Source organism: Gossypium arboreum, chromosome 10 (assembly GCF_025698485.1).
Source record: "Gossypium arboreum isolate Shixiya-1 chromosome 10, ASM2569848v2, whole genome shotgun sequence".
Lineage (NCBI taxonomy): Eukaryota > Viridiplantae > Streptophyta > Magnoliopsida > Malvales > Malvaceae > Gossypium > Gossypium arboreum.
The window spans coordinates 109222158-109294246 of NC_069079.1; the positions used below are offsets into that span (position 1 = coordinate 109222158).

A 72089-nucleotide genomic window follows, 5' to 3' on the forward strand; every position below is an offset into this window, starting at 1 on the left:
GTCTCACAAACATCCCTTAAAATGAATCGAATTGATTAGATAACCCAAAATACAAACCTTCGCAACACCATCTCTAAATTTCAACAAACCCATATGTCCAACGAACAATTGTAGCGAAGGAATTGAAAAAAAGTGATAAAATGTTACCTCTGCAAATTAAACCCAATCAAATGAAAACAAAAGAACCAAGAATCAATTAGAAGCAATGGAAAAAAAGAGAAAGAGCACACAAACAAGCAAAAGAACAAAAAGAAATGAACAGGAGCAAAAACGTGAGAAGGAAGAAAAATAAAAGAGAGAGAAAAAAAAGAGCAAACTAATGGAATGATGGAATAGGGGAAGTTTTAGAAAGAAAATAAAATAAAATTGAATTTTAATTAAAACCTATTAATTTTATTTTGAAACATGAAGCCAAATTCTATCCCACTAACTAACTAGATTTATAAAGAATAATTCAAACTCATCCACAATGGCAGCACAGAGATTAGCATAAAGATATTTTCATTTTGCTCACACAGATATTTGAACTTTTTACCACGAAATAAGCTAACACCTTACTACTGAACCAGCAAGCTCATTCTAACACAAATTGATCGAGAATACTATTTAAGCCCAACGAACAGAGTCAGGCCTAGGCATAAAAATAATTGAACTTACCAAAAAGAATGTAACTTGAACCAAAGACCTCAAACACAGAATTAAAACCCCTAACCACTGAAGCAAATATTGATTAATGACAAAATTCAACAAATCAAAAGTTAAGATTTTAGGGCGTTACAGTCAGTGAGTCAATATTTGCTTCCATTTTGTTTTGTGTGCAAAAATATTGAGAAAAATATACAAAGGGTATTAATGTAATTAATGGATATTATTATTAAACCAATTTGTTCAAAAAATAAAAGTATACAAAATTAGTGTACTATATTTAGGGCACTAGATTCAACATCGACAACCTAACAAATTTTGGCATTGTTTTCAAGGATCAGTGTTGGTGATTTTATTTAATTTTAATTTATTTTTACTCATCATTAATTTTTTTTTTAGTTTTATTTTAGTTTTGAATTCTCTTTATGCCCCAATCTTTCCGTACATGTGAACTCATGTACGAACCAAAGATTGAGAGAACTGTAAGAAGTTTGAAAAAGGAAACTAGAATAAATCGAAACATCTTGTTTTCTACAACTTAATCAAATATTGACAGCAAGTCATTTTTGTCTTCTAGTGAAATCGAGGTCAGTGGATTTGGAAAAACTATGGTTATTAATACAACTTTGAGAGAGTTGGTTGCACCAAAACCAAATCAACAACCACTATGCAATCAATATTTTAAACTTGAGGTACCTTTTGAACCTAAATTTGAATTAATTCACTTACTTTTGACTTTCCATGGTTTTTAGAAAAAAGATCTTTACAAGCATTTGAAAGAGTTCCATGTGGTGTGCTCCAACATAGGACCCCATAGCGCAATAAAAAATTAAATTGAAAGCTTTTTCATTTTCATTAGGTTATAAAGCAAAAGAATATCTCTTCTATTTACCTTTCGAATTTGTTAACACGTGGACTAAATTAGTAAGGTTGTTTTTGGATAAATATTTCCCTACTTCACGTGCTATTTCTATCAGGAAGGAGATTGTGGTGTAAAGAAAGAAGATATGGAAAGCCTTCATGAATATTGGAAGTGATTTAAACAGTTGTGTTCAAGTTGTCCACAACATGGAATTTCAAAATAGTTGTTCATCCAATATTTTTACAAAGGGCTTCTTTTGATGAAACAAAAGATCATAAATGCTGCCAGTGGTGGTGCTTTGGTAAACAAAGCCCCTTACAAGGCTAAGGAATTAATTTTATTCATGGCATCCAATTCACAACAGTTCGAGTTTTGACAAGAAATATCGAGAAGGGTAAATGAGGTAAATTCATCTTTTATTGAAAATAATTTAGATGAACTAACTTCTCTTGTCATAGAGATGGTTGTATGAAATATCTAGCAAGCTAAGGTGTATGACATATACACTAATTACGACCACCAAATCGATTCATGCCTTATGTTTTTTGAGGCCCCTCAAAGGTAACTGACCAAAGCTCTAGTTGTGGGCCTGATTTTGGGCCAGAACTTGCACTTGTCATTTTGTGGAGTAACTTGTTGTGTGGAGCAAGCTGTATTTTAACCTTTTGCACTTGTCCTGCCCTGTGGTGACCATACCTTGGGTATAGTAGTTAAGCCTCAGAAATTTATCCTGTATTCTACCACAGTCCTATTACACTGCTTCAGCTTGATAAGCTCAAGTCTTTGGGCTTCCACATACCTTGAGCCCACATACTTCTTTTGGAAGGCTTCTTGGAAATATTTCTAGGTCAAACATTCAGCCTATGTATACTTCACAATAGGCTACCACCAATGGTAAGCCTCACCCTTTACTAAAGACATAGTTCTCTTTAATTTATGTTTTGAAGTACAATCTAGATCCTCTAGAATCTTTTTTGTCGACTCCATCCTATACTCAGCCACGATAGGGGTCATTGCAGCAACACCCCTGAATATTTCAACCCTATTAGACTGGAGCCTCTTCATAATAGATCCACGGCTCCTCGATCCAATTTGGGCTCCAACAACCCTCTGCAAAACCCTTAGTATCACTTGTGACACTACGTCATCTTCGTTCTCATACCATCCGCCACCATTGGCAGAAGAATTCTTTATGTACTCCTCCTCAGGGATTGGGTTTTCTCCTTAAACAGTGGGCGGGTCAATGGGTGTAGCCCGATGCGGCCTACCCATGTCACGTCTACCTTGAGTGTTCATAATTTATTCTCGAAATTTTAAAATCTAATAGTATATCTACAGTTTTTTAACAAAAGTTCAATCATTATTATTTATTCTTATTGTTCACAATCTAAGGTTTACAATTTGTCTAATGTTTCGAGAGTAATGGTTAACTAAAGTATGATCGACATTGGAGTCTCAGATTTAATTTCTTGTAGAAAAATAACTTTTAAAAAATTTGTGACATGATTTTTCCCAAAATACTTCTTTCTATGACATACATGCAGATTCATTCAAAAATTTACATGTTTAGATAACCTAGGCTCTGATATCATCAATTGTAATCCTTCAAACCCAACCTAGACATTAAGATCAAATTCAAAATATTACATTTGCCACCGAAATGGCCTAAAAAACTATCGAAGTTTAAAAATAATTGTTTAAAACGTTTACTTTAATTATTGAAGAAAACTTAGTGTGTTTCAAAAGGGTTACAATTTAGTTTCTAAAATTTGATGATCTTAACGATTTTTTTTTTTTTGCAAAAATTGAATTCTAGAATTATAAATGTTTATATTTATCAAACCTCATTTACTTAGTTATGTAGCAGAAAAGTGATACGCACACAATTTGAATAAAATAATATTTCATGCATAATCAATTAAAACCCATATTGCTACCTCTTATAATCGAAATAAATGTCATCTATATTATATAAATCCCAAAACTTAAGTCTCATGCCACAGTTCAAAAATAAAACAATACATTTTTTTAATAACATAAATTTTCAAATAAGGAATAAAAAATATTCTTAAAAAAATGATCCAAGTCGAGACCTTCCGGGTGTCGAGTCTGCGTCCTAACTTGGTGAGTTATTTATAAATATTGAAACAAAATGGGGAGTGAGCTTAAAAAAGTCAATATGAGTCTGATCACAAGTAAACCAGTGCAGAACAATAAACAAAGCATACTAAATAAAAGTTCTTAGTGTCAAAGCCATTTTTAAATCGAGTTTTGGAAAATGGGAATCGACTTTAAGAAAAACGAAAACGGGAGTCGCCACCAATCTTTTTAGGTGTGATTGGATCACCTTATAAAATGTTTTATTTTAAAACATTAATTTTGGTCTACGAAAGTCGAGAAAACAGATTCGGGATTCGGTTACGTACGAGGAAGGGTTAGCACCCTCGTAACGCCTAAAAATTGGTACCTAATTGATTATCAAGTGTCTTTAATGTCGGAAATTTGAAAGTTTTAATATGCAAACCTCTTTTAATTAGAATGTCTTAATTTTGAAAATTAAGGCTCACTTATTTTAAACGAGTCAAAACATCACATCCAGTAAGTTAGGACGCAACATTTTAAAACCTTCGAAACTAAGCTCGTCTTTCGAAAATTTCTATCTCGAAACAACAAAACGCCATATCCAGTAAGTTAGGAGACTATGTTTTGAAATCTCAAAATAATTGTTTGTGAAAAATAAAATAGAATAAAATAAATAAAAATAAAGAACATATAAATTTTACGTGGAAACCCTTTCGGAAAAAACCACGCAGAGGAGAAGAAAATTCACTATGTCGAAAAATTTTTACTCAAATACAAGAGGAATAGACTATGTCTATTTATAGGCTTGCAAAGCCATATTCTAGTAGGATTGAAACACCTTATCCTAATCAATATAAAATAGATGGAGTTTAATAAGGTTTAAAACCTTATTCTAAAATAAAATAAAAGAAGTCTAGTTCTATATGGATTTTACTTTTATTTTATTTTCCATCGTATTTTATTTAAATAAGAATTTGGGTCACTTAATTCTAACAATCTCCACCTTGACACAAATTCTCAATGAACAAGTTCTTCATCGCGAACTTTCAATAAACAAGTTCTTCACCTCTTCCAAAAACCCCTTAAGGGTTTAACTTCAACAATGAACACCAACCAAGTCTAAGCAATGCTCAAACTTGGTTATAGGAAGTGACTTAGTCATCATATCTGCAGGATTTTCATGAGTGCTAATTTTGCTCACAACAATATCACCACGAGCAATAATATCACGAACAAAATGATACCAAATATCAATGTGTTTTGTTCTCTCATGAAACATTTGATCTTTTGTAAGAAAGATGGCACTGATCGTCACAAAATATCGTGGCTGATTTGAAGGTCTTCATTGAGTTCACTAAATAGTCCCTTCAACCAAATAGCTTCTTTACAAGCCTCAAGAATCGCCATGTACTCGGCTTCGATTGGTAGACAAAGCGATCGTAGTTTGCAAAGTGGCTTTCCAACTAATTGCACAACCTCCGATTGTAAAGACGTAACTGTGAGAGATCTTCTTCTATCAAGGTCTCCAGCAAAATCAGCATCAACATACCCTATAACTCCATCTTTAGTTCTTCCAAAGCGTAAGCAAACATTAGTAGTGCCTCGTAAGTATCTTAAAATCCACCGAATCGCTTTCCAGTTGTTCTTTACCAGATTCGCCATGTATCGCTAACCTGACTTGTTGCATATGATAAATCGGACGTGAACAAACCATAGCATACATGAGAGATCCTATCGCACTAGAGTATGGAACATGTGACATGTACTCAATCTCATTATCGATTGAGGAGATAAGGCCGATGAAAGTCTGAAATGGGTCGCTAAAGGAGTACTAACAGCTTAGCACTCGCATATTGAACTCGCAAAGAACTTTCTCAATGTACCCTTCCGACTTAGGTACAATTTACTTGCTTTTCTATCTCGAGAATCTCCATACCAAGTATCTTCTTTGCTGGTCCTAAATCTTTCATCTCAAATTCTTCACTTAGTTGGGCTTTAACCTTTCTTATCTCTCTTTTATCTTTTTCGCTATCAACATGTCATCAACATAAAGAAGTAGATACACAAAAGAACCATCACTGTTTTTCTTAAAGTAGACACAACTGTCAAAACTACTTCTTTTGAAATCATGAGAAGTCATAAAGGAATCAAACCTCTTGTACCCTTGTCTTGGTGATCTGTTTCAAACCGTAAAGGGACTTTTTCAAGAAGCAAACATAGTCCTCTTTTTCGAGACTATAAAACCCTCCGGTTGTTGCATGTAAATATCTTCCTCAAGTTCTCCATGCAAAATGCGCTTTTACATCTAACTGCCAAGCTCCAAATCATGCATGGCAATAATACCAAGCAAAGCTCGAATCGAACTATGCTTAACAACCGGAGAGAACACATCTGTGAAGTCCACTCGGAATTTGACTGTAACCTTTGCAACAAGCCTTGCTTTATATCCGGTTCTTCAACTCCTGAGTCCCTTCTTTCTTTTAAACACCCATTTACAACGAATGCCTTTTTACCTTTAGGAAGTTTTACAAGATCCCATGTTCTGCTTTTGTGGAGTGATTCCATCTCCTCTTGCATAGCAAACATCCACTTTTCTCGAGTCTTCACACTAATCGCCTCGAATAATTAAATGGCTCTTGATTCGCATCTATATCTTCACCACATTTAAAGCATAAGCAACTAGATCAACCTCGGCATACTTCTTTGGAGGTTTAATTTCTCTTCTTGTCCTGTTTTTGGCGATAGAGTAATGCGGTGAAGAAGCAACTCTATTCTCAATTTTGTACCGGCTTGAGGAGTTGATTCGTATTAATCTGATGCTCCACTTGCTTTTGGTTTTCTTTATTGGAAGAGTCTTTAAGAGATAAGTTAGGTAGCATAGCGTTTCATCAAAAACAACATCTCGCTAATCACAACTTTTCTATTTTCATGACACCATAACTTATAGCCTTTTACACCAACTTTATAACCAAGAAAAACGCATTTAATGGATCTTGGTTCCAATTTTCCATTATCAACATGAGCATACGCAGGACACCCAAAATCTTTAAATCGTAATAATTAGCGGGATTACCGGACCATACCTCTTGTGGAGTCTTTTCTCAATGGCAACGGATGGAGATCGGTTGATCAAAAACATGCAGAGAGGTCGCTTCGCCCAAAATGACTTCGTAAGTTGGCATTTGACAACATACATCGAACCTTCTCCATGATCGTTCGTTCATTCGCTCGCAACGCCGCTTTTGTGTGGAGTATGACGAATCGTCAAGTGTCTCATGATCCTTCCGACTTGCACAATCTATTAAACTCATCGAATGTAATTCTAAGCCATTGTCTGACGGAGGTATTTTATCTGCTTTTCCGTCTGCTTTTTCAATCATAATTTTCCAAGACTTAAATGTGGAAAACACATCGCTTCGCTTCGTGAAGAACGCCCAAACTTTTCTGGAAAAATCATCAATAAAGGTTAGCATATAATTAGCTCCACCTCTCGAAGGCACTCTGGACGCCCCCACAGATCAGAATGGATATACTCCAACGTTTCCTTCGTGTTATGGATTCCTCTAGTGAATCGAACTCTCTTTTGCTTCCCAAAAACACAGTGCTCACAGAAATTCAGTTTGCAAATTCCTTGCCCATTAAGAAGTCCTCTTTGCTTAATTTCGCCATGCCATTCTCACTCATATGCCCTAGGCGATATGCCAAAGTTTAGTAATATCATCATCTAACAAGGAAGAGGAAGCGACAAATGCATCACCGAGAATGAGAGAACCTCAGAAACATATAACTTGGCAATCTTTCTTTGCCCTTTCATCACAATAAGGGACCCTTTGAAATCTTTAAAACCCCACTTTCGGTGTGTATCTGCCCTTTTGAATCAAGAGTACTCAACGAAATTAAATTTCTTTTCAATTCGGAACATGCCGCACGTCACTAAGTGTTCGACAACTCCATCAAACATCTTAACTTTAATTGTTCCAACACCTGCGATTTTACATGAAGCATTATTTCCCATCAAAACAACACCTTCGACATCGTTTCATAAGTTGTAAACCAATCCCGATTGGGACTCATGTGGAAGGTGCAGACTGAATCAAGTATCCACCTCGCTTACTTTAGAATCATTGATGAAGCAACTAGAAGTTCACCATCTGTAGTCTTCTACAACATCACTTCACCGAATTTTACATTTGTTTTCCTTTTGATTCGCAGCCTCCTTTTAATCTTATTTTGTAGCTTATAGCACTCAGATTTAATGTGCCCTTTCTTCTTGCGAAGTTGCAAGTTTTACCTCTGCTTGAAGATTTCGATCTACCCTTAGATTTACCACGAGGATTCCGTTCTCGTGTTCTACCACGATCATCATCAACATTCGGTCTTGTCTCCCACGAACAATGAGACCCTCTCCCGAGAGTTGGGTTTAACCACAAGATGCTTCATCTTATCATACGAGGTTAAAGAATCATAAACCTCATCAACTGTGAGAGACTCGCGGCTATATAAAATCGTGTCTCTAAAGGTTGAATAAGACGGGCAACGAACAAAGTAGAATCAACCCTAGATCTTCCTTATCATCTTCGAACCTCCATGGCCTCCAAGTTTGAGAGAATTTCTTTAAACAACGTTAAGTGTTCGTGTACTGACGCACCTTCCTCCAAACGATGAGCATAAAGACGCCGCTTCATATGCAACTTGCTTGTTAGAGTTTTCGACATACATATTTGTTCTAGCCTCTTCCATAATGCAATGCAGTTTTCTCTTTCATCACATCCCGCAAAATTTCGTTGGACAAATGCGATGTAATTGTGTTAATGCCTTTCGATCCTTACGCTTCTTCTCTTCATCTGTTAATGTCGAAGGCATCTTATCTATCCTAGCGGGGCATCCTCTAGATCCATCTGCAAGAACGCTTGCATCTTAATTTGCCACAATGCAAACGGTGTTGCGATCCAACAATGAATTTCATACTTCAAAGACGCCATTACCGTGATCGAGATGAATAACCCTAAGCTCGATACCAATTTGTGAAAAATAAAATAGAATAAAATAAATAAAAATAAAGAACATATAAATTTTACGTGGAAACCCTTTCGAAAAAAACCACGGCAAGAGGAGAAGAAAATTCACTATGTCGAAAAATTTTTACTCAAATACAAGAGGAATAGACTATGTCTATTTATAGGCTTGCAAAGCCATATTCTAGTAGGATTGAAACACCTTATCCTAATCAATATAAAATAGATGGAGTTTAATAAGGTTTAAAACCTTATTCTAAAATAAAATAAAAGAAGTCTAGTTCTATATGGATTTTACTTTTATTTTATTTTCCATTGTATTTTATTTAAATAAGAATTTGGGTCACTTAATTCTAACATTGTTTAAGTTTTGAAAACTCAAAATCACTTAGAAGGGTGCTTGACTATTCGAATTCGACGAGAAAAGTCGCAACCCAGTAAGTTAGGGCACTACCTTTCTCGAAGTTTCCAAACATCAAACATTGCCTTTTTATTTTTGAAAACTTTGGAATCTTGTTTTTTAATTAATGCATGAGAAATCATATTAACATTGTAGAATATAACATACAAGATAGCATATTACAATAATAAGTAACTAAAACATGCAAATATGATAGCAATAATATAAAGGTCCGATACTAGATACATACATAAATATAGCAAATCTAAGTTACACAACAACATACATATTATAATATACATCGCATATATTGAAAATGAATAAGCAAAATATACAACCATACAAAGTAATAATTAATTTAAAAAGAACAATGCATGATATACAATTAGACATATAAATATATATACAAAACGAATGTGATAATATATAAAAATAATAATAATGTAGTAACATATATATATCAAACAAGCAACACTTAATAATATTATGAAGCTTGCATTTAATATATAAATGATATAAAATATAACAATATATAAAAGATTTAACACGTATTAAAATATAAAATAAAGTGAGTAATTATTTTTAAAATATATATATATATATATATATATATATATATAAGTTATATTATAGGTATAATACCTTAATAATGTACTAATTATTAATATTACACATACTTATTTAGTAATAAAAATATAACTAATAGGTGATAAAATAGTATATATTTTATAATGAAATAAAAGTAATGTAAATGATAATACATATATAGTAAATATTTAGTGTATAATATAATTTATAACCAAAATATATAATAATATAAACCATATAATAAGTAATATAAAAATAAAATATAATATGTAAATATAATGAAGGATAATATATATACTATTATTTAATAAAATTAAAATTTACACAATTAATAAATAATAATACATAATTTTTAAAATATATATATATATATAAAATATATGAACAAATACAATTTATAAGTAAAAAATAATATAATAAATAATGCATAAAAATTATATATACTATTTTTATAATTAATATTTATAGATATAAAGTATTTAATAGATCTTTAAAAAATATTTAAAAGGACTATAATGAAATAAAGTTAAAGTTTTAGGGCTAGTTTAAATAATAATAAAAAATTTGGGCCTTCTGGAATGCGTGTTAAAACCGAGGGACTCATTGGGAAAATTGCCCTAATCCCAAAACAACACCGTTTCCCCAAATTAAATTTTAAAGCACTGTGATGACCAAATTGAAACAAAATTAAAACATTAGAACTAAAATTAAAAAATAAATAAAATAAAATTATAAATATTAAAATTGTTAAAGGACCAATTGGGCAATTAACCCAAATATCGAAAACACGCGGATCCTCCCCGGGTTAAGGGTCAACACGTGGATCTTGAGGCCTTGAAACGACGCCATTTCGGTCACTAAACGATCACCCCAAAACGACATCGTTCGGGAAGCTTATAAATACAAAAAAGACTCTAAAAATTCATTTCTATCCGCGTTTTTTTAAAAAAATTTAAAAATCCTCTGAACGAGGAAGGAGAAGGGGCCCTCGGAGCTCTGGCCAAGCGTCCGTCATCAGGCAGTTCACGCGTCTTAAGCGCCCACGCGTCGTCCTTTACACCGTCGTACACAACCTTCGGAGGTTAGAAACCTTGATTTTTGACGCAAAAAAAATGAAAAGGTAAAACCCTTTTTCCGCGCTTTAAAGCTATTTATCAAACTGTTTGTGTATGTATATACGCTTTGAAAACGAAAAATAAAAAATAAAATAGAAGATTCACCTATTTGAAAAAATTGTTTGTATTTGGCTTTTATTTCTGTCTCTGTATGCGTATCGTTTACAGGTTACAAAGGGCTTTTTATAGCCACTGTTTTTAGAGTTACAGATTAGGTAAGTATTTTCTTTTAATTTCTTGCCATTTCTGTCGTGCTTTGTCGCTCTTCTTTCCCTTTTTGCAAGTACTCCCGAGGATCACGGCGCCAATCGGGTATTGACTGGCCGTTGGGTTACGGCACAAAGGCTTGACGATGGGTGCTTGCGGCGCTAGGGTTTGCTGGAAACCCTAGTTTTTGATTTGGGGTTTGTGTGTTTAGGGCTCGTTGGGCCTGCTAAAATTTGGGCCACGATTGTATTTGGGTTGTAACCGGGTGTAGGAATTTTGGGCCTCAAATATACCCGAACTTGGGCTTTTGTAAACTGGACTGTAACACTTATTTATTGCTATTTTATTTGGTTTCAGGCCCGGGCAAATTTGGGCTATTACAGCTGCCCCTCTTTGCTCATTGCTGTATAATAGGAATTGAGCAAAGACTTATAGAAAAACCAAATTTGCCCGGTTTTATCAGATCAGGGCTCCTCAATCTGCTCCTTGCAAACTCATGACTGTCATGTTGATATCTTCGATCTGCTCTCCGTCGAACACAGAGATGCCAAATCTGCTTCTCCAATTTGTTCCCTGACAATACAGAGATGTCAAATCATCTTAGATTTGCTTTAGTGTAAACACGTGAAAGCCAAAACTGCTATGTCTTCGATTTGCTCCTTGTAAACACAAGGAAGCCAAATCATCTTGGATCTGCTTCAGTGAAATCATCTAAAGGTTAGATCTGCTATGTGTCTGCTCTCCGTCAAAATGGAGATGCCAGATCTGTTATCTTGGATCTACTTTGGTGTGGGAACATCCGAAAGTCAAATCTGCTATGTCTTCGATTTGTTCCTTGTAACATAAGGATGCCAAATCATCTTGGATCTGTTTCAGTGAAATCATCTGAAGGTTAGATCTGCTATGTATCTACTCTCCGTCGAAATGGAGATGCCAGATCTGTTATCTTGGATCTTTTTTGTTGTGGGAACATCCGAAAGTCAAATCTGCTACGCCTTCGATTTGTTCCTTGTAAACACAAGGATGCCAAATCATCTTGGATCTACTTCAGTGAAATCATCTGAAGGTTAGATCTGCTATGTATCTGCTCTTCGTTGAAATGGAGATGCCATATCTGTTATCTTGGATCTGCTTCAGTGTAAACACGTGAAGGTCAGATCTGCTATGCTTTCGATTTGTCCCTTGTAAACACAAGGATGCCAAATCATCTTGGATCTACTTCAGTGAAATCATCTGAAGGTTAGATCTGCTATGTATCTGCTCTCTGTCGAAATGGAGATGCCAGATTTGTTATCTTGGATCTGCTTCAGTGTAAACACGTGAAGGCCAGATCTGCTATGTTTTGGTCTATTACCCTACTGCTTAGGGGGCTAAGGCGCATCATCTTTGATCTACATAATGTAACACCCCGAACCCGAGACCGTCGCCGGAGTCGAACACGAGGTGTTAACAGACTTCAAACCACTTATTAAAAATTTCCCAGACAAGCTGCCAATCTGCGTACTAGTCGCTTCAAAAATCATATCTTGAGTTCTGAAACTCGAAATCCAGTTCTGTAAACTTTCCCTGGAACTAGACTCCTATATCTATATGGTAGAATTTTTTGTAGAATTTTTGGTTGGGCCAATTGGTACAGTTTATTAGTTAAAGTCACCCCTATTTCAGGGTTCAACTACTCTGACCTTCATGCATTACGACTTAGATATTTCCCTTTACAGAGCTTCAATGCTTATGCCGATTGTTTCTAATGAAACTAGACTCAAAAGGGAATCTATAAATATAAGGCATGACTTCTAATTGTCTTTGATTAACTTATGGTGAATTTCTAAAGTCGGAATAGGGGATCCAGAATTCGCTCTGGCCCTGTTTCACAAGAGTTTAATTATCTCCAAACATACAGCTCATATGGTTGTTTCGTTTCTTCCATATGAAAATAGACTCATCAATCTTCGATTACATAATTTATTCCTTATTTAATTCCATTCCTACTATTTTTAGTGATTTTTTCAATCTCACATCATCTGCTGCTACCAAGATCTCGTTACTAAAGCAAACTATGCCTATTTTGTGATTTTTCCTTAATCTAACTAATAATTCATCATACATATCATGAATTTAACACCGAGAATAATCAGCCATGACAACATTATCAAACCAATTTTTACTAAGACTTATGACGAAGTATCATAGGACCAAAATTCAACTTAATATTTATGCCATTTCCGCATGGCTAAAGTTTACATACCAAAGTTCAACAAAACATAATAGCCTATACATGTCGAAATGTTCTCCTAGACCAACTAAGAAGAAGATACCCCAAAAAGTTGCAATCCGTGTGATGACTTAGATGACGGTCCGAGCACGCAAGAAGACGAGTCCAAGGAACCTAAAATAGGTGACAAGCAAACACCGAATGAGTATATAACTCAGTAAGTCATAAGCAATGCACTACCATCCATTAATAACATTATCACAAGAGGAAACAAAATGGAACGAGGCTAATTACTCTATCCAAACCGAACTATACCATAGTTCCTTAGACCTTTCGACTCAATCTCATACCAAGTTACACATTCACATTCCATATACTAATCAATAGGATATTTGAGGCATTTTTATACATCATTTTGTTTTCGTTACAATCATACAACTAAATGACCTTTCACTTATTCCACGATAATTCTTATGTACGCGACTTCAATTAAAATTGTCACATAGGTTCACAACTTACCAAGCTCAACTCCAAATATAAACATAGCGCCTATTAGCCATGAACTCAAGGTACTTACCCGATCCGCTGTCCGTGATCAACTCAATAATGTCGCACACTCAGTGTCAATAGTGATTCAAAAGCATATAGTGAGTCCACACACTTAGTGTTATATAATCAACTTGCACACTTAGTGCTATATAATCAAACTCGCACACTTAGTGCTGTACAAATTTTAAACCCGCACATTCAGTGCCAATCTCATGATCATAAATGTTTATACCCGCACACTTAGTGCCGAAATCAACAACTCAATACATCTCACCTCTTTTCTTTTCATTCAATACTTTCATCACCACATACATACATGTATATAAATTTATCATTCCTTTCGGCATAATTACATAGACATTATGTCTATTTAAATCAATACAAAATATATGCTTAGTGACTTACCTTGTGTTGGGTAAAATAGTTCCAAGTCGGCTACTCGATGACCTTTATCTTTCCCTTGCTTGATTCTCCTCCTTTAACTCCTTGAGCTTAATCAATAAATCAACTAGTTTAACCATCTTGCTAAACATTCATAATTAAATTACACATGCATATGTATGTTTGTATATTCGGCAATCATCCTCACTAATTACCCATTTAGTCGATTATACACATAATTAAAGGTAACATCACGAACGGGCATACTTTTGTATATTTATATATATATATACACTTCCAAATGGGCATCACAATTAGATTTAACACCACCCTCATACTCAATTAGATGGCCAAATGTATGTATATATATACAATGTCAACTATAACATCTTTTAAACACCTAATTTCATCTCATGAACACTTAATCAAATTTTCCTAATCTAGCATATATTTTCACATCTATTTGTAACATCATGTAAATTCACATATAACTACATTTCTTAAGTTCTACATCTTAATGCCCATTATAGCCACTCCCATGGTCTAAATCTAACAATCGGCAACACCTACCTTTTCACTATGTTAGCCGAATACTCATTCTCTTCTTAGTCCTAAATTCGCACTTCCAACAAATTAGCTTAACAATTCCAACTTTCATGCTAACATCCCAAGCAACTTAACACATCCATATAACTAGCATGCTAATAGCATCAAGGTATCAACCAAAATTTTTAGGCTCCTTAGCCAAATTCTAACTCTCCATCAACCCCAAATCTAACCATGAGATAGATAGAATTTAGACTCATCACCCAAAGGTTGTATATACTTCCAAAGATACCCTTGAACATACCTTAATCTAGAGGACCACCTTGGCCGAATCTTCCTTCTTCCCCTTCCTCTAGTTACGGCAATTGCAAAAGAAAGAAAACATGAACACTCCATCTTCTTCTCAAGTCACGGCAATGGAGAAGAGAGATGAGCATTTTTTTTTCTTTTTCCTTCTTTTACTAACATTATTTTATTTCCAATAACCCAATTTCTTATTATAATATCTAATTAAACATATGTATTGCCCATCAACATTCCATCTTGGCCGGCCACTATAAAGAAATTGGGCAACTTGACATGTAAGTCTACCTTTGTGTTAACATGCACTAATAAGCCATTTAAAATTAGCCTATCATATTTCACTATGTCTCATATTGATCCCTATTTAATAATTTCTCATGCAATTGGAAAAATTAGAGAATGAAACTTCCACATACTCATGTACACACATAATAAGTATAGAATATAGCAATTAATTATTTTTATGACTCGGTTTTGTGGTCCCGAAACCACTTCCCGACTAGGGTCACACTGGGGCTGTCACACATAACCTCCAGAATGCGTATGTGCTCATGCCTGATGATTAGGATGCTATAATCAAAATGAATCAAATGCCCCTAATTACACATGTTATGATGCAAAATGTTATGGATATGACTTCTATTCCAGATGTCACCACTCATTCCTTCGTTTATCTTTACTTCTTTCAAAGTATTATTCCTACTCAGCCTGTAGGCTTGTATCATTCTTCAAATGCTATGACCCACTGAGAATATCTGTAAGATGATTTTTTCTTGGAGTCGAATCGTTTGATTTGTCCAATCATTATTGCAGACTGGAAGAAAGAAATTCCTCAAGTTCTTTCAAGTCTCACTTACATGAATTTCTTGAACAATTGTCCTGTTTTAGTTTATTGTATCATCTAGAAATTTCCAGAGTAATGCGTAAAACTTCATTTGTGAAAATTATTTAGTTCATCTATCACTATTTCAATGCAACATACTTTAAGAATAATGGAAGATGAATTAATCTTGAGAATAATTAGATTTGAAATAATTTGTCAAAAATACAAGGAAAATTAATTTGAAAGCCTATCTTTGAGAAGAAATAGAATTTAAAGATAGCAGACAGGACCAAAGTTAGACTCCCTAGATATTGCCGCTTAAGCATCTATACACTAGCTCCATGAAGTCTTTCTTGAATTCAATATGTGTTTAAATGATCCAAAGTGTTTTGTTGATGCCCCGATATGCAACGTGCTTCACTCTTCGTTGAATCAGATATAGCAAGATTACCCTGTGTTCTTCAAAATTTGAGCTGTCCTTTCGGGTTTTCAACTCAAAACCCCTTTGGTCACAAGGCGCCCTTTGCGGGTTTTCACCTTGGCCTCTCCCTTTTTTTTTCAAAAACTCAAGGCGCCCTTTGCGGGTTTTCGCCCTGAATTGTTCTCCTTTAGACAAAGTACTTTTTGACTCCCTGAATTCTTTTCCTTTAGACAAAGTACTTTTTGACTTAGTCTGAATTCACTGGATTGGGCAATTTCTTCCCATCCATTTACGCTAAGATCAATACACCCCCAGAGAAAGCCTTTTTCACGACATACGGCCCTTCCCAATTCGGCATCCATTTTCCTCTAAAGTCCTTCTGAATGGGAAAGATCTTTTTCAACTCAAGATCCCCTTCATGGAATTCTCTTGGTCTCACTCTCTTGTTGTAAGCCCGCATCATTCGCTTCTGATACATCTGACCATGACGAATGGCCCTTAGCCTCTTTTCTTCAATCAAGTTCAACTAATCATATCGTGATTGTATCCATTCAGCCTCATCCAACTTTATTTCTGACAAGACTCGGAGAGACGGTATCTCTACTTCAATGGGTAACACTACTTCCATCCCATAAACCAATGAGAAAGGAGTTGCCCCTGTAGAAGTTCTGACGGACGTTTAATAAGTTAAGAGTGCAAATGGTAGTTTCTCATGCCAATCTCTATAAGTCTCAGTCATCTTCCCCACTATCTTCTTGATGTTTTTGTTAGCAGCTTCTACTGCCCCATTCATCTTTGGGCGATATGGAGAGGAATTATGATGCTTAATCTTGAACTGACTACAAACTTCTACTATCATTTTGTTGTTCAAGTTTAATGCATTGTCTGATATGATCCTTTCAGGCATCCCATACCGACAAATGATCTCTTTCTTCAAAAATCGACACACAGCCGACTTAGTAACATTTGTATAAGAAGCGGCCTCTACCCATTTTGTGAAGTAGTCAATGACCACGAAGATAAACCGATGTCCATTTGAAGCTTTTGGTGATATTGACCCAATGACATCCATGCCCCACATGGAAAAGGGTCATGGAGAAGTCATAACATGTAGGAGTGAAGGTGGTACATGTATCTTGTCTCCATAAATTTGACATTTATGGCATTTCTTGGCGTAGTTGATACAATCCCCTTCCATGGTAGACCAATAATATCCAAACCTCATGATTTGTCTAGCCATCGTGAAACCATTAGCGTGTGTCCCACAAACACCCTCGTGAACTTCTTCTAAAATTAACTTAGCCTCCACGGCATCAACACATCTCAACAGTACTTGGTCCTTTCTCCTTTTGTATAAGATGTTCCCATCCAAAATGTAATCACAAGCTAATCTCCTTAAAGTTCGCTTATCATTTTCAGTTGTCTGTTCTGGGTATTTACGATATCTCACATATCGCAATATATCCTGATACCAAGGGTTATCATCCTTTTCTTCTTCCTCAATGTTACAACAACAAGCGGGAGCCTCAAAAATACTCATCTGAATGGGTCTTGTCTCCTCCTCTTTATTGTCTCTAATCATTGAAGCCAAGGTTGCTAAAGCATCTGCCATTTGGTTTTCATCTCGCGGGATATAATTGAAAGTGATGTCATCGAACTCTTCAAGTAACCCCAAAACTATCTTTCGATAATTGATCAATTTAGAATCCCTTGTCTCCCATTCACCTCTAAGCTGATAAATTACCAATGTAGAGTCTCCATATACTTCCAAGGTTCTTATTCCTCGCGCTTTGCTGCTTAGAGTCCCATGATGCATTCTTCATACTCGGCCATATTATTTGTGCAATCAAAATCTAACTTGCACGTAAATGGATAATAATTGCCATTCGGGGATTCTAGAACTGCCCCAATTCCATTTCCCACTGCATTGGATGCCCCATCAAAGCTCAACTTCCAAGGATGATCCTCTGTAGCTGTTACACACATCAACTCCTCATTTGGGAAATCAAAATTCAACGACTCGTAGTCTTCTAGAGCTCTACTAGCCAGAAATTCCACTATCGCACTTCCTTTTATAGCCTCCTGACTCACATAGACTATGTCAAACTCTGAAAGCAGAATTTGCCATCTCGCCATTCTCCCATTCAACGTTGTTGACTCCATCATATACTTCAAAGGGTCAAGTTTTGAAATAAGCCAAGTCGTATGATATAGCATGTACTGTCTTAACCTACGAGTTGTCCAAATCATAGCGCAACACAATTTTTCGATAGACGAGTATCTCATTTCACATTCAGTGAATTTCTTACTGAGGTAATATATCGCCTTCTCCTTTCTTCCTGACTCATCATGCTGGCCAAGCACACATCCCATGGAATTGCTGAATACTGATAAGTACAGTATTAGTGGTCTATTTGGACTGGGCGAGGATAACACCGGAGCATTCAACAAGTACTGTTTGACCTTTTCAAAAGCATTCTGGCATTCCTCATCCCAAGTACCTTGATTGTGCTTTCTAAGGAGGCAAAAGATGGGATCACACTTCTTAGTTAGTTGTGAAATAAACCGAGCAATGTAATTCAGTCTTCCTAGAAATCCTCGAACTTCCTTCTGAATTTGTAGTGGAGGTAATTCTTGTATGGCTCTGACCTTTTCTGAGTCAATTTCAATCCCCTTTTCACTAACTACGAAGCCTAATAACTTTCCCGATCTAGCTCCAAAGGTACACTTTGCTGGATTGAGCTTCAACTGAAACTTTCTCAATCTCAAGAACAATCTTCTCAAGACCTCAATGTGCTCTTTTTCTGTATGCAACTTGGGAATCATATCACCAACATACACCTCCATATCCTTATGCATCATATCGTGGAACAAGTTTACCATGGCCCGCTGGTATATTGCCCCGCATTCTTCAACCCAAACGGTATCACTTTGTAGCAAAAGGTACCCCACAAGGTTATGAAGGTAGTTTTATCCATGTCCTCTGGATGCATCTTTATCTGATTGTACCCTAAGAAACTGTCCATGAAAGAGAACAATGAATATCCTGTCGTGTTGTCTACTAAAGTGTCGATGTGTGGCAAAGGAAAATTGTTCTTTTGGCTAACTTTGTTCAGATCTCGGTAATCAATGCACATTCGTACCTTCCCATCTTTCTTAGGAACAGGCACAATGTTAGCTACCCATTCCGAGTACTTTACTTCTTGTAAGAAACCCGCATCGAACTGCTTCTTAACTTCGTCCTTTATTTTTAGAACAATATCTGGCCTCATTCTCCGCAACTTCTGTTGGACTAGCTTACAATCCTGTCTTAATGGAAGACGATACACCACAATATCAGTATTTAACCCTGGCATATCCTGATAGGACCATGTGAAGATATCCTTGAATTCACGTAGCAACTCGATCAATTCTTGCCTTGTGTCCTTGGCAATAAGTGTCCCAATTTTCACCCCCTTCCCTTCCTAAAAGGCTACATTCTCTATTGCCTCTTTTTCATGGGGCATAATTTGTTTCTCCTCCTGTTTTACCATTCTTAACAGATCTGGAGACACATCACAATCCTGGACATCTTCAAAATCTTGAGATTCCTCTAAACACATGTCTTGCTCACGAGAGAAATCAGGATTTTTAATATCAATACTCATGTCATTGATATCTAGGGACCTGTGAAGTATAAAGAATATACAAAGAATGAATGAATTGAAGAATGATTATTTATGTACTATGAATGAAAGAATAAGAATTGTCAAAATTTTAACGGAATATTGGTTGATAAAAATGAAACAATACTCGTTGAATTGATAAAAGTTATGTTTTATTAAAAAGATAATAGATGATCATAAGCCTATTTCACAAATGTAATTTTATTACTCCTAGGCTCCAGAGTAACAAGAACGTTTCAAGAATTACTATGAAAAATTCCTAAAGATTACAGAGAGTTCCTCCGCAGTATAATTATTCAGAGAGCTTCCCGATTCGTAAGGGTGAATGCCCTCAACGTTCCTTTGCTCCGATCCTTCGTCGTGTGCAGCATTAATCTGATGACCCTCCTCTGTAAGTAACCCTCTTGATATGAAGGTTTTAGATATGGGAGGGAATGTCATTGGTTCCCACCCCACTTCTCTTCCATCTAAACACGCCATTCTCCTTTCTTGGCGCTTCTCGATGTCTTTCCTCCTTTGCTTATAGTTTGGCTTGAAGCCCAAACCAATGCAGTCTTTCTTCTCAATCAACTTTGGGATTTGAGTCCCTCCTTGCAGATACTTTCCTAAACCTCTTCCTAGTAAGGCTCCCTTTTCTGCCATCATTTGTAGAGCTATCCTCGTAGCTCTTGCTATCCTTGGCACTGGTAGCTCACTCTCTTCCGAAATGAAAGCCGCATTTACGAATTCTAAAGAGCGAAAAGAACACTCAATAGATTCTTCATTTGTCTTCACATAAGGGACCTTACTAGTGACTGCGGCTATAATATCCTCCTCCGTATTAATGGTTATTAACCGCCCATCGGTCACTAATTTCAATTTTTAGTACAACGATGAGGGCACCGCTCCAGCTGAGTGTATCCATGGCCTGCCTAATAAGAAATCATAGGAAGGCTTGATATCTATTACTAAGAAATCCACTTCAGACATGTTCGGCCTGATTTCCAAGGGAATGTCAATTCTTCCCATCACCTTCCTCTCTGTACCGTCAAAGGCTCTTATCACATTCTGACACATCTTCATGTGAGAATCATCAATAGGTAATCTGTTTAATGTAGACAATGGTAGAACATTCAAAGCCGATCCATTATCAACGAGCACGCTTGGGAGTGTGTACCCCTTGTATCGAGTGGTAATATGCAGGGCCTTAGTTGACCCTCTGCCTCCCGGTGGGATTTCATCATCATTAAAGTAGATGAAATTATCCGCGTTAATGTTGTTCACCAATCGGTCCAGCTTATTAACGGATATGTCATGTTAAGCACCTTCATCAATGCTTCCCTATGGGGCTCAGAACTCAAAAGTAGAGCCAATACTGATATGCGAGCCGGCTGCTTACGCAATTGCTCAACCACGCTATACTCGCTATGTTTAAGGAACTTCAGAAATTCCTTAGCCTCCTCCTCCTTTACTAGCTCATTGATTGGTACTTCGGTTTACTGGCTCATTGATTGGTACTTCGGTCTCTTTCTCCTTCTCAATCTCGACACCTTTTGTTTCTGTGGGCTCCACTCTGACGCTTCCCGTATCATAACGCTTCCCACTCCGCATGTGGGAACCTTCCACTAGCACGTCTTTAGATGCGCTGGCTATATTTTCTTCCTCTGGTACTGTCACACTACAGTCATAATTCCTTGGTACTCTCTTGCTATCCTTGTAAGAGAAAATAGTAGGTTTATGGATAATGACCTTGGGCACTACTGGTATCCCCACTTCGTTATTCCCTGGCAGGGAGATAATGATCCTTGGCCGGCTGGTTCCTTTTTGTTCACCTTCCAGCACACTTATTTCTCTTTTATAAGAGCTACCTTCAAAAATTTGTAGCTCTTTATTATCTATAAAGCCTTGCATCAAGGCTCTGAATTCTTCACAATTTTGGATCTTATGACCCTCTTCTCCATGGAACTCACAGTAGTTCCCCATTTTTTCTCTTTTCTTCCTAGAGGTTATCATCCCTCTCTTCATCATCTCCTCCCAAATCACCTTTATAGGCATCCTCACCTTAGCAACATTTTCCTTCATCCTTCTTTCACTAGCTTCGCCAATAGCATTCACTCCTTGACTGTTATGATTTGGCAAAGGTTTTTCAGTATTTGGGGTACTATCAAATTTCACAACCCCCATCTTGATCAACCTCTCCACGGCCTTCTTGAATCCGGTACAATTTTTAATTGAGTGCCCCGATATTCCAGCGTAGTTTTGCATCTAGTGTTTGCATCATACCATTTAGGATATGGAGGCTGTAATGGTTTCAAGTGGAAAGGGGAAATAGCATGTGCATCGTATAAGCTTTGATAAAGCTTACGATACGCCACAGGGATAGGTGTGAATTGCATCCTCTCATGCCTTGTACCCGATTCCTGCCTTTGAGAACCTTGTTGCCCAACCGCAGCTACTTTGGGTTGCCCAACAATGATTGCCTTCGAGTTAAAGTTACTTGTGTTGTTCATCTCATTGTCTTTTCTCTTTGGGGCCGATCTTTTGGCCACTTCCCCCTCAACTTTTCCGTCTCTTATGGCATTCTCAATCATCTCTCCCTCCATGACTATGTCCGCAAAACTTTTAGTAGTGCTTCCAATCATATGAGTAATGAATGGAGCCTTCAGAGTGTTGATGAACAACATGGTGATCTCCTTCTCCAACAATGGTGGTTGGACTTACATGGCAACCTCTCTCCATCTTTGAGCATATTGCCTAAAATTCTCATTAGGCTTTTTCTCCATGTTTTGCAGTGTGATCCTATCAGGAGTCATGTCAGTCACATGATTATACTGCTGCATGAAGGCTTGCGCAAGATCCCTCTATGAATTTATTCTAGCCCGGCTCAAATGATTGTACCACTTGGCTGCCACTCCCACTAAACTGTCTTGGAAACAATGAATCAACAGTTGATCATTATTCACATATCTGATCATCCTTCTACAAAACATCGTAATGTGGTCCTCTGGGCAAGTAGTCCCGTTGTACTTTTCAAACTCCGGCATTTTAAATTTATGGGGAAGCATCAAGTCTGGGACCAAATTCAAGTCTTTGGCATCAACTCCATGATGCCCATCAGCACTCTCTAGAGCTTTAAATTTCTCCTCCAACCATCTACAACATTCCTCCAACTGTTTTGTAGCTTCGGCTCTCAAAGCTTCCTTTTTAGCCATGTCCAAGTCAGGAATGAGAGGATTAGTAGGGTTGTCACCCAAATTGAATCTCGAACCAGTTGAGTTATTCATGTGGATCCCAGCATCAACCAGTCCATGTTGAGGCCTTATAGTGACAGACGACCTCATAGGAAGTGCCTCAGTTTGTGTAGGCCCGTGGGGTGGAGTAAAGCCTGGAGGATGATCCTCTTCCTCCTCACCAGTAATGACCATAGAGGCTTTTCCCTTATTAGTGGCCCTTAGCAACTGAGCCATCTCAGTCATCATATTCCTCTGAGCCTCTAGCATTTGTTCCCTCATGTCATTTTGCATCTTGGCCAGTTACTCTTGCAATTGGTCCTGCATGTCCTTTTGTAGCTGTTCAAACCTTTGATCCATATTCCTAGATTTTGCACGAGTTCCGTACTGATGCGTCGTTTCCAGATTTTCTTTTCTACTTCTGTGGTAATTTCAACTAATTAGGGTCTTTCTATAACTTAGAATGCAAACGATGCGATGAAATGCTATGAGATACAAATGCATGAATGCAAAAAGGACATCGATTCTGATTCAATCTTATTTAGAAAACTTTATTTAGAAAAAGAATATCTTTACATATAAGAGGATTACAAATATGCTTTTGCCCTAATGCCCAAAGTTTTAACTCTATCTAATAAAAGGGCTAACTCTCGTCCCTTATCCGACGATGACTCATACATCAAACTCAATACATCAGCTCGTATTGCCAGGTCTTGCACGTGTTCAGCGACCTCTCGAATCTGGGCTACGACTTCTCCAATGACGTGATCCCTTTCTCTGACCTGTCCTCTAGACTGATGAAGCTCTCCCTTCAAATGATCTTCTCGTACCCCAAGCTGCTCGATTAGGAGCTTACTATCCTGCAATCCTGATTCCAACTCTTCAACTTTGCTTTTTAATTTCTTTACCTCAACCGTAGAATCACGACTTCGATGCAGATGAAGGGATCACTCGAGCTCAGTTACCTTATTCTTTAAACCTTGATTTTCTTTTTCTATGTTCAAATTCCGCGATTTCATCTTTTGGAACTTCTTCTCTCAATATTCAGCTTTAGCTTTTTCCTCTTGGACCTTCTTCTGCCACTAATCTGAAAACTTTTCTAGTCCTGCTCTCTTCAAAGCTACTTGTGCCCTTTTGCAGTGCTCATTTAAAACGTCTCGGTCCTCCTCAACCTTCCTTTTTTCTTTCCTCTCTTTCTCGACCTCCATCTTTTGAATGATGACGTCTAGGCTCAAGTACATCTTTTCTTCTTCGAGCTTTGCTATCCTCTTCTCGAATTCCAAGTTCTTTCTCTTGAACTTTTGCTTCATAATTTCTAACTCTGAGGGCGTCTCTTGCAAATATTCTTCTATCAGTCGAGCTCCTTCCACGCTTGGCTTAGGGATGTTATCATTAATCCTTCTACCTCTCCACTCAACGTACTCTGGAGTCGTAGCAGGGCTAACAAATACTCCCTTTAATCGACAAGTCTGGTTCCAAGCACTAGAGATCTCACTAACCTTCTTCTTGTAAGCAGCTCCTCTATACAAGAACTCACTTTGAGCCAGTCCATGAGTTGCTGGTACAAACTGCCTCAATCCATGCTGTCTCAACACCAGCAAAGGGGCATAACCGATGGCACCCCAAATTCCCAACAGAGGGACCCAATCAAAACCGCCGCATCGGTAAAGAATCTCACCAGGAATTATCCACGGAGCCTTCCACTCAATATCTTTCGACTGAAGGTTCTGAAGTAGCGCTATCCAATTCTTTTCAGGAACATCAACTTTCCTAGTTGAAGCTGCTATGTCCTTCAACGGGAAGTAATCCTTGAAGAAGACCTGACAAGCCACCCTATCTATCGATCGGAAGTGACTGTAGAACCAAGCTAAAAGTAACTGAGCACAACCAACAAACCTGCCTGCACTGGACCTCCTACATGCATTCAAAGACCTGAATGTCTCCCCCAATATCGCAGGAATAGAAGTGACCTGTTTGCTAAGTAGGTGGAAGAGATCCGTAGTCGCCTCATCCACATATCCCAAGGCCCTAGGAAAAACCATCAAGCCGTATAAGCTTAAGGTAGAAATGTTTACCCTCTTCGCCTCTTCTGGATGTGTCTGGATTAGATCTTTCAAAGCTCCCTATGGAATGCATTTACTCTCTCTCTTTTCCCTAATTCTAGCCACGATCCACTGCTCGCTCATTCCCGTAATGGTCATCAGCTTCTTACAAAAGGTTGGGACACAAGCAGCTCAAGAATAAATCCTATCACTCTGAAACCTGGGACAACGAAGTAAGGCCGTGTACTCCTCCACAGTGGGCACCAAATCTACTTCCCCAAAACTGAAACAACTGTATGTTGGGTTCCAAAACTGAGCGAGGGCTCGGAACAAGTGCTCATCTATCCGAATCTCGAGTAAGTAAGGTAAATCTCCGTAATTACCGTAGAATGACTGTTTAGTCTCATTGCCCCACTGATCCCAAATCTCCTTAAGCTCCTGCAGATTATTCTATGTGACACTGATACGAGTGTAGTCTAATAGCTCCGATATATATCCCACAACTAAACTATCCCCCTTTCCTAGTTGAGTTTGCTCTGACCATCTATGGACGTTGGCGTTGCCCTCCACTCTATCAAGAAGTCCGTTCTCCATAATAAAACTTTCTAACTTAGAAACTGACCGTGAATCGATACCTTTTAAATGCAAAATGACATGCATAAAAGAGAGAAAACAGTCAGTATTATATGATATTAATAAACACAAAGATAACCTACAAGGATGATAGCTAAAGTATAATTCTATCTAAGCCTAGCCCTTATGGTCTTTCTATATGTGGTTTAGTTCTAAAGTTGAGGTACCCGAACCAGTAGCTTCCTCGATCCTCACCCATTATAGGCTCATTTGAATCGAGTTCAATTCAGGGGAATACATTTCTCTATGGCTACACGGAGATGAAAATCTCACGAAACCATAGGTACAGATGTATCCCGAAAGTGATCCACTATCCTACACGGAGGCGAAAACCTCACGAAGGTGTAGCTTCTCACTCTCACTTAAAGGTGTGACCACAACGGTCATGCAAATGCAATGCGTATCAGAATATAGCAACACATGCAATAATACAAATACATGTAATGCAAAGAGGATTAAATTTTAAAATTTTTAATTTCCGACATTAAGACAAGAGATAATCAATTACACGGCTTGACTCTCTTATTAGTCCCTTGGAAAATGGGAATCGACTTTAAGAAAAACAAAAACGAGAGTCGCCACCAATCTTTTTAGGTGTGATTGGATCACCTTATAAAATGTTTTGTTTTAAAACATTAATTTTGGTCTACGAAAGTCGAGAAAACAGATTCGGGAGTCGGTTACGTACGAGGAAGGGTTAGCACCCTCGTAACGCCTAAAAATTGGTACCTAATTGATTATCAAGTGTCTTTAATGTCGAAAATTTGAAAGTTTTAAGATGCAAACCTCTTTTAATTAGAATGTCTTAATTTTGAAAATTAAGGCTCACTTATTTTAAACGAGTCAAAACATCACATCCAGTAAGTTAGGACGCAACATTTTAAAACCTTCGAAACTAAGCTCGTCTTTCGAAAATTTCTATATCGAAACAACAAAATGCCATATCCAGTAAGTTAGGACACTATGTTTTGAAATCTTGAAATAATTGTTTAAGTTTTGAAAACTCAAAATCACTTAGAAGGGTGCTTGACTATTCGAATTCGACGAGAAAAGTCGCAACCCAGTAAGTTAGGGCAAGGAGAAGAATAGAGTATTTACCAGTGGTGAGGCCCTAGATTCACTCAGTAGGAGCAGTACCATCATCAGCAAAAGTCCCTGTCTAAGAGTAGACCAAATCACCTATATATGGCCCTTTAGGCCCTTAACTCAAACTTTGGCAAAATTACACTTTGAATTGAGGATCGCTAGAATCCGAAGCTCTTTCAAGTCCTCTATGCACAAAGCTCCCAAGTGTTGGCGGTCCGGGCACTTGTTCAATTTTCTGTCGTGCCGTGCCCCAATCCAGTCTGACTAAGGCACCACCTCGTTGCCAAGTGGGAGTATTATTAGGTAGTAGAATTGGTAATGGAGCTATAGTACCCTTAAATTATCTCTAAAGCCGGCTTTCACAGAGATGAAATTATAACATTGTAGTTTGGAACCATTTCCTATAATTACATATGGGCAGAGACACGGCCGTGTGTCTCAGCCCACCGGAGTATTCAAAGGATCGAACCCAAAGGAGTTGACGGAGGCTCCCGCACATCCAAGTACCAAGATGCCGATGGTCGGTTGTGACTTCAACACTCCCCTCAACAATACTTCTTATTCGGTAATGGTTGCATGGGAAGACCTAGGTTGCCGATGGTGCCCGAGGCTCCCGTTGTAAGAGATTATAGGTAACATGAAAGCTTGGAAAATATATATATATATATATATATAAAATATATGAACAAATACAATTTATAAGTAAAAAATAATATAATAAATAATACATAAAAATAATATATACTATTTTTATAATTAATATTTATAGATATAAAGTATTTAATAGATCTTTAAAAAATATTTAAAAGGACTATAATGAAATAAAGTTAAAGTTTTAGGGCTAGTTTAAATAATAATAATAAATTTGGGCCTTCTGGAATGCGTGTTAAAACCGAGGGACTCATTGGGAAAATTGCCCTAATCCCAAAACAACACCGTTTCCCCAAATTAAATTTTAAAGCACTGTGATGACCAAATTGAAACAAAATTAAAACATTAGAACTAAAATTAAAAAATAAATAAAATAAAATTATAAATATTAAAATTGTTAAAGGACCAATTGGGCAATTAACCCAAATATCAAAACCACGCGAATCATCCCTGGGTTACGGGTCAACACGCGGATCTTGAGGCCTTGAAACGATGCCGTTTCGGTCACTAAACGATCACCCCAAAACGACGTCGTTCGGGAAGCTTATAAATACAAAAAAAAACTCTAAAATTTCATTTCTATCCGCGTTTTTAAAAAAAAATTAAAAATCCTATGAAAGAGGAAGGAGAAGGGGCCCTCGGAGCTCTGGCCAAGCCTCCGTCATCAGGTAGTTCACGCGTCTTACGCGCCCACGCGTCGTCCTTTACGCTATCGTACACAACCTTCGGAGGTTAGAAACCTCGATTTTTGACGCAAAAAAAAAAACAAAAAGGTAAAACCCTTTTTCTGCACTTTAAAGCTATTTATCAAACTATTTGTGTATGTATATATGCTTTGAACACGAAAAATAAAAAATAAAATAGAAGATTCACCTCTTTGAAAAAATTGTTTGTATTTGCCTTTTATTTCTTTCTCTGTATGCGTATCGTTTACAGGTTACAAAGGGCTTTTTATAGCCACTGTTTTTAGAGTTACAGATTCTAGTTTCTGATTTGGGGTTTGTGTGTTTGGGACTCGTTGGGCCTGCTAAAATTTGGGCCACGATTGTATTTGGGTTGTAACCAGGTGTAAGAATTTTGGGCTTCAAAGATACCCGAACTTGGGCTTTTGTAAACTGGACTGTAACACTTGTTTATTGCTGTTTTATTTGGTTTAAGGCCCGGGTAAATTTGGGCTATTACACTTAGCAAAATTGCAATTGTATAGCATAGTAGAATTAGACAGTTCCTTTGAGCATGCTTATGAATGTTAATGCAATGCATAAATAATAAGAAAGTTTCTACCTATACTCCACTACACTCCACAGTAAGAGTTTCCAGAACTCTTCCAACCAATAACACTCCAGTTTGTGGATGAACCACCAGTATTTGCAAGTAAATTACTAGTAGTAAAAATTATGTTTAAACCACCAGTATTTTTAATTTAGAAAGTTTGTAGACAAGCTGCCAGTAATTTGTAGATGAACTACTAGTGTTGAAGATTATTAAACTACGAGTACTTCCTCCTTTCAATTCCCACCCCATGCAATGCAGTATGACATGCTTCTAACAGTATCATGTAGAAACAACAGACATGCTTAACATGTATTCAGTTCAACATTAGCAGTAGGCATGCTTAACATGTATTCGATTCAACAATAATAGTAAGCATGCTGAACATGCAATCGGTAATACAGTGGTAAGAATAATAGTATCAGTTCATTAGAAAAATAGTGAGTGTAGACATGTAACATACACATATCATTATTATACAGTAGCAATTCAATCATTAACTCATAGATTCTAGCAAGTTCATAATATCAAGGACTCAATCGAGTGAATAAAATCTCTAAAATTAAATCAGGAATTATACAGGGACTAAAATGAACAATTTAAAAAATTTTGGGCAAAATTGTAAAACATGGTCACATAATCGTGTGAGAAGCTATAAGTTTTGTGGAAGGGTTACATAATCGTATAATAGATTGTGGTCATGTGGCAAACGTAAATATTACCCTACATGAGAGATACGGCCGTGTGGAAGAGTTGTGGCTGTGTGGTTCACAAACTAGCCTAGGGTTTACAGAGGCACATGGTTGTGTGGTCAACCCGTGTGGTTCACACGCCTTTGTAGAACACCGTGTGGCCCTAATCCTACATATGGTTTGCCTCAATTCACTACTCAAGGAACACACACCTTTCATCGAGAGTTCAATCGACGTTCTTCACAATCAAATCTGATTTGATTCACCTAAATTATGTCCTTCAAACCAAAAATTCTCACGGGTTAACAGTTGATTTCAAGATTTGACAAGATTAAAAAAAGATTTGATAAAAACCATAAAAGAATGATTAATCGAACATGATATTATCACCAGATAGAAATATTACAAAATTCGGGATCTAAACATCAGAAATGAGATGTACTTACCGATTCTTAGCAAGAAAAGAGATACTATTGATGACAATTACAAACCCGATAAAAAGAATGATAGAATGGAGGTTGACTTGATTCGGGTAGAAAAATATTTATCAAAGATTAGAATGAAATTATTATGAAAATATGAGAGAAAAGGAGAGGAAAAGAAAAGAGTAAGAACAAAAATATAGGATTTAGAAGAGTTTTACTAAAATTTTGTAAAGAGATAATCCTAATCAAAATAGGAAAATGAATGACTAAAGAGCTAGGGTTTGTAAACCCTAGGGGCGACAAGGGTAAATATCCCAATTCTTGGCTGAATTTAAAAGGAAGTAGAAGGGAGATGGGCGACTCGAACTAGGGTCAATAGGGGGAAACATACTAACACAAATAAAAAAAATACAAGAGGGAGGAAACTTGAACCTAGGATCTCTAACATGTGGGACTAACTCTTAACCATTCAGTCTACATCTCATTTCTTAATTAATCACTTCAATTAACCCATTATATTTCGGGCGTGACATCAAACCTTAGTGATTGAGTATGACTGCTGAAGGAAGTTTGAGATTGACATGCTTTATCGAATGAGGCTTATACTTATTATTTTGGCCTTTATCCTTGGTGATTTATGTGTTTGTGTTCTTGGTTTTTTCAGGCTCTATCATGGAATAAGTTTTGGACCTTATTTATCCAAGATTATTATGTTGTTAAGGCTAATTTTATCTTTATATAAACTAAGGTGGAAGGCTGCCTTATTTGGCCTATAAATAGTCAGCTTATTCATATGAATGGATGCAACTTTTTGAAGAGTGTTGTGATGACTTGTTTTGTTATTTGGCGATTTTTCTTCGTATTATCGCACTCATTTCATAGGCATTATTTGGTAGAGTTTTATTGATTGTATAGTGAGGTTTTAGGTGAGTGATTTGTAATAAGTTAGGTTTTTCTATTAGTGCTACAATTGCTTCTTGTGTAAGGGTAGATTGGGATTTAATCAATAGGGGGTTGGATCAATTGTTAAATACAATAATTTACTGAGCGAGACTCTATAGAGTAAGATTGGTGAATTCGAACTACACTAACAAATCTCTTATGTTTATTTCTTTCATTCTCTTATTTGCTTACTGCTAGTGTTTTTGTTTGAACTTGTGTTCAAACATCTATCTAAACATATTGTTTAAAAATCAAGTTGGACATAGATCCAACCGAGGTTCTTATTAAAGTAATTATAAGTTTTACTGATATATTCTACTTTCAATTAATTATTTACTTTTATTTTATAAATCTATGTCTTCACTTTACATTAAATCCATGTGAATAAAAGTGATGATAATGTGAGTAGATGGTTTTACATTGAAAGGGTTTCTAGCAAATCATGTTTCACCACTTGATTTATTAAATTTAATCATGTTTCACCACTTGATTTATTAAATTTAGTCAACAAGGAGTTAATGGGTTGCGACCAACTTTAGACAATTACGAGAGTTTAATTGATTACACATTTTAATTAGGAATTTAATTTATTTTTAAATATTTTAAGGATTTTAGTATTTTAGTCTACAAAATCAATATCCTTAATTTTGATATTTAAATTGATCATTTGATAGTTGAATGGAGAAATTGAATCTCATAAACAATTAAATTATCGTACTTGTATTTTCCTTTTTGTTATCAATTGTCCAACTAATTTATCAATTATTTATACTACTATTATTCATGATAAATTATCATTCTAGAACTATTAATCTTTAAATTTACAAAATTTATTATCAATATTTTCTATTATATTTTCAACTAATTGTTAACTAGATTTGTAAAATTTTATAATTTTTATTATATCTTTCCGTTGAATAAATTATTTAAATTTGTTCATATACTATTAATTTGATAATTGTCAGAAATAGTCTAAGTTTTCAAAATCCAATTCGTAAACACTATGAGAGAAAATTTTACCTTTTTTTTTTGGTTTTTTTATTTTCCATTAAATTTTGTTTTCAACTACGCAAAGGAAAGTGTTTTTTACTTTTAATTCAGTAATCTATATGCTGTATACTATATAGTTGTTGAAAATATCTTACGAAATAAATAAGGCCATATGTTTTCCTTTTAAAGGAGTTTTATGAAATAAATAGGGTCAAATTGTACCCTTTTTATTAATAATTAAATTAATAGGGTCACAAAGTGTAATACTTTTTTATTGTATTTAAATTTATATATCAAATTCTTTGAAGGTTACTAATTCTTTCTTTTAATTGCATGTTTTTAATTCTTTTAGGTTATAATTTTGTGTTTAATTTTCTCTTTCTAGAGGTTACAAATTTATGTTTTTAAGTTGTGTCTTTTAATTTGTTTTTAGGTCATGTCTTTTAATTTTCTCTTAAATTATTTAAGATGATATTTTTTTTGTATTTAAGTTGTTTTTAAAGTTACAAATTACAGTTGGTATAAAATGTTGCTTTTTGGTTTGTTATGTGCATAACTTCTCTTGTAGCAGTCCTTGAAATAAAAATTCTGTTTCTTCTTTCTTTCTTTCTTTATTTTATACTTTTCAATTTTAATTATATTTTGGGTTTCATCGCACTATTTTTTACAATGAGAACATTAGCATTTTAGGTACTTTTAAGTTGCATAATTTGTCAAATTTTGAGTGAGTTATATATATATATATATATATATATATATATATATATATATTGTGGATTTAAGTGATATGTTGATGTATTTTTCACTCTTATTTAAAGTAATATTTTGTATTATCCAATAATATTTGTTTTAAACCCAAGCTTATGACCTATTCTATTTGTCGGTGTAAAATTATTCCTTACTACACGTGATGCCATTAAATTACCATGACTCGATCTCAACCTTTTGATCACAAACTCTCCAGCAATACATTTTAAAATATTTTATTCACTTTAGTTGTACAGTTACAACCAGAATTTGAGGAGAGTGACTAACAAAATCTGTCATAGAAGTAAATCCATTTTGTGTCAAATTCAGTGACGGAAAAATTCTGTTACAGTTTCCCGCTCAGTAATAAGGTTTTTCACAATGTTGATAGACTTGGTCATTAAATTTGTGACGAAAAGTCGTCACAATTGTCTGCGTTTTGACTCACTAGTTGTCAAATCGGGCAGCTGCCGTTACCATATAATGCTTTTTCTGTCACTATTTGCGTCACTAAATTTTGTCACATTTCAATTTTTTGCTGTAAAAACTCCGTCTAATTTTTTATCTCCTATCATTTCTATTACATTTTCATCACTAAAATTTGTCATAATTATTCCCGTCTCGATTTTTCACATATATTGTGAAGTAAAAAAATTCCATTAATAATGATTTTTAAATAGGATATAATAATAAATAAAAATATTATTAAATGCAAATATCATGTAAGTTTACATGTCCAAATTATTACAATAAACAAATAATACATTATAATATTTATGGAGATGCAAAAATAAATACTTAATGCCAAGAGTTCCAACTTCCCAATCTGCATCTCCTGCACATTCAAATAAAAACATGTATTATTACAAATATATGTTAATAAAATTATATTTTCTTGTTTTCTTTTTCCAGATTTGGAGAGCATCCAAATGAAAACACTTGGCCAAAACTAAACTCATAGCAGGTGATCAAAAGAAGACTATTTTTATTCTATTTTAACATTATTACCATATTCAACCCTGTGTTTTCCGCAGGCAACTTGCTTTCTAGATAGTCCAAGTCTTCCCACGGATTTGACGAATAAAAATCATCTGCCAAATATGGCGTCTTCCTGTCCAAAGTCCCAGAACTAATTTTCCTTCTCTTTTTTTTTTTTTTTTTTTAAAATGTTGCTCAATATTAGCATTTTGCACTAAATAAATTGGGTTGAAATTCATTATTAATGTCTAAAATTAAACTTTAATTATATTAAATAATTATTAATTAAATATGTAAATATTTTATGCAAATAAATTTAACCTTGTTTGGTAAACCATTAAAAATAAATTAATTGAAAATTAATATTTTCAACGATTTAATATTTTCACATATTTAACAATTCAAACTAAAAACAATCCAATAAATTTTTTCCATAAAAGTATGGAAAATGATAAATAGATAAGAGCTATTTATCATTTAATTAATTAAATTTTAAATTATTTATTTTAATATTATATTTTACTATAAAAAATTTACTTACAATAAGGTGAAATGTTTAAAAATAATTATAAAATGTAGAATATAATTATTTATAATTTAAAATATATTTAATAAATAGTTTAACTATATTTCGTAATTAACTTTAAATAATATATCAAATAAATTTTATAACTTAAAATTTTAATACTTAATTTTTCAAGACTTATTTTTCAGTACTTTTTTTTTTAGTTTATCAAACAACACCTTAAATAATTGTGATGAATAAATATTATAAATTATATAAAATTTCTATATTATTATTTATTAAATGATTACTATTACTATTTTGATGGCCTATTTGTCTTTTTATACTTTATCTAATATTTAAATATATCTAAAACTAACATATCCAAGAATTGAATACATGTTTAATAGATTTATAAACAAGTTGTTTACCACTACACCTATAATCATTATTGAATAAATTTTAAAAATATTTCCTCAAATAAAATGTTTTCTCCCACCCACATTGTGTATCTATACTATTATTTAAACCACTAATTGAATTGATGTCACGGGTTAATCGAGTAGCTACTCAGTTGGAAAAAAACTATATACCTTTTCTATTAAATGATTATCTGCATGTTTTTTATAAAAAAGACTATATACTTTTAGATAATATTTAAATAAAAAATCTAAAATTAACATATACAAAGATGGAATACATGGTTAATGGATTTATAAATTTATTTAAATTAATTTTTCATTTTAACTTCGTACATATTGCATATATGTTGTTGAAATTATTAGTTTTAAACCATATATTTTTTTTATTGTATATTATTTTTAAACACATATATATATTCTGGATATATAATTTTCACACATATACGTGTGATAAAATTTCTTTGCATCAATCAAAAGCAGAAAATAAACCCAAGCAAAATGCTTGCTATATATAAAAAACTCGATAAATTAATGCATAATAGGAGCAAAATAAGATTAAAAATTATAATATAATATGAAAAATAATTTAGAGGTTCATCTACAGTTTTCTATTAATTCATGGGATTAGTCTATATTATTTAAGGAGTAGGACGAATAATATATTTGTGTTTATATTTTTCATATAATTTAAGGTGTAGGACCAATCATATATTTGGGTTTATATTTTTTTCATAGATGAATTTCATTAAGAGAAAATATTTGTGTTCATGTGCTCTCTTATATGATTATTTAAAGACTTTTATATGAATTTTTACGCCTTAATTAACTTCGCAGGTTCATATACTGATGTAATATTTATTATGATTATTTAAGATTAGCCAAATAAAGTATAAGGTACACGTTGGGCAATTTTTTTTAAAAAAAGGAAAGTAAGTGTTGGGGCAGGGAGGTGGGACAGCAGAAGATTTTTATCCATTTTGACGTACCAATTCAGTGAAAATTAATAACGATGTTGAATATAAATCCAATTAAAAAATGAGAATAATGAATTTCTTCCGCTTCAAGTTCAGTCTATAAATAGCATCTCAGATCTCTATCATCCCACACCTCAAATACTCGATCATCCATTTCTTCTCTTCTTTGAATTTAAACTAATATTAGAATCATGGGTGTTTTCACTTATGACTATGAATCTACCTCTCCAGTCGCCCCTGTCAGGCTTTTCAAGGCCTTTACTATTGAAGCCGCCAAGGTTTGGCCCACAGCTGCCCCTAATGCTGTCAAGAGTGTTGAGGTTGAAGCTAATCCTAGCTCAGGAAACATCGTAAAGATCAATTTTGTTGAAGGTTAGATATTTCATTTTCATTGGCATTGGCATTTTTTAACGTGTTTTACACGAGTATATTGGATAACAAGTACTTGTTTGTTTAGGCCTTCCATTCCAATATATGAAGCACCAGATAGGAGGACATGACGAAAATAATTTTTCATATAGCTACAGTTTAATCGAAGGTGGGCCCTTGGGGGACGAGCTTGAAAAAATCAGCTATGAGAACAAGTTTGAGGCAGCTGCAAGTGGAGGAAGCATTTGCAAGAGCTCGATGAAATTTTACACTGTTGGCGACAATGTAATCACTGAAGATGAAATCAAGGCTCTCATTAAAGGGAGTGAGGGAGTTTACAAGCCTGTTGAAGCTTACCTCTTGGCTAATCCCGAAGCCTGCAACTAAGATATATATTGCTTTGAATTCTCATGCTGCTTTTAAAGAGTGGCCATTACTTTCAATGGTGTGTTTTTGATATTTTCTTTTTTCCACTAAAAACCTTAACTTTCTTATGATTATTTTAATAAGAGCGGTGGTGGTGATCGAGCTTTGATCATCTTTATTTTCATTACTATCAAATAATTTGGGTTGTATCATCTTTGACATATACTGAAATAAAATAAACATCAATTCACAAACAAAAAAATGATTTTACCTAGTACATTGAGTGAAAATTTATAAGACTAATGTTATAAGGATTAAATTTTAAATTATTTAGTAATAACTATTTAATTTTATTCAATCCAAATCTATAAAATAAACTTTAATTATTATTAAAATTAAACTAAGTTAATTAAGAAGACTTTATTAAACTAAAACAAAGAAAATTTATATGTTAAATAAGAATTAAATGTTCATTCACCTCCTTTCTCAATACAAGATGTTAAGGTGTAAGATATTCTATATTCTAAAAAGAAAAATTGTGTTTAGATAATGGGTATTATTGTCAATACAAGAGGATGTGAGTTCGAATGCACTGGAGCGCATTATCCTCCTATTAATGAGTTAGAGAGGGATTATAAATAATTCTAAATATTGTGTTTAAAAGAGTATATATAATCAAAACATGTAATGAGATTGTAAAAAAAGAAAAAAAAACCTTGTGCTTTTCATGCTTACCACGATGGGAATAGACAAACTAACTAGTTTGGTTGCCTTAGAGATTGATCTTAATTATTATCCTTAGCACAATAATTTGACAATAATTATATTATATTCTATTTTCTTTATCATAGGGAGTTACCTGTAAAAAACTTTAATAAAATAAACATGAATTACTTCAATTCATAGTGTTGTAAACCATCTCCCCTTTCTAACGTTTGTATTGGGAGAACAGGTCAACCAAAACTCCTGAGCCCCACAAAAGGAATGAAGGCATTAGAAAATCACCCATAAATCCTCATGGAATCATTATATTATCTTTGAGAGATGCTTCAAGGTTGGATATTTAAACTTGTAACTAATATATCAATCACTGATAATTATAGTAAATTACTCTACTATTTTCCATTTTCCACATATATGTGGAAGGTAATTTCAGATGAGGAAATAAAAAAACCTTTATTCTACATGACTCCTTTGAAAGCTCCGGCAGCGATGGTTTTCATGCTTTATTTTTCAGAGTCAGTGGAATGTTGTAGGAATTGATGTTTGGGTTAAAAGGGTGTTTAATGGTGGGTCAATTGAACCAGAGTTGAATAACATGGTCATTGTCCTCATTCCTAAGATTGCACATCTAGAAATTTTCCAATAGTTTAGGCCTATCAGTTTGTGTTCAATCTTGTACAAGCTAGTCATGAAAGTCACTGCTAATCGATTTAGGTGCATATTCCTTAAATTTGTAACACCACAAACCCGGCCCAGATGTTATGATCGGATCTTACATTGCACATCGAAACGTTCAAAACATTTTATATTGTTGATCCAGAAAAACTTACTTAGTATTTTAAAAGATAATTTCATTCTGAGTTAAAGTGAATGGAAGTCATGCACCGGTAGGAAACGGAAAAGAGGTGGTGAGTCCATCGGACCGCCTAAGTACCAAGCTCCTTCGGATCCAATCCTAGACATGCATACCGCCATTGCCACACCTTAACGTCATGGATATTTCTAGGAAACCGATTTGATTAAGTCATTTTAGGAAAAGTGATTAATTTTGGAAAATACTTTCATTGCGGAAGCTTCGCTTGTTGTCGTGTTATTTTGAAATCAATTGTTGTTTTTGAAAACGCGCCTAAAGCTATCCAATTTCAACATTAAAATAAGTAATACCTATCTTAGTAATACATATTAAAACCATCAAAAATAATTAAGCGACCTTATTACATTTAAAACCAAAAACTTCAAACGTGAATAAAAGGATGTCCAGTTCACGGAAGAAAATCAAACTTTCGAAGCGGGTGGCCACTCGAATTCCCTCACGACTCCAAGCCCACTATGGTTGGGGATTTCTGCATGGATGAAAATAAAAGGGGTGAGTTTGGAGAAACTCAGTGTGTAAGGAAAACCCATTCAAAGCCTAAGTCACTCAAGCCCATTGGGCCTAAGCCCATTCAGTAATGATGGTCTTGGGCGAGCCCTTTTCAGATTACAATAAAGCGGGCCTTAGCCCTTATTCAGATAATGATGGCCTATAGGCCCATTTCAAAATACATGCAACATCAAGAAACATATGCAAGCCCATTTGGGTACAGTGGTCTGGGCGAGCCTTTTCAGATTACAATAAACCGGGCCTTAGCCCTTATTCAGATAATGATATGGCCCATAGGCCCATTTCAAAATACATGCAACATCAAGAAACATATGCAAGCCCATTTGGGTAATAAAGTGGTACTAGGATGAGCCCTTTTCAAATTACAATAAACGGGCCTTAGCCCTTATTCAGATAATAGTATGGCCCATAGGCCCATTTCAAAATACATGCAACATCAAGAAACATATGCAAGCCCATTTGGGAGACTACTCAACCCACCAACCACTACACTCCACCCGTACCAGCCATACACCCCATGTGGGGATAGCTCAACCCACCCAGTCCAACACTCCACAGTTGCAGCATTGCTGCTCAATTAATAGTAAATTGAGGCAAAGCCTCCAGTACGTGGACAAGCCACTTTCAGTACTTCCTCCGTCAATATCCCAATCCCATGCATCGATAATAACAACATGGCATGCAATAAATAACAACATCAAACATGCATTTAAGTCAATTTAACCCTAGGGGTATTTGGTAATTAATCTCCTAGGGTAAAGCGTAAATTTTCCACTTTTAAAGGTATTTCAGTAATTTATCTATTTTAGGGTTTTTCATGCATTTTCCTACTTTTCACGTACTAACGAATCACGCATCGAGGGTTCTTATCGAATTGGGCGTTGGCCCATCATTCCAATTTTGGCCCATTAAGCCCAAAAATATCGAGGGCACGTAAATCATGCACTTTGCGGTCCAAATTTTGCAGCTTACCAAAAACATTAATCGATTTACCTCACGAGCATTCGTGACACTCGCAAATCTACAAAATACCGGTTTTCGGCATTTCGACTTTTCGACTTTTGCCGATCCAGACTAAGAAAGAGGGTGTTAGTTACACACCTGTTTGCGACGATATGCTGACGAGATCCACACACGAACCGCCTACAAATGGATTACTAACACGTTAATCTAACTATTCAAATACAAACTACGTATTAACCCCTTACAATATTCGGCCAACCACACCTACAGATCATAGTAAGCTTATAAGAAAACAATAAGCAACTCATTAACAAATTTTTGTCAATGTTTACCACATAATCATAATTTCACTGCAAGCTGTCTTCCTGAGCAACAGTCACTAAATTATTTATAACTATAGTTACGAAACTCCAAATCAAGTTCCGTTAATTTTCCCTGAAAATAGACTCATATATCTTATATCCATAAAATTTTCAGAATTTTTGGTTTGGCCAATCAATACCAGATTTTTCTCGAAGTTTCGCATGTTTCACTATTTGACTAATCTGACCACTCTTCATTACGAATCAAATTTCTCATTGTACAGAATTCAAAATATGTTCTTGTTTATTTCATTTGAAACTAGACTCAACAAGATTTAATTACATAATTTATTCAGCTTCTAATTCATCTCCCAAAATTTATGGTGATTTTGCAAAGTCACGTTACTGCTGCTGTCCCAAGCAGATTTATTACCAAATTCACTCTTTCACACATAACTTGCATGCATGTTATTTAAACATGTATAACACCAATCAATCATCACATATCTATGATTTTACTTAATTATAATCTCCATTTCATCATTTTAAAGCACAACATGTTAGCCGATTTTTCCCTTTAGCATCTAAGGCACATGCATGCTCATTTGTTTGCCTCAACTTCACCCATCTTCCATTTTTCATCAAAAGAACATGTAACAACAACCATTTCCTTCATTTTAATTCATGACTAAATGCTCACAACACAACTAAAAACCAAAATATGCTTCAAGAGTTAAGGTAGAATCAAGAAGAACTCATGAACATCAAGATAGAAGCAAACTACCATGAACTTACCTTCAATTTTCTTCCCTAAGTGACCGAACATTCAAGAGCTTTCTCCTCTCCTTTCTCTTCTCTAACTTTAGGCTATGATGAACAAAGATGGACAAAACTTTGTTCTTTTCACCCCTTTTTCTTTTAATAAAACTTCATATTTCATCCATTTAATTCTTTAATACAAAAGACATGAAATTCCCATCATGGAACATTTACCTAAACCATTATCATGGAACATTTACCTAACCCATTATCATGGAATATTTACCTAATCCATTATCATGGAACATTTACCTAACCCATTATCAATTTGTATCAATTTGTACCATAAATTATGGATATCAAGTACTCATATTGTCTACAACAACATGATGGCTAGCCACTTCATGTAAAATGGGAGGTTTGTCATGCAAATCCTCCTATTTTGCACTCCTATTTATTTGGCCACTTCAATTTAGCCTATAGCATTTTCAAACATTTTCACATAAGTCCTATTTCATAATTTCACTCCCTTTTTCTTATGGAACAAAAATTAACTAAAATTACCGGGTTCTATCTTAAGCTTGGGCCTTCTAGAGGCCCACAAACATAATTAAACCTATGCCAACATTCACAGAATTCCCAAAAATTGGGGCGTTACAAAATTAATTGCGCAAGAGCAGACAAGTTTTATTTCAATGAGGAATATTATGAATAATATCCTCATTGCACAGGAAGTCATTCATTCTATGAGAGGGAAACGCCACAAGAAGTCTTGAATGGCTATTAAAATTGTTCTAGAAAAAGCATATGATCGAGTGTGGTGAGATTTTATCGAGGCTTTGCTTAGAGTTGCAGATATTCTGGTTTTTTTATAAAGGACATTATGGATGGAATATCAGGTTCTCCATGCAAGTTCTTTGGAATGAGATTCCAACTTTGAAATTTAAGCCGACGAAAGGGATCTGTCAGGGCTAACATTTAATCTCTGTATTTTTTTGTTCTATGTATGGAGTGGCTTGGGTATAGTTTTCGTTTGGCTATTTCTAATGGTCAGTGGCATCCAATTAGATTGTCTAGAGCTGGGTCGGATTTATCACATATATTCTTTACTAATGATTTGGTAATTTTTAGCAGAGTTTGACTTGGGTCATACACAACTCCTAAAAGAGATTTTGGATAATTTCTATGATATCTCTGGTCATTATATTAAGGCTTGGAAGACTAATATTTTTTTCTCAAAGGGGTTAACGAGGTGGTGGGTAGTGGAATTTGTAGTTTGCTTTGTTTCCAAAAAGTGGATAATCCCAGTTCGTATTTGGGTGTTCCTCTTTTTTATGGAATGGTCACCAAAAGTACTCTTAGATTTATGGTGGATAAGTTTCAAAGTAAGCTGTATAATTGGGACGCCATGAAGTTATCTTTAGCTGTGAGAGCTACTTTAGCACAATATTTACATTTATCTATTGCAAATTATTTCATGTAGTCTTTAATGATTCTAAATGAGTATGTGATGAGATTGACCGCTTGGTCAGATAGTTTATCTAGGGTTGGTTGAGTGGGAACAAGAAGATGAAGTTAATGATATACCATAAATGTAACAAATTTTAATTCCATGCTTGGCATATTTTTGGATGATTTATGATGAGAATTAGTGAATTTGATGCTCCTAATCCCTTAAATTCATGTTTCTATACTTAGGAGAGTATTTGAAAGTAAAAAGAGCAAAAAAAGGGCCAAAATCAGAGTTTTCAGGATCCACTCAGGCTGGGCACATGCCCATGTGATCCACACGGGCAGGCCACATGCTCATGTGCCAGCCCGTGTCGATATCCCTCCTTGTTCCCAAACACACAGAAAAAACCAATTTTTAGGGTTTCTGAGCATCCTAAAGTATATATAAACACACTAGAAGAAGACCTAATGGGGACATAGAGAGCAGAAGCAGAAATTACTCGAAGGAAGCTGTTGGAATCATTTCAGAAGAAGATCCACCTCAAGATTGAAGATCTCCATTCAAATTTCTCTTGAAGTTTATTTGGCTTTTTTTATGTTTTGTAGGTTTTATAAATTTGAGATGTTTTCCTTTTACATTATGAACTAAACTCCCTAAATACCTAGGGAGGATGAAACCTAAGATGGATCTTATTATTTAATTATCTGAATTACACGATAAATACTTGTTCTTGTTCTTAATTATGTGTTTTAATCCTTGTTTTAATATTTTTAGGATATTATTCCAAGTTTGATGTGCTTATTCAGTGGAGCAAAAGTCCTTATTTAAGAGTAGATCTAGCATAATTAAGCAGGGTTGCATGCAATTCTAGAAATAAGACGACATAAATCTACTGAATTAGAGTCAAATCTAATAGGGGAATCCATAGATTGAGTTAATGCGACGATAGGGTTTTTAATTAGAAAGAGATTTTAATTAATCAGCCTAGAGTCAGTTGTCTTTAGTCTCGAAAGAGATATTAACATAATTTAGGGATTTCTACTGATCAAGGCAAGTGAATAAATCGTTTGATTCAGAGTCAGAATAATAATTGAAGTCTAGATGGATTCTTTCCTGGGTATTATCTTCTTTATAAGTTTTCTTCAAGTATTTTTCCCAATTCACTCTCTGTTGCATTAGGTAGTTAATTAGTTAAGTTAATTTTAGATTAAAACAAATCCCTTATATTTTAGGCTAAATAATAAAAAGATAGTTAATACTAGTACTTGTAGTCCTTGTGGATACAATATTCTGGATTCACCATAACTATACTACCATTCAATAGGTGCAATTGCCTTAGTCGTGATCGTAGTCTAGTTTAGTGAATCATAAAATGATCATCAAGTTTTTGGCACCGTTGCCGGGGACTAAGATATTAGGAACGCTTGATTTTTATTAATTTAGCCATTTTTATTTTATCGCATTTTATTTTTGTTTTATTTTTATTTTTAATTACTAATTTTTCTTTTGTTTGCTTATGGCAGGTTTTTGTAGTTTATGACTAGAAAAAACCCTTCAAGACCTCTACTTTTTGACAATGAAATTTGTCGTAACCATTTTTTTGAAAAACGAGAATCGACTTGAATTTTAAAAAATGAAAATGAAAAATGGGGAGTCGCCACCAATCTTTTTGATGAGATGTGATCGGATCACCTTAAATTAATCATTTTAATAAAAGTCAAGATTTACTAAAACGATAATTGTTGGTCTACGAAAAATCAGGAAACGAGTTCGGGAGTCGGTTACGCACGAGGAAGGATTAGCGCCCTCGATACGCCCAAAATTGGTACCAAGTTGATTAATTAATGTCTTAGTGTTGAAAATTTGAAAACTTGAAAGAATTTAAAATACGATCCCTCTTTGTAAAAAAGGCTCAAATGTTAAAGACCTTCTCGTCTCGAAGTAATAAATACCATGTCCAGTAAGTTAGGACACGACATATCAAACTTTGAGAACGAGCTTGCCTTTATTTAAAAAAAATTGTATATTTTAACCCCTTTTTAAAAGGTTATTCGGTTGGTTACGGTAAACGAGGAAAATCGAAACCCAGTAAGTTAGGGCACGTTTCCTCGAATTTCCAAACACCGAATATTGCCTTTACTTGTGAAAATCTTATTTCGAGCTAACAAAATGTCATACCCGGTAAGTTAGGGCACGACACCTCGTATCCCCGAGGATAAGTATTTTTCAAAACTCGTATTGCGATTTAAAAGAGTGTTTCGTAGTTAGGTTAAATGAGAGAAGTCGAAACCCAGTAAGTTAGGGCACGATTGTCTCGAATTACCAAATACGAAATATTTACTTTTACGAAAGAATTTTTATTGGGTTGGATAAAACCTAAATTCGTGATGGAACGAGAAAAAAATGCATAACAAATAAAAATCGATAATCATAACAAGATAAACATGAACACAAAGGTGAACCACAACGATAAAAACAAAGATAAAATAAATGCGTCAAACGAATAATAAGTAAATGAAATAGTAAATAAGCTAAAAAATATTTGAAATTAAGAAAGAACTAGTAGTAAACAAATAAATATTATGCAGAACAATTTAAGGAGTGATAGTAATGATAATAATATTAATGGTTATAATGCAAGGAATAAAATCTTTAAATTTGAAATGATGTAAAAAAAATAAATGATATGCCATGAATGAGGAATAAAAATAAAATGAGATAATTTGAAGAGTAATAGGTAAGGATAATACAATAATATAATAGTAATAATAACAATATAAAAATAGCAATGATAGTAATAAAAATAATATATTAAATAATAGCAAATAAAAATAGTGCTAATAGTAATAATAGTGATAATAATAATAGTATGAAAAATATAGCAATAGTAAAATAATGATATTAATACCTAAATATAAATATAGACATAATATCTAAAATATAACAATGAAAATATAAATACATAAGAAATATAAATAGATGAGTAATAGGAAAATAAACATAGATGAAAATATAATAGTCATAATACAATAGTAATAGTAATTACAAAATGATAAAATAAGATAATAATAATAATAGTTGTAATAGTAGTAAAAATATAATAATAATAATGATATATTAAATAACAAATAATATAATAGTAACAATAATTTAAAAAGTGATAATAGTAATAAAAATAAAAATGATGTTGATAATAAAAAACTAAAGTTTAAAAACTATATAAAAGTATATAAATAAATAAAATAATAACGAGAGTAAAAATAAAATACGATTATATAAAGAAAGATAATGAAAATAATATAATAAATGGAAATATAACAACAATAGGAATAGATAAAAAGATTAGATAAATAATAGTAGTTTTAGAATAAGAAAATAAATATAAATAGGAATGTAGTAATAATATATCGATTAGTCTAATAATAATAATCAGTAAGTGAATAAAAAGGAAAATAATAGTGGCAATAATAATATTAAATTGGTTAATACAATAATAACAATACCACCTAAGTAAAAAGAAGATATAATAATAATAATAATAATAATAATAATAATAATAATAATGTGAATAGATACGAAAAGAAAATATATGATGTAATAATAATAATAAAGAATTAATTTGTCTAATAATATGATAATAATAATGATAAAACTAATTAAAAGGTGACACTAAATGAATAAAAGATTTAATTGAAATTAAAGTGAATTAAAAAGGTATAAATTGCAAGCAATAAAAGGAAATAGGCTGATAAAGACCATAATATCATGCTCTGAAAATAATGGGGACTAATCGGGTAAATATCCCTGGTCCTTATGTGCTTAATGTTTGCAATGGACCAAAATGAAACACAATTAAAAACACGGGGTGAATTTAAGAAGACAAAAAGGCTAGATTAAAGCAACTCAAAATGCGGAGGGATCAAAAGGATAAATAACCCTTTGTAAACAAAAACGCGCGGATCCTGAGTGGAGTAGGTCGGATCGAGTCGGGTCGCCTCAAAACGACGTCCTTTTGGGGTGTTTTGCAGCTAAATGAAACGGCGTCGTTTTGGTAGTATTATAAAAGGCCAAGTTTTTGCAAAAAACTTCATTTTCCTTCTCTTTTCTTCAAAAAACCTGAGAGCATCCTTTGGCCCTCTCTCCTTCCCCTCTGGTCCGGTCACCGGATCATCCCCGTCTGCCACGCCGGCCACCATGCACGGTGGCCGGAAATCCAAAAAAAGGGTATATTTTTTTATTTTTTTATATATTCGTGTATACTGTTTTTTTTAAAATATAAAACAGAGAAATATATGTATGAATGGGTCCGGAATAAGGAAAAATAAAAAGAAGATGGATAAACCTTCGGCTCGAAATCTTTGGACTGCCTTCTCTGTTTTTCGCTACGACTTTATGCTTATCTTTGGATCTGTTTTTCTGTTCTGTATTTAAAACCAAAATGTTGTTCTTATTTCACTAATGCCGAATGTTACAAATGGTAATGGATTCAGCCTTTTATAGGCGTTTTTTCTACAACTTGCTTCTTGCTTTCTGTCTTGTCTTGTTAATGCATTGCAGGTGCTTGTGGCGGTGGACTTGATGGGGCGGTGCTGCAGCAAAGACGGTGGATGGGATGGGGAGCATGTGCTGAACGGCTAGGGTTTCCTTAGCTTCTTCTTTTGTTGTATGTGTGGGCATGGGTAGGTTTGGGTTTAGTAGGTTTAGGGGTTTTGGGCCCAAAATTGGGCTTGTACAGCTGCCCCTCTTTGCTTGTTGTCGTGTAACGAGAACAGAGCAAAGACTTAAGAAAGACCAATTTTGCCCGGTCTCACTATGTCTGGACTTGTTTAGCGCTCCTTTTCTCCAGGTAGCTTTATTCCAATCTTGTTGCTTCGCTTCACTTCACTGCTCTATTGCAACTTCAAGAAGGTAAGGTTTGTTTTGATCTGCTCCACTACAACTCCATGGAGATAAGACATGTGACTTCAATCATGTGACAGCCCTAGTGTGACCCTAGTCGGGAAGTGGTTTCGGGACCACAAAACCGAGTCATAAAAATAATTAATTTCTATATTCTATGCTTATTATGTGTGTACATGAGTATGTGGAAGTTTTATTCTCTAATTTTGCCAATTGCATGAGAAATTATTAAATAGGGATCAATATGAGACACAGTGAAATATGATAGGCTAATTTTAAATGGCTTATTAGTGCATGTTAACACAAAGGTGGACTTGCATGTCAAGTTGCCCAATTTCTTTATAGTGGCCTGCCAAGATGGAATGTTGATGGGCAATACATATGTTTAATTAGATATTATAATAAGAAATTGGGTTATTGGAAATAAAATAATGTTAGTAAAGAAGGAAAAGAAAAAAATGCTCATCTCTCTTCTCCATTGCCGTGACTTGAGAAGAAGAAGGAGTGTTCATGTTTTCTTTCTTTTGCAATTGCCATAACTAGAGGAAGGGGAAGAAGGAAGATTCGGCCAAGGTGGTCCTCTAGATTAAGGTATGTTCAAGGGTATCTTTGGAAGTATATACAACCTTTGGGTGATGAGTCTAAATTCTATCTATCTCATGGTTGGATTTGGGGTTGATGGAGAGTTAGAATTTGGCTAAGGAGCCTAAAAATTTTGGTTGATACCTTGATGCTATTAGCATGCTGGTTATATGGATGTGTTAAGTTGCTTGGGATGTTAGCATGAAAGTTGGAATTGTTAAGCTAATTTGTTGGAAGTGTCGAATTTAGGACTAAGAAGAGAATGAGTATTCGGCTAACATAGTAAAAAGGTAGGTGTTGCCGATTGTTAGATTTAGACCATGGGAGTGGCTATAATGGGCATTAAGATGTAGAACTTAAGAAATGTAGTTATATGTGAATTTACATGATGTTACAAATAGATGTGAAAATATATGCTAGATTAGGAAAATTTGATTAAGTGTTCATGAGATGAAATTAGGTGTTTAAAAGATGTTATAGTTGACATTGTATATATATACATACATTCGGCCATCTAATTGAGTATGAGGGTGGTATTAAATCTAATTGTGATGCCCATTTGGAAGTGTATATATATATATAAATATACATAAGTATGCCCGTTCGTGATGTTACCTTTAATTATGTGTATAATCGACTAAATGGGTAATTAGTGAGGATGATTGCCGAATATACAAACATACATATGCATGTGTAATTGAATTATGAATGTTTAGCAAGATGGTTAAACTAGTTGATTTATTGATTAAGCTCAAGGAGTTAAAGGAGGAGAATCAAGCAAGGGAAAGATGATGGTCATCGAGTAGCCGACTTGGAACTATTTTACCCAACACAAGGTAAGTCACTAAGCATATATTTGTATTGATTTAAATAGACATAATGTCTATGTAATTATGCCGAAAGGAATGATAAATTTATATACATGTATGTATGTGGTGATGAAAGTATTGAACGAAAAGAAAAGAGGTGAGATGTATTGAGTTGTTGATTTCGGCACTAAGTGTGCGGGTGTAAACATTTATGATCATGAGATTGACACTAAGTGTGCGGGTTTAAAATTTGTACAGCACTAAGTGTGCGAGTTTGATTATATAGCACTAAGTGTGCGAGTTGATTATATAGCACTAAGTGTGCGGACTCACTATATGCTTTTGAATCACTATTGACACTGAGTGTGCGACATTATTGAGTTGATCACGGACAGCGGATTGGGTGAGTACCTTGAGTTCATGGCTAATAGGCGCTATGTTTATATTTGGAGTTGAGCTTGGTAAGTTTTGAACCTATGTGACAATTTTAATTGAAGTCACGTACATAAGAATTATCGTGGAATAAGTGAAAGGTCATGTAGTTGTATGATTGTAACGAAAACAAAATGATGTATAAAAATGCCTCAAATATCCTATTGATTAGTATATGGAATGTGAATGTGTAACTTGGTATGAGATTGAATCGAAAGGTCTAAGGAACTATGGTATAGTTCGATTTGGATGGAGTAATTAGCCTCGTTCCATTTTGTTTCCTCTTGTGATAATGTTATTAATGGATGGTAGTGCATTGCTTATGACTTACTGAGTTATATACTCACTCAGTGTTTGCTTGTCACCCATTTTAGGTTTCTTGGACTCGACTTTTTGCGCATTCGGGACCGTCATCGAAGTTATCACACCGACTAGCAACTTTTTGGTATCTTCTTCTTAGATGGTCTAAGAGAACATTTCGGCATGTATAGGCTATTATGTTTGTTTGAACTTTGGTATGTAAAACTTTGGATAGCCATGCGAAAATGGCTTATATCGTTTTAGCATAGTACTATAATCGTTTGTATGTTGATCACTAAGAGGTATGGAAATGTTGGAAACGATTAGCCATTGAATGGTTAATCATGATTATACCTTGTGCTATGTATGCAAAAAGGGCTAATTGAATCATGGAAACTATGAAATAGGTAAAGTCTACCTTAAAGGCAGATGCTGACAGCAGCAGCAATGTGGATGTGAAAAATCACTAAAAATAGTAGGAATGGAATTAAATAGTGAATAAATTATGTAAATGAACCGTGATGAATCTATTTTCATATGGAAGAAACGAAACGGTCATATGAGTTGTATGTTAAGAGATATTTGGGTTTTCGTGAAACAGGGCCAGAACAGTTTCTGGATTCCCTGTTCCGACTTTGGAAATTCATTATAAATTAACCCGAGACATTTAGAAGTCATGCCATATATGTATAGATTCCTTTTTGGGTCTAGTTTCTATAGAAACAAACGGCATCAGTATTGAAGCCCTGTACAGGGAGATATCCAGGCCGTAATGCAGGAAAGTCAGTGTAGTCGTACCCTAGAATAGGGGAGAATTTAACTAATAAACTGTACTAATTGGCCCGACCAAAAATTGTAGAAAAAATTTTTTAGATGGATATATGAGTCTAGTTTCAGGGAAAAATCACGAAACTGATTTTCGAGTTGTAGAACTCAAGATATGATTTTTAAGGTGACAGTGACACAGTTAGCCAGTTGTCTGGAAATTTTTTTTATGAACGTTGAAATTATGTGAACGAAGTCTGTTAACCCCTCGTGTCCGACCCCGGCGACGGTCTCGGGTACGGGGTGTTACAAGTTAATTGGTATCATAGCTATGGTTTAGTCGGTTCTAGGACTACCATAGCGCGTATGAGTCTAGTTATACATGCCTTAATGTTAATGTTTAAATGTGTGATGACTTCTGACGGTTAAAATTTTTGTTTGATTAGTAAATGGATCCCGGTGTAGAGAGAACCTTCACGGATGACGTAGAAAGTGTAGCGGCTGCTCTTGCACAGGGGACGCCGCCTGTTGAACCTCAGTCATCTGCGAATAATCAAGGTGAGGGGGCTAAACAAGCCTTCTTTACCATGATGAATGAGTGGGTCGCATAATATGCCCGAACCAATCCTATTGTCCAACAATTCCGAATTTGAATAATCTACCCCAAGAGCCCGTAATGCCATTAGTTATCGATCCTGTGAGGTGAGTAAGCCACCTCTAGACTTGATTAGGAAGCGGGGCCGAGGAGTTCAGGCCATAGTTCTTGATGATGCCGAAAGGGCCGAGTTACGCTTGATAACACCATTCGGTGTTTGATGAACTATCATGCATACTCGATGAATGTCTAAAGTGTGCTATATCCTTGTTGCGGGACTCACCTACTATTGGTGGAGGACCTTGATTTCCATAGTCCCAAACGAGCGAGTTACTTGGGATTTCTTTCAAACAATTTGAAAGAAATATATTAGTCAACGGTTCATCGATCAAAAGCGTAAGGAATTCTTGGAACTCAAGCAAGGCCGTATGACAAGATCTGAATCTGAACATGAGTTCGTAAGACTCGATCGGTATGCCCGGAGTGTGTGGCTGATGAGGTTGCTATGTGCAAAAGATTCAAGAAGGATTGAATGAAGATTTAAAGCTACTAGTGGGTATTTTGGAGATAAAAGAATTAGTAACACTAGTTGAGCGAGTGCAAGGCGGAAGAACTTGGAAAGGAGAAGAAGAAGGCTGAATTTGAAGCTAGAGACTATCGTAAAAGATCGACGGGTAAAGCTCCATTCTCGGCTGTAAAGAAGTTCAGGGAGGACACTAATAAATCGAGGATGACGGCGGGAATTTCCATTAGAGCACGACCATCGACGGACTCCCGAGCTACTTCGGTAGCTAGTGTGGGCAATAATCGTCAAGAGAAACCTGAATGTCCCCAATGCGGAAGACGACACCTAGGTGAATGTTGGGGTAAGTCTACTAACAGGGCCTGTTATGGATGCGGTTCGAAGGACCACTTCATTAGAGATTGCACGGAGCTTGATGAGAAGAATAAGATGCAAGGTGCAAGACCTAGTGGAATAGCAGCTAGAGGTAGATCACCGAGAATTTCAGGGGGTAGGGGTGGTGGTCAGAGAGGGGCCTCTGATACGGCTGTTCGAGCCGAGACCCGTACTCCTGCTAGAGCATATGCCATTCGCGCACGAGAGGAGGCATCCTCCCCTGATGTCATCACTGGTACTTTCACTCTCTTTGATACTAATGTGATTTAATTGATTGACCCTGGCTCTACTCATTCATGTGTATGTGAAACCTTAGCATCCAGTAAGACTCTACCTGTTGAGTCTACTGAGTTCGTAATTCAAGTGTCAAATCCTTTGGGTCAATATGCACTTCTTGACAAAGTGTGTAAGAGATGCCCTCTAATGATCCGAGAATCCTGTTTTCCGGCCGGTTTGATGCTTTTACCATTTGATGAATTTGATGTTATTCTTGGTATGGACTGGTTGACCGTATATGACGCAGTGGTGAGTTGCAAAAGAAAAACCATTGATTTAATGCACAAATAACGAGATAATCCGAGTTGAGTCTACGGACTTAAAAGGGTTGCCAGCTGTAATATCATCAATGTTGGCTCAGAAATATGTAAGAAAAGGGTGCGAAGCATACCTTGCATATGTACTTGATGACAAAGAGTTAGAAAAGAAACCCGAATCTGTGCCGGTGGTTTGTGAATACCCGGACGTTTTTCCCGAAGAATTACCGGGTTTACCACCTGTTCGGGAGGTAGAGTTTGGCATTGAGCTTGTACCTGGGACTACGTCGATTTCGATAGCTCCGTATCGTATGGCACCAACCGAGTTAAAAGAGTTGAAAGCTCAGTTGCAAGAATTGACGGATAGAGGTTTCGCTCGACCAAGTTTCTCACCTTGGGGTGCACCAGTATTGTTTGTGAAAAAGAAGGATGGAACCATGAGGTTGTGCATCGACTATCGTCGGTGAACAAAGTGACAATAAAGAATAAATATCCGTTACAGCGTATTGATGATTTGTTTGATCAACTAAAGGGAGCCTCGGTGTTTTCAAAGATAGATTTGAGATCGGGTTATTATCGATTCTATGGATTCGAGATTCGGATATACCCAAAGCGCTTTCGAGAATGAGATACGCCACTCTGAATTCTTAGTGATGCCATTTGGGCTCACTAATGCCCTCGCGGTATTTATGGATTTGATGAATCGGATCTTGACGATTTGGACCGGTTCGTAGTTGTGTTCATTGACGACATCTTGGTCTACTTAAGAGATGAGACCGAACATCTTTGAGCACCGAGATTAGTGTTGCAAATTTTACGGGATAAGCGGTTATATGCTAAGTTCATGAAGTGTGAGTTCGGTTAAGAGGTTAGCTTCTTGGGCCATGTGGTATCTCAGATCGGTATTCGATTTGACCCGAACAAAATTTCAGCCATACTTAACTGGAAGCCTCGAGAAATATTCTTGAGGTTCGGAGCTTTTTGGGACTTGCGGTTACTACCGACGGTTTGTAAAGGTTTCTCGATGATAGCCACACCCATGACGAAGCTATTTCGAGAAAGATATTAAGTTCGAATGGACGGAAAAATGTCAGAAAAGTTTTGATCAACTGAAAACTTATTTGGTGAATCCCCAATTTTAGTGCTTGCCCGAATCGAGGCAAAGAGTTTGTCATCTATAGTGACGCCTCCCTACTTGGGTTAGGTTGCATGTTGATGCAAGAAGGTCGAGTCGTGGCCTATGCGTCGAGACAATTAAAGCCACATGAGAAAAATTATCTGACCCATGATCTCGAATTAGCTGCCATCGTATTCGCCTTGAAAATATGGTGACATTACTTATTTGGTGAGAAGTGCCATGTATTTTCGGATCACAAAAGTCTAAAATATTTGATGACTCAAAGAGACTTAAATCTGCGACAAAGACGTTGGCTTGAGTTGTTGAAAGATTATGAGCTGGTCATTGATTATCACCGGGAAAGGCTAATGTGGTTGCAGACGCCTTAAGCCGAAATCTTTGTTGCTTTTACGAGCAATGAATGTACACTTGTGCATTCTACTCGACAATGTGTTAGTAGCAATTAAAGGCCAAACCATTATTGATTCATCAAATTCGTGAAGCTCGTAAAGTCGACGATGAGTTGGTTGCAAGGCGGGCTGAATGTGTTCGAATATGGAATCGAGTTTCAAATTGATAATGATGATTGTTTGAGGTTGAAGTCGTTTGTGTGTTCCAAGAAATTCAGAACTCATTTCGATGATTCGAATGAGGCTCATTGTAGCCGAATGTCGATTCACCGAGGAGTACGAAAATGTACAACGATCTGAGACGTCAGTTTTGGTGGCATGGTATGAAACGAGACATTTCCGATTTTGTTTCGAAGTGTTTAATATGTCAGCAAGTAAAGGCGGAACATCAAGTGCCTACGGGTTTACTCCAGCCGATCATGATACCTGAATGGAAATAGGATCGAGTCACGATGGATTTTGTGTCTGGGTTGCCATTGTCGACAAGTAAGAAAGATGCGATTTGGGTTGTTGTTGATAGACTGACTAAGTCGGCTCATTTTATCCCCGTACGTACGGATTTTTCATTGGATAAACTAGCTGAATTGTATGTTTCTCAGATTGTGAGATTACACGGGGTATCGATTTCTATTGTGTCGGATAGAGATCCGAGATTCACCTCACGATTTTGGAAGAAATTTCAAGAAGCCTTGGGTACCAAGTTGCATTTTAGCACCGCTTTTCACCCCCAAACCGATGGTCAATCCGAGCGGATAATTTAGATACTTGAGGATATCTTGAGATGTTGCATCCTCGAGTTTTGTGGTTCATGGGAAAGATATTTGCCTTTGATTGAATTCGCTTACAACAATAGCTTTCAATCAAGCATTAAGATGGCACCTTACGAGGCTTTATATGGTCGTAAACGCCGAACCCCATTGTTTTGGACGGAACTTAGTGAAAGTAAAATATTTGGGGTTGATTTGATTAAGGATGCTGAGCAGAAAGTTCAAGTAATTCGTGAATGTTTGAAAGCCGCTTCGGATCGTCAAAAGTCGTACGCGGATTCAAAGAGAAAAGACATTGAATATCGGGTTGGGGACAAGGTATTTCTCAAAGTTTCACCCTGGAAGAAGGTGCTTAGATTTGGCCGTAAGGGCAAATTGAGTCCGAGATTCATCGGCCCGTATGAAGTATCCGAACGAGTTGGACCAGTCGCATACCGATTAATTTTGCCCCCTGAGCTTGAGAAGATTCACAACGTTTTTCATGTCTCGATGCTTCGACGATATAGGTCTGATCCATCGCACGTAATCACTCCATCTGAGATCGAGATTCGGACTAATTTGAGTTATGAAGAAGAGCCGATTCGCATTTTGATGTGTAAAGTGAAAGAATTGCGAAATAAGAAGGTCCCATTAGTGAAGGTGTTGTGGCATAAACACGGAATCGAAGAAGCCACTTGGGAACTTGAGGACTCTATGAAGGATCGATATCCTAAATTGTTCACTGGTAAGATTTTCGGGGACGAAAATTTCTTATGTGGGGGAGAGTTGTGACAGCCCTAGTGTGACCCTAGTCGGGAAGTGGTTTCGGGACCACAAAACCGAGTCATAAAAATAATTAATTGCTATATTCTATGCTTATTATGTGTGTACATGAGTATGTGGAAGTTTCATTCTCTAATTTTGCCAATTGCATGAGAAATTATTAAATAGGGATCAATATGAGACACGTTGAAATATGATAGGCTAATTTTAAATGGCTTATTAGTGCATGTTAACATAAAGGTGGACTTGCATGTCAAGTTGCCCAATTTCTTTATAGTGGCCGGCCAAGATGGAATGTTGATGGGCAATACATATGTTTAATTAGATATTATAATAAGAAATTGGGTTATTGGAAATAAAATAATGTTAGTAAAAGAAGGAAAAAGAAAAAAAAATGCTCATCTCTCTTCTCCATTGCCGTGACTTGAGAAGAAGAAGGAGTGTTCATGTTTTCTTTCTTTTGCAATTGCCATAACTAGAGGAAGGGGAAGAAGGAAGATTCGGCCAAGGTGGTCCTCTAGATTAAGGTATGTTCAAGGGTATCTTTGGAAGTATATACAACCTTTGGGTGATGAGTCTAAATTCTATCTACCTCATGGTTGGATTTGGGGTTGATGGAGAGTTAGAATTTGGCTAAGGAGCCTAAAAATTTTGGTTGATACCTTGATGCTATTAGCATGCTTGTTATATGGATGTGTTAAGTTGCTTGGGATGTTAGCATGAAAGTTGGAATTGTTAAGCTAATTTGTTGGAAGTGCCGAATTTAGGACTAAGAAGAGAATGAGTATTCGGCTAACATAGTGAAAAGGTAGGTGTTGCCTATTGTTAGATTTAGACCATGGGAGTGGCTATAATGGGCATTAAGATGTAGAACTTAAGAAATGTAGTTATATGTGAATTTACATGATGTTACAAATAGATGTGAAAATATATGCTAGATTAGGAAAATTTGATTAAGTGTTCATGAGATGAAATTAGGTGTTTAAAAGATGTTATAGTTGACATTGTATATATATACATACATTTGGCCATCTAATTGAGTATGAGGGTGGTGTTAAATCTAATTGTGATGCCCATTTGGAAGTGTATATATATATATAAATATACAAAAGTATGCCTGTTCGTGATGTTACCTTTAATTATGTGTATAATCGACTAAATGGGTAATTAGTGAGGATGATTGCCGAATATACAAACATACATATGCATGTGTAATTTAATTATGAATGTTTAGCAAGATGGTTAAACTAGTTGATTTATTGATTAAGCTCAAGGAGTTAAAGGAGGAGAATCAAGCAAGGGAAAGATAAAGGTCATCGAGTAGCCGACTTGGAACTATTTTACCCAACACAAGGTAAGTCACTAAGCATATATTTGTATTGATTTAAATAGACATAATGTCTATGTAATTATGCCGAAAGGAATGATAAATTTATATACATGTATGTATGTGGTGATGAAAGTATTGAACGAAAAGAAAAGAGGTGAGATGTATTGAGTTGTTGATTTCGGCACTAAGTGTGCAGGTATAAACATTTATGATCATGAGATTGGCACTAAGTGTGTGGGTTTAAAATTTGTACAGCACTAAGTGTGCGAGTTTGATTATATAGCACTAAGTGTGCGGACTCACTATATGCTTTTGAATCACTATTGACACTGAGTGTGCGACATTATTGAGTTGATCACGGACAGCGGATCGGGTGAGTACCTTGAGTTCATGGCTAATAGGTGCTATGTTTATATTTGGAGTTGAGCTTGGTAAGTTTTGAACCTATGTGACAATTTTAATTGAAGTCATGTACATAAGAATTATCGTGGAATAAGTGAAAGGTCATGTAGTTGTATGATTGTAACGAAAACAAAATGATGTATAAAAATGCCTCAAATATCCTATTGATTAGTATATGGAATGTGAATGTGTAACTTGGTATGAGATTGAATCGAAAGGTCTAAGGAACTATGGTATAGTTCGGTTTGGATGGAGTAAGTAGCCTCGTTCCATTTTGTTTCCTCTTGTGATAATGTTATTATTGGATGGTAGTGCATTACTTATGACTTACTGAGTTATATACTCACTCGGTGTTTGCTTGTCACCCATTTTAGGTTTCTTGGACTCGACTTTTTGGGCATTCGGGACCGTCATCGAAGTTATCACACCGACTAGCAACTTTTTGGTATCTTCTTCTTAGATGGTCTAAGAGAACATTTCGTCATGTATAGGCTATTATGTTTGTTTGAACTTTGGTATGTAAAGCTTTGGATAGCCATGCGAAAATGGCTTATATACGTTTTTAGCATAGTACTATAATCGTTTGTATGTTGATCACTAAGAGGTATGGAAATGTTGGAAACGATTAGCCATTGGAATGGTTAATCATGATTATACCTTGTGCTATGTATGAAAAAAGGGCTAATTGAATCATGGAAACTATGAAATAGGTAAAGTCTACCTTAAAGGCAGATGCTGACAGCAGCAGCGATGTGGATGTGAAAAATCACTAAAAATAGTAGGAATGGAATTAAATAGTGAATAAATTATGTAAATGAACCTTGATTAATATATTTTCATATGGAAGAAACGAAACAGTCATATGAGTTGTATGTTAAGAGATATTTGGGTTTTCGTGAAACAGGGCCAGAACGGTTTCTGGATTCCCTATTCCGACTTTGGAAATTCATTATAAATTAACCCGAGACATTTAGAAGTCATGCCATATACTTATAGATTCCTTTTTGAGTCTAGTTTCTATAGAAAGAAACGACATCAGTATTGAAGCCCTGTACAGGGAGATATCCAGGTCGTAATGCAGGAAGGTCAGTGTAGTCGCACCCTGGAACAGGGGAGACTTTAACTAATAAACTGTACTAATTGGCCCGACCAAAAATTCTAGAAACAAATTTGTAGATGGATATATGAGTCTAGTTTTAGGGAAAAATCACGAAACTGATTTTCGAGTTGTAGAACTCAAGATATGATTTTTAAGGTGACAGTGACGCAGTTAGCCAGCTGTCTGGAAAATTTTTTTTATGAACGGTGAAATTAAGTGAACGAAGTCTGTTAACCCCTCGTGTCCGACCCCGGCGACGGTCTCGGGTATGGGGTGTTACAAATCAATTCCACTGAAACTTCAAGGAGATCTGCTGTTGCTTTTAGCTGCTCCAACGCCGTTTCAGGGAGAAGATATTTGATTTTCAACCTGTTACCCTACTGCTTAGGTGGTTAAGGCTTGTCATAATTGATCTGTTTCCCCACTGCTTAGGGGTTTAGATCTGTAAACTTAACCTGTTACCCTACTGCTTAGGGGTTTAAGGTTTGAAAATTTGGCTTGTTACCCTATTGCTTAGGGCAATAATATCTATAAACTTCAGCTTGTTACCCTACTGCTTAGGGGGTTAAAGCTTGGTGGTTTGAATCTGCTTCACTGCATTCGAAGAGGCAAAATTCGATGTATTTGATCTGCTCCACTGCAACTTCAGGGAGGCAAGATCTGTGATTTTCAGCCTATTACCCTACTGCTTAGGGGGTTAAAGCCCATCTGTTTCCCTACTGCTTAGGGTGATAAGATCTGCTAATTTGACTTGTTACCCTACTGCTTAGGGGGTTAAAGCTCTTTGAATTCAATCTGTTACCCTACTGCTTAGGGGTTTAGGGTCTGTACATTTAGTCTGCTCCACTGCAACTTCAAGGAGATGAGACTTGTAACTTCAGTCTGCTCCACTGCACTTCAGGGAGATAAGGCTAGTGACTTTAATCTGCTTCGCTGAGGCTTCAGGAAGACAGGATTCGCTGGGTTTGATCTATTCCATTGCAACTTCAGGGAGATGAGATTTGTAATTTTCAGCCTATTACCCTACTGCTTAGGGGGTTAAGGTCTGGTGAATTCACTGATTCTAGGAACTTGACCTGTAGAATCAGTTCTATGTATTTATGCTTATGCCAATGAATTAGGATGCTATGATCAAAATGAATCAAATGCTTCTAATCAGATGCGTTATGAATAATCTATGAATGTATAGGTGCAACATGTTGCGAGCGAGAATCCCTTTTAATGTTTAGGTTGTCATTGCTCTTTGTTCATCAAGGTTCTTTCACTGAAATGGTACCCTGTCTTCTTGTTTAGCTCAAATTTTGAATAGAAAACCCGAAGAGGTAGTCTCAATTTAAACTCTTTCTTCTCATATGCTTCCAATCTTTGAGTTTGGTTAGTTCTAAATAATAGTCCTGTTTTAGGTTCCTGTACTATTTAGAAACTTTCAGTGCAATATGCAGAACTCTTTTTTGTGAAAATGGCTTTTAGTCCATTAATCATCATTTCAATGCAAAATGCTTGAAAAAGATTATAGTAATGATGGAATTGAAATTTATCAGAAACAAAATTTAAAGGGAATAGATTCATCACGGTCAACAAACATTGCTGAAATACAAAATGAATAAGAAGGGAATAGGTGCTCCAGATATCGCAACGTGAGCTTCTCTGCACTGGCTTCTTGAGGACTCCTTTTTGCCCAATATGTGTTTAGGGGATCTAGAGTACTCTTGTAGATGTCCCAAAATGTAACATCTCTCCTCCTTGTTAATTTTAGGTATCATAAGACCATCGCATGCCCTACATTTGATCGAAATTTGAATTGCCCTTTACGGGTTTTCAATTCAAAACCCTTTTAGTCTCAAGGTGCTCTTTGCAAGTTTTCACCCTGGCCTCTCCCCCCCCTTTTTTTTATTAGGCGAAGTATTTCTTAACCGAGTCCAAATTCATGGGATTGGGTAATGTCTTGCCATCCATTTCAGCCAATATCAATGCTCCTCCAAAAAAGGCTTTCCTTACCACATAAGGTCCTTCCCAATTAGGCATCCATTTTCCTCTGAAATCTTTTTGTATGGGCAGGATCTTTTTCAATACTAGGTCTCCCTCGTGGAATTCTCTGGGACGAACCTTTTTGTTGTAAGCCCGCATCATTCACTTTTGGTACATCTGACCATGACGGATAGCCCTTAGCCTCTTTTCTTCAATCAAATTCAACTGATCATATCAGGACTGGATCCATTCTGCTTCATCTAACTTTACTTCTGACAAAACTCTGAGGGAAGGAATCTCGACCTCGATAGGTAAAACTGCCTCCATTCCATAGACCAATGAGAAAGGCGTTGCCTCGGTAGAAGTCCTGACAGACGTTCGATAAGCATAGAGGGCGAATGGCAACTTCTCATGCCAGTCTTTACAAGTTTCAGTCATTTTCCCCACGATCTTCTTAATGTTTTTATTAGCTGCCTCAACTGCACCGTTCATTTTTGGGCGATATGGCGACGAGTTGTGGTGTCTGATCTTGAACTGACTGCAGATTTCCGCTATCATGCTATTGTTGAAATTCAATGCGTTGCCAGATATGATCCTTTCCGGCATTCCATATCGACAAATGATTTCCTTTTTTAGGAATTTGCTAACTGCCGATTTTGTAACATTGGCATATGAAGCGACTTCTACCCACTTGGTGAAATAATCGATGACCACAAAGATGAAACGATGCCCATTTGAAGCTTTCGGTGAAATTGGCCCAATCACATCCATGCCCCACATCGAGAAAGCCCATGGCGAAGTCATGACATGTAGAGGTGAAGGAGGTACATTAATCTTGTCTCCATAGATTTGGCACTTATGACATCTTTTGGCGTAGTTAATACAGTCTCCTTCCATGGTGGACCAATAATATCCAAACCTCATAATTTTCCTGGCCATTGTAAACCCATTAGCATGTGTCCCACAGACGCCCTCATGGACTTCCTCTAAGATTTTCTTAGCCTCTATAGCATCTACACATCTCAACAGTACTTGATCCTTCCTTCTTTTGTACAGGATCTCCCTATCTAAGACATAGTCATGGGCTAGTCTTCTCAACGTTCTTTTGTCATTCTCGGTAGCTTGATCGGGGTACTCACGATTTTTCACATATCGCAGAATATCGTGGTACCAAGGGTGATCATCAATTTCTTCTTCTTCAAGGTTGTAACAATGAGCTGGAGCTTCATAAATGCTCATTTGGATTGGTTTCACATCCTCTGGTTGGTTCACCTTGATCATAGAAGCTAAAGTTGCTAGGGCGTCAGCCATCTAATTTTCTTCTCGTGGGAGGTAGTAGAAGACAATATCATCAAACTCTTTGATTAACTCAAGGATCAACCTCCGGTAATTGATCAATTTGGGGTCTCTTGTCTCCCATTCACCTTTGAGTTGATAAATTACTAGGGCAGAATCTCCATATACCTCTAACATCTTGATTTTACGTTCTATGGTTGCACGTATTCCCATGATGCATGCTTCGTATTCTGCCATATTGTTCGTGCAGTCAAAATCTAATTTACTAGTGAAGGGATAATGATCTCCGTTCGGGGATACCAGGACTGCCCCGATTCCATTGCCCACGACATTTGATGCTCCGTCAAAGTTTAGCTTCCAAGGATAACCTTCTTGAGGGTCTTCTTCAGTGGTTGCTATGTACATTAGATCTTTATTTGGGAAGTCAAAATTTAAAGGCTCGTAGTCCTCTAGGGCTCTGCTAGCTAGGAAATCTGCTATCGCACTCCCCTTTACGGCCTTCTGGTTCATATAGACTATATCGAATTCAGAAAGTAGAATTTGCCATCGGGCCATCCTCCCGTTCAAAGCAGTCAACTCCATCAAGTACTTCAGAGGGTCCATTTTAGAGATTAGCCAAGCTATGTGATACAACATGTATTGTCTCAATCTTCGGGTTGTCTAGATTAAGGCACAACACAACTTTTCAATGAACGAGTATCTCGTCTCGCACTCAGTGAACTTTTTACTAAGGTAATATATCGCCCTTTCTTTCCTTCCCGATTCATCATGTTGGCCAAGCACGCATCCCATGGAATTTTCAAATACCGTCAAATACAGTATCAGTGGTTTATCTGGACTAGGTGGTGTCAACACTGGGGTATTAGACAAATATTGCTTAACTTTGTCAAAGGTCTTCTGGCATTCCTCGTCCCAAACACCAGGGTTGTGTTTCTTAAGGAGACGGAATATAAGGTCACATTTCTCGGTTAATTGTGAAATAAACCGAGCGATGTAATTTAATCTTCCTAGGAATCCCTGAACTTCCTTTTGAGTACGCGGAAGAGGTAACTCTTGTATGGCTTTGACTTTATCTGGGTCAATCTCAATCCCTTTTTCACTAACTACGAATCCAACTAATTTTCCAGACTTGGCCCCGAAGGTACACTTCGCTGGATTGAGTTTCAGCTGGAATTTCCTCAACCTAAAAAATAATTTCCTCAAGACTTGCACATGCTCTTCTTCAATTCGAGATTTGGCGATCATGTCGTCGACATAGACTTCAATTTCTTTATGCATCATATCATGGAATAGGGTTACCATAGCTCTCTGATATGTTGCTCCCGCATTTTCAATCCGAACGGCATCACCTTATAGCAAAAGGTTCCCCACATAGTCACGAATGTGGTTTTATTCATGTCTTCAAGATGCATCTTGATCTGATTATACCCTGAGAAACCATCCATGAAGGAGAAGAGTGAGTAGCCTGCCGTGTTATCCACTAAAGTGTCAATATGAGGCAACGAGAAATTATCTTTCGGGCTGGCTTTGTTTAAGTCTCTGTAGTCTACACACATCCGTACCTTTCCATCTTTTTTAGGGACGGACGATGTTGGCTACCCATTTCGAGTACTTAACTACTTGTAAGAAGCCTGCTTCAAATTGTTTCTTGACCTCCTCTTTTATTTTCAACAAAACATCGGGCCGTATCCTTCGAAGCTTTTGCTGAACTGGCTTGCATTTTTCTTTGATGGGGAGCCTGTGTACCACAATGTCAGTACTTAGCCCAGGTATATCTTGATATGACCATGCGAAGACATCCTTGAACTCTTGGAGTAACTCAATAAGGTCCCGCTTTGTCTCTGTGGTAATGCAAGCTTCGATCTTTACTTCTTTCCTTTCTAGTTCATCTCCCAAGTTCACAATTTCTACGGTCTCTTTGTGGGGTAAAATCTGTTTCTCCTCGTGTTCCACCATCCTTAACAAATTAGGGGATAAGTTACAGTCTCCGTCATCCTCAAAGTCCTGAGATCCTTCTAAACACATATCCCGCTCAAAAGGAGACTCTGAATGAGTAGCAACGTCACTCACATCATTGATATCTGGAGACCTGTTGTAGGTGTGAAGGAAGATACAAAGAACAAGAGAATCTAAGAACAAAGATATGTATGGTATGATCATGAATGAAATAATAAAAGAATATTTGCATGAATAAGTCAAAAGGATGCATTTTATTGAAATAACAATTTCGAACATAAGCCTATTTCACAAAAGGACACTTCTTACTCCTAGGCCTAGAGCAATAAGTGTGTTTTGGACATTACTCTGAGTTAGATCTAAAGACTACAGAAATCTCTTCCACAGTCTAATTATTTAGAACGCTTCCCGGCTCATAGGGGCGAATGCCTGAAAAATTCTCTGCCCCAGTTCCTTCTTCATATGTGGCGTTGATGTCCAAACTCTCCATCATTCCTTCCAAGATTTCCTTTCCCGACATCTTTCGCTCGGAGTGAATGACCCCTCCAGACACAAAAGTCTTCGATATATGGGGGAAAATCATTGGTTCCCATTCGATTTCTCCCCTGTTCAATCGTGCTTCCCTTCTTTCTTGCTTCTTCTCAAGTTCCTTCTTTCTTTGTTTCATGTCCGGCTTAAACCCTAACCCAAAACGGTCTTGTTTGTCCTTCATCATTGGTACATTAATCCTTCCTTAGAGGTATCTACCGAGTCCTCTTTCGGGTAGAGCCCTATTTCCAATAGTTAGCCGTAGTCCCATTCTTGTAGTCTCAGATAACCTGGGTATTGGAATCTTATTTCCTTCGGTGATGAACGTCGTGTTCACAAACTCCAAAGATCAAAAAGAGCACTCGATTGCTTCATCATTTGCCTCGAGATATGGGGCGTCACTGGTTATTGTCGCGATGATGTCCTCTTCAGCATTGATCGTTATTAACTGACCTTCAGTCACTAATTTCAACTTTTGGTGCAGCGATGAAGGGACTGCCCCTGCCTAGTGTATCCATGGTCTCCCCAATAGGCAATTATACAAAGGCTTAATGTCCATGACCAAGAAATCTACCTCATACGTGCTCGGCCCAATTAAGAGGGGTACTTCAATTCTCCCTATTACCTTCCTTTCTGTGCCATCAAATGCTCTCACTACACTTTGGCATGTCTTCATATGGGAACTATCCACTGGCAACCTATTCAGCATAGATAGGGGTAGGACATTCAGCACAGACTCGTTGTCGATCAATACCCCCAGTAATGTGTACCCTTTACAGCGAGTCGTGATGTGCAAAGCTTTAGTTAATCCTCGGCCCCCTGGCGATACCTCATCGTCATTGAAGAATATGAAGTTGTCGGCACTTATATTGTTGACTAAGTGGTCCAATTTGTTTACAGAGAATTATTAGAAACATAAGTTTCATTCAGCACCTTCATCAATGCGCTGCGATGGGTTTCAGAGCTTAAAAGTAAGGCCAGTATCGATATACGCACTGGTTGTTTGTGCAACTATTCTACGACACTATATTTACTGTGCTTTAGAAATTTTAAGAATTCCTTGGCTTCTTTGTCAGTAACTGATTCATTAACAGTTGGTTCAAGCCCCGCTGGCTTCTCTTTCTTTTGCTCAATTGCTAATGATTTTTCTTTAACCTGTTCAACTTTTGTACTTGGGGTATAACATCTTCCGCTGCGCGTATAAAAAACCTCATCTTGAACTTCCTCTGATGCATTAATCAGGGTCTCCTCTCCCGGGAATGTCACATTGCAGTTATAGTTCCACGGTACCCTTTTGTTATCCTTGTAAGGGAAAGCAACGGGCTTATGGATCACAACCTTTGGCGCAACTTGTGCTCCGGCTTCATTCATTCTCGGACGTGATATGATAACCACTGGGTGGTTGGCTTTGTAAACACCCTTCATCGATCCTTCTTTGGAGGCACACACATCTGTTTCTTCCGGGCTCCCGATATATTTGAAGAATTCCAGCTCTTTATTATCCATCAATCCTTGTAACAAAGCCCTGAATTCGCTGCATTTCTGAATCTCGTGATCCTCTTGATCATGGAACTCGTAATAATTCTCCGCTTCTCAAGGTCTGACCCCTGAATTCTGTACTATCAACCCTCTTTCCACCATTTTCTTCCAAACTTCCTCCAATGGGGTATTCACTTCTGCAATACTCATCTTAATTTCTTTCCCCGAACTCTCGATTATCATATTTATTCCCTTATCCCCATGGTTAGGTAATGGGTTCTCTGTATTGGATGCATCATCAAATTTCACAATCCCCATGTTGATGAGTCTTTCAACCAATTTCTTGAAAGTGGTGCAGTTTTCTATCGAGTTCCCTGTGGCTCCCGCATGGTATTCGCATTGGGCATTTGCGTCATACCATTTGGGGTATGGAGGTTGCATTGGCTTCAGATAGAAGGGAGACATGACATGTGCATCAAATAAACTCTGGTATAACTCCTTGTACGTCATTGGAATGGACGTAAATTGAAGTTTCTCCCTATTTTTTTTTGTGTTGGGCTCTGGTCTGGGTGGGCCCTGCTGTCCAGTAGTTGTCGACCTTGGTTGGCTTACAGTGATCGATTTCAAATATGAGCTCACATTATTCACCTCGTGCTTTTTCTTTTTCAGCGCTGACCTCTTAGCGTTTTCCCCAGCCTCTATTTTCCCACATCTTATGCATTTTCTATCATTTCTCCAGACATTACTATGTTCGAAAAACTCTTGGTTGCGCTACTCAGCATGTGGTTAATAAAAGGTGCCTTCAGGGTATTGATGAAGAGCATAGTAGTTTCCTTTTCCAACAGAGGGGGTTGGACCTATGTGGCCACTTCTCTCCATCGCTGGGCGTACTGCCTAAAGCTCTCATTATGCTTTTTCTCCATATTCTGTAAAGTGATTCTATCAGGGACTATGTCCGCCACATGACCGTATTGCTTCATGAAGGCTTGTGCTAAATCTTTCCATGAACTGATCTGGGCGTGACTCAGTTGGTTGTACCATCTAGAAGCGGCCCCAACCAGACTTTCTTAGAAGCAGTGAATTAATAGTTGGTCATTGTTGACATGGCCTGCCATTCGTCTGTAGAACATAGTGATGTGAGCTTCGGGACAGCTAGTCTCGTTGTATTTCTCAAATTCTGGAGTTTTGAACTTGGGAGGGAGTACCAGGTCCGAAACCAAACTTAATTTCTTAGCATCGATTCCACCATGATAGTCGGTGCTTTCCATTTCTTTAAATTTTTCTTCCAACTATCTACACCTTTCTTCAAGCTCTCTCGGGAGTTCTACCATTGTCTTTTCTGCTTCTGTTACTTCATCAAGATTGAGGACCACAGGGTTGGTTGGGTTGTCCCCCGGATTAGAGCCCGAGCCGGCCTGATAATTCATCGGTGCCAAAACACCGGCCTGAAATGGTTGGGGCCTGTCTGAACGTCCGCTGGGGCAAAACCCGGAGGGTAGGTAGGATCTTCATTATTTTCTCCCGCATTGATCAAAGGGCTTTTCCCTTTTTCTAATCCGCCAGCCAATAGACGAGTTAATTGGTCCATCATGCTTTTCTAGGACTCCAACATATGGTCTCTCATATCTTGCTGGATTTTGGCAAGCTGTTCTTGCATATGTGTTTGTAACTGATCCTGCATCTCTTTTTGCATTTGTTCCAATCTCTCTAACCTTTGATCCATTGCTCTTGTTTTTCCTCTTGTACCGTAACGATGTTCCAAGGTAACTGCCATGATTTTTAGGGTTTTTTGTGAGTTTTAGTGCGTGTGATGCAATGCTGATGCATGAATATAATGAATGCAAAAAAAAAGCGTTGATTCCAATTCGATTTCATTAGAGTAACTTTTCTAGAAAACAAGTTTCTTTACATAAAATAGATTACATATAAGGCTTGGCCCTGATACTTAAGGCCTTGACCTACCTAAGAAGCCAAGCTAGCTTTCGGTCTCAGTCTGATTCTGACTCGTATTTTAAACTCAGCACATCGGCTTGTACTGCTAATGTTTGCAAGTGGTCAGCCACTTCTCGCACTTGAGTCAAAGCTTCGCCCATGACATAGTCCCTGCTCCTGACTTGGTCTTGAGATTGATGAAGTTGCTCCTTCCATCACTCGTTATTTACCTCGAGAAGTTCTATCTGAAGTTCACAATTTTGCAGCACTGTTTTGAGTTCTTCTATATTCTCTTTTAATTCTTCGATTCTGTTCTGACTAGCTTTCAACTCGATTGCAGAGTTACGCGAGCGATACTGATACAATGACCTCTCTAACTCTGATACCCGGGTCTTTAACCCTTCTTTCTCATTCTGGTTTTCTACCAAACTCCTTTTCAGAGCACATTCTCGAGCTTGAGCATCGCGAAATTTTTCTTCCCACTGGTTGGCTTTGCTTTGTTCTTCTTTAACTTCATGTCACCACTGTTCGGATGTTTTTCCTAACCCAGCAATTCTCATTGATCTGCGCAGCTTCTTATAGTCCGTTTTCAAACTGTCCAAGTCCTCTTCAGTCTTGTTTTTCCCTTTTCTGAGTTTTTCAGCTTCTAGTTTCTAGACATCGACATCTAACCCTAATTGCATCTTTTCTTCTTCCAACTGCTCGATCCTTTTTTCTAGCTCCAGACTCTTTCTCTCAAAATCTTGCCTACTGATTTCTAGCTCAAAGGGGATTACTTTCAAGTGCTCTTCTATTGACTGAGGATTCCCTTGATTTGATATAGGGATGTTGTCGTTAAGTCTCTGATTCCACCATCGGTCGTACTCAAGAGTAGTCATGGGATTGGCAGCAAATTTTTTTATTCTACGAGTCTGGTTCTAGTCATTTGATATCTCGCGAACTTTCTTTTTGTAATTATTCCCTGTGAACACGAACTCGCACTGGGCTAACCCGTATGTTGGTGGTGTAAATTGTCTGGATCTGTACTGTCTTAATGCAAGCAGAGGTGCGTACCCGACGGCTCCCCATACTCCTAATAAGAGAACCCAATCAAAATCTCCGCATCGGTATAATATTTTATCAGGAACCATCCACGGGGCTCTCCATTCAATGTCTTCCTCTTGTAAGTTTTGGAGAACCATCATCCAATTTTCTTCGGAAACATCATCTCTCCTCGGTGTAGCTACCAACTCTTTCAGTGGAGAGTAATTTTCGGAGAAGATACGATACGAGACCTTTTCCACTTTCCAAAAATGGCTGTGGAACCAAGCTAGCAAGAGCTGTGCACATCCAATAAATCTCCCTTTGCCCGCTCTTCGACAAGTATTCAATGATCTGAAAGTTTCACTAAGATTGCGGAATGCAGTGTGGTTCCTTTACTAAGCTTGTCAAAAGGTCGAAATGACCTCGTCTACATGGCCCAAAGCTTTGGGGAAGATGACCGGTCCATAAATGCTCAAGGCGAAGACATCTACCCTTTTCTTCATATTGGGGTGCGCTAAGATTGGCTCCCTCAGGTTCCTCCAAGGAATGCATTTACCATCTCCTTTTTGTTTGATCCGAGTTGTCACCCATTGTTCGCTCATCCCTGTGATGTTTATCAGCTTTTTTGAAAATGCTGGGACGTTAGTAGGTCTGGCATAAATTCTGTCTACCTGAATCTTTGGGCAATGGAGCAAGGTCGTGTATTATTCTATAGTAGGTACCAAATCTACTTTCCCGAAAGTGAAGAATTGTAAGCAGAATTCCAATATTGGGCAAGGGCTCGAAACAGGTGCTCGTCTACCTTAACATTGAGCAGATAAGGTAAATCACTGTAATGACAATAGAATAGTTGTTTGACCTCGTCGTCCCCATCGCCCCATATTTCTTTCATCTCTTGGAGATTATTACGATTCTGTTGATCCGAGTAAAATTCCATAACTCTGACACATACCCCTCGGTAAGACTGTCACCTTTCTCTTGTTGTGTTGTCTCAGCCCATATCCGGACAGCCGCGTTGTCTTCTACTTTATCAAAAAACCCCTTTTCCATGATAAGCTATCTATTTAGGAACAGAATGCGAATCAACACCTTTTATGATGAAAATGTCATACAAATACAATCAAAGTAAAACAAAGCTAATCAGTAATTCATACACAATTCAAAGCAAACAAAGAATAATAAATATGGCACTTGCTCAGGTAACCACTAGGATTTCGGAGTGGCTCTATCTAGGGTGGGTTTTTAAAGCTCGCTACATGGGGTTTGGTTCTAGAGCAAGGGTACCTGAACCGGCAGATTCATCGATCTTCACCCATTATAGGCTCATACAGACCGAGTTCAGTTCAGGGGAATACATTTCCCTATTGCTGCACGGAGATGAAAATCTCACGAAGACATAGGTACGGATGTATCCCGAAAGCGATCCACTATCCTGCACGGAGGTGAAAACCTCACGAATGAGTAGTTTCTCACTCTCACTTAAAGGGGTGTGATCACAGCGGTCATGCAACGCAACGTGCGAGGATATATGTGTAAAAACTTGAAGCGATTAAAGAAAATAGGAATAAAATGACGAAAACTGCAAGAAAACGGGTGAAATGCAATGAAAGGATCGTATATCAAAATCAAATTTTTAATTTTTGACAAAAAGACAAAAGTTAATCAACTTGTGGCTTGACTCTCTTATTTGGTTTCCCCAGTGGAGTCGCCAAGCTGTCGTAACCATTTTTTTGAAAAATGGGAATCGACTTGAATTTTAAAAAACGAAAATGAAAAATGGGGAGTCGCCACCAATCTTTTTGATGAGGTGTGATCGGATCACCTTAAATTAATCATTTTAATAAAAGTCAAGATTTACTAAAACGATAATTGTTGGTCTACGAAAAATCAAGAAACGAGTTCGGGAGTCGGTTACGCACGAGGAAGGATTAGCACCCTCCATACGCCCAAAATTGGTACCTAGTTGATTAATTAATGTCTTAGTGTTGAAAATTTGAAAACTTGAAAGAATTTAAAATACGATCCCTCTTTGTAAAAAAGGCTCAAATATTAAAGACCTTCACGTCTCGAAGTAATAAATACCATGTCCAGTAAGTTAAGACACGACATATCAAACTTTGAGAACGAGCTTGCCTTTATTTAAAAAAAATCATATATTTTAACCCCCTTTTAAAAGGTTATTCGGTTGGTTAGGGTAAACGAGGAAAATCAAAACCCAGTAAGTTAGGGCGCGTTTCCTCGAATTTCCAAACACCGAATATTGCCTTTACTTGTGAAAATCTTATTTCGAGCTAACAAAATGTCATACCCGGTAAGTTAGGGCACGACACCTCGTATCCCCGAGGATAAGTATTTTTCAAAACTCGTATTGCGATTTAAAAGAGTATTTCGTAGTTAGGTTAAATGAGAGAAGTCAAAACCCAGTAAGTTAGGGCACGATTGTCTCGAATTACCAAATACGGAATATTTACTTTTACGAAAGAATTTTTATTGGGTTGGATAAAACCTAAATTCGTGATGGAACGAGAAAAAAAATGCATAACAAATAAAAATCGATAATCATAACAAGATAAATATGAACACAAAGGTGAACGACAACGATAAAAACAAAGATAAAATAAATGCGTCAAACGAATAATAAGTAAATGAAATAGTAAATAAGCTAAAAAAAATATTTGAAATTAAGAAAGAACTAGTAGTAAGCGAATAAATATTATGCAAAACTATTTAAGGAGTGATAGTAATGATAATAATATTAATGGTTATAATGTAAGGAATAAAATCTTTAAATTTGAAATGATGTAAAATAAATAAATAAATGATATGCCATGAATGAGGAATAAAAATAAAATGAGATAATTTGAAGAGTAATAGGTAAGGATAATACAATAATATAATAGTAATAATAACAATATAAAAATAGCAATGATAGTAATAAAAATAATATATTAAATAATAGCAAATAAAAATAGTGCTAATAGTAATAATAGTGATAATAATAATAGTATGAAAAATATAACAATAGTAAAATAATGATATTAATACCTAAATATAAATATAGACATAATATCTAAAATATAATAATGAAAATATAAATACATAAGAAATATAAATAGATGAGTAATAGGAAAATAAACATAGATGAAAATATAATAGTCATAATACAATAGTAAAAGTAATTACAAAATGATAAAATAAGATAATAATAATAATAGTTGTAGTAGTAGTAAAAATATAATAATAATAATGATATATTAAATAACAAATAATATAATAGTAACAATAATTTAAAAAATGATAATAGTAATAAAAATAAAATGATGTTGATAATAAAAAACTAAAGTTTAAAAACTATATAAAAGTATATAAATAAATAAAATAATAACGAGAATAAAAATAAAATACGATTATATAAAGAAAGATAATGAAAATAATATAATAAATGGAAATATAACAACAATAGGAATAGATAAAAAGATTAGATAAATAATAGTAGTTTTAGAATAAGAAAATAAATATAAATAGGAATGTAGTAATAATATATCGATTAGTCTAATAATAATAACTAGTAAGTGAATAAAAAGGAAAATAATAGTGGCAATAATAATATTAATTTGGTTAATACAATAATAACAATACCACATAAGTAAAAAGAAGATATAATAATAATAATAATAATAATAATAATAATAATAATAATAATAATAATAATAATAATAATAATGTGAGTAGATACGAAAAGAAAATATATGATGTAATAATAATAATATAGAATTAATTTGTCTAATAATATGATAATAATAATGATAAAACTAATTAAAAGGCTGAAACTAAATGAATAAAAGATTTAATTGAAATTAAAGTGAATTAAAAGGTGTAAATTGCAAGCAATAAAAGGAAATAGGCTGATAATGACCATAATATCATGCTCTGAAAATAATGGGGACTAATCGGGTAAATATCCCTGGTCCCTATGTGCACAATGTTTGCAATGGACCAAAATGAAACACAATTAAAAACACGGGGTGAATTTAAGAAGACAAAAAGGCTAGATTAAAGCAACTCAAAATGCGGAGGGATCAAAAGGATAAATAACCTTTTTAAACAAAAACGCGTGGATCCTGAGTGGAGCGGGTCGGATCGGGTCGGGTCGCCTCAAAACGACGTCGTTTTGGGGTGTTTTGCAGCTAAATGAAACGGCGTCGTTTTGGTAGTATTATAAAAGGCCAAGTTTTTGCAAAAAACTTCATTTTCCTTCTCTTTTCTTCAAAAAAACCTGAGAGCATCCTTTGGCCCTCTCTCCTTCCCCTCTGGTCCGGTCACCGGATCGTCCCCGTCTGCCACGCAAGCCACCGTCGCCGGCCACTGTGCAGGGTGGCCGAAAATCCAAAAAAAGGGTATATTTTTTTTTATTTTTTTATATTTTCGTGTATGCTGTTTTTTTTAAATATAAAATAGAGAAAGATATGTATGAATGGGTCCGAAATAAGGAAAAACAAAAAGAAG

At 36.1% G+C, this 72089-nt stretch overlaps 1 protein-coding gene across 1 annotated transcript; it reads left to right on the forward strand.

The window, feature by feature from the left end:
• Nucleotides 1–35515: 35515 nt before the first annotated feature.
• LOC108488766 (major pollen allergen Bet v 1-E-like) lies at nt 35516–36379 on the forward strand. The gene is made up of 2 exons (XM_017793050.2): nt 35516–35754; nt 35840–36379. The coding sequence occupies exons 1-2, from the start codon at nt 35574–35576 to the stop codon at nt 36136–36138; spliced, it is 480 nt and encodes a 159-aa protein (XP_017648539.1). The 5' UTR covers nt 35516–35573; the 3' UTR covers nt 36139–36379.
• The last annotated feature ends 35710 nt before the right edge of the window (nt 36380–72089 follow it).

What these genes read in the sequence shown, in the direction of transcription:
- LOC108488766 (XM_017793050.2), top strand. Translation starts at nt 35,574, where the DNA reads ATGGGTGTTTTCACTTATGACTATGAATCTACCTCTCCAGTCGCCCCT. An exon ending in AAAGATCAATTTTGTTGAAG is followed by an intron (nt 35,755 to 35,839) that starts GTTAGATATTTC and finishes TTGTTTGTTTAG; the next exon opens with GCCTTCCATTCCAATATATG.